General features: G+C 40.7%; 2 protein-coding genes across 2 annotated transcripts; both read right to left on the reverse strand.

Moving 5' to 3' along the window:
* Positions 1-19,966: 19,966 nt before the first annotated feature.
* On the reverse strand, positions 19,967-21,678 carry hmx4 (H6 family homeobox 4). Its single transcript, XM_034587271.1, has 2 exons — positions 21,336-21,678; positions 19,967-21,158 (listed from the first exon to the last, which is right to left on the reverse strand). Exons 1-2 carry the CDS (start codon positions 21,556-21,558, stop codon positions 20,584-20,586), a joined length of 798 nt encoding a protein of 265 aa, XP_034443162.1. The 5' UTR covers positions 21,559-21,678; the 3' UTR covers positions 19,967-20,583.
* Positions 21,679-23,017: 1,339 nt separating this feature from the next.
* Positions 23,018-25,454, reverse strand: hmx1 (H6 family homeobox 1). The gene is made up of 2 exons (XM_034587703.1): positions 25,166-25,454; positions 23,018-23,930 (listed from the first exon to the last, which is right to left on the reverse strand). The coding sequence occupies exons 1-2, from the start codon at positions 25,452-25,454 to the stop codon at positions 23,311-23,313; spliced, it is 909 nt and encodes a 302-aa protein (XP_034443594.1). The 3' UTR covers positions 23,018-23,310.
* Positions 25,455-72,089: the final 46,635 nt, after the last annotated feature.

The following is a 72,089-nucleotide window of genomic DNA, read 5'->3' on the forward strand; positions in this document are numbered from 1 at the left end:
ACGTGTGTACGTGTGTGTGTACGTGTGTACGTGTGTACGTGTGTGTGTACGTGCGTGCGTGCTATGGCCTCCAGCTTGACTCTCCATCTTGTCTTGGTTTGTATGGAAACCAGCTTTACAAACCTAGACAAGATCATTACAGCATCATTCATTAGAGTCATCGTTTAACTTCAGATCTGCCCTCTGTCCAGCTCCGCACCACTCGCAAGACCTCTGTCTCGCTCCTACACACACACACACACACACACACACACACACACACACACACACACACACACACACACACACACACACACTGACAAACACACACACACACACACACACACTGACAAACACACACACACTCAGGCCTCAGTCACTGCTCTGTATGTTTTTCTGTGCCTTAATGCTGTATTTCTTAATCATCTGCCTTTTCTCTCTAATGCAGTTCCCATTTCACTCCAAATCCTTCCATTTTGAAAGAAACCAACTTTCCTTCCAGCGGCGAGAAAACCTCAAAATAAACTTTGGCAGGCCTTTCCGTCCCAAGCGCCCACATAATCAATCATAACCAGGCCGTACAAATTCATCAGCTTGGATCCATTTTGCTGTAGTTAGAGATCAAAAGGTTGCAAGTTGACTATAGGAAGTCCAGGTACTAACCCAGACTAATTTATCTAACATGGGAGAGATTTAGCCCCCTGAGGAGATGGGGACATGGTTTTTCTCCATCACGTCGAATATCCTCGATGGGGCTCGAGGGCACTTAGTCCTACCGCAGCATATCCTGTACAGCGTTTAACATTCCATTGATCAGATTAATTGCAGTTGAATGTGTCCTGTTTGAGGAAGCGTGTGAAAGTACACATTTAACTGAAATCATTTCTCAAGCACAAGATAAAACTTTCTTTTTGGACCTTAGGTTATGGTCTACCGTTGATTAGATGAAATCCAAATGGCTCTATTTCTCTCAGATTGGAAACGTTTTAACTAGCACTATTTTAAAAGTTGCTGACAGTTTATTAGCCTTCACAATATGTTTTTTATTTTAAACACAACTGCCACCTATTCACTCTGCTCTGTTGGTAGCACAACTTGGCAAAAAGTAAACAGTTTCACCCTCTTTCATTCGCTATTTTTCCTGCTAGTTTGCCAGACTCTTTTAGCCTTTAATTGAATTTGTCATTTTGTGGGTCTCTCAACTTTCTCTCTTTCACTCTCTCTCTCTCTCACTCTCTCTCTCTCTCACTGACACACACACACACACAAATATGTTTCTCCGCAATTATGAATAATTGTGACTGTTGAAATTTGTGTGAGCCTAGAATTCCCTGGTTCTCCTCACTGCTCGAGGGGGCAGTCACCTCTGCTGCATTTGTGTGTGTGCCTGTGCAACACACACGTGCGCGTGCACACACACACACACACACACACACACACACACACACACACACACGCACACACACACACACACATTTGCACACTTCACACATTCAGTGAAAGGGCAACATTCAGGAAGTGGCAGCGCTTTGAAGACGGCAATTCATGTTTCCAAGCGTGGAGCACTTATTGGAGGTCAGACTGAGGGTCTGTTAGGCCTCTCATATTCATTACGGAGGGTGAGAGGCGAGAGATCGAGGGAACAACAATACCCCCTAGTTACTATGACCCCTGGACCCAGGATGTTTTTTTGTTGGTTTTTGGTTGTTAACTCCTAAGGCCTTGAGTTCAGTGATTATGTTCTGCAATTTTAGGTTATATTGGGTAAGTTCACGCTGCTCTGACGGAGAAGGCAAGCAGGGCTCGGGAGGAGTGATTACTGAAAATACTCATCACTGCTCTGTATTTTCAGATCACGATCCCTGTATGAGACTAATAATAGAAGGAGGTACGGTATTTTAGAAACAAACGAAGGCCAGAGGCTACAGCCAGGAACATTTGAAAGACAGTCGTGAAAATCATGGGGATGATTATTATCCAGACATTGAGGGGGAAAGCAATTTCAATTCACTGCCCTGAGGATTAATGCCAGTGAGTATTTCCTCAGTGTGCTTTGTATGACTGTGAATATCTTTTAGGCTGCTCAAATATACCATTACTATGGAGTCAAATATATCTCTAAGAGCCTTTTTCGTTTCTGTTACAAGCTGGCGAACATGCCAAAACATGCAACGCTCAATCTCTCATAGTCACAGAAACTTAGAAATACATACATCAGATCAAACACACACACACACACCTCCTGAGCCTCTCGAGGGGCGATATTCTACACCACAGGCCAAAGCACATATCCTCACTGATGCAGTATCGCCCCCAAACCCTTGACACGCACACTACCTGGAGTGTGTGTGCGTGTGTATTTTAAACAGACACGTCAGTTTAGACTAAGGTGATTGGCTCGCTCCGACCCAGCTCCGGCCCCGCGGGGGTATCCCAGTGTCCCGCTGTCCCGATGTGGGAAAGCAGAGTGTTGGATGGGGTATCCCATAGCGCCGGCCTGGCTCCTGGGCAGCAGACAGCTAAATCAGTCACAGATTGGATTATGAGCGGCGAGTTATGAATACATCTTTCTTAGATTGCACACAGGAAAACACAAGTACTCGTGAATGTGGCAAGGCTATTTATTATGACTCCTAATACAACATAGACATAACATAGAAGCCAGAATTAGCTCTACTGGTCTTTTTTAAAATTTGGGTTATGTACCTATTTCTCACTTTCTTTTTTTTCCTTTGAACTGTTTTTCTTTCTTTCTCTCCTTGGCAATTTTCTTTCTCTCTTCTCTCTCTCTCTTTCTGCATCTTTCTCTCTTCCTCTCCTCCTGCTTTCCTCTCAGCCCTTAGGTCATAGACTCAGTTTCAAAGTGTTGATCCTCATCTGAAATCTATTGCAATCAGCGCAACACTGGCCTGTGAGATCCGATACGCGAGTGTGCATGCCTGTTTGTGTTCAGATGGCTTTTTGTTACAGTTTCAGCCCAAAATAATCAATGAGACACCCGGTAGAGCGATTGTTAAACATGGTTGTGAGCTCTCAGTGTTGTGTTTATTGAAGTCGCTGCACTGTCTTTCCTTTTACTTTGTCTTTTCTTTCTAGTATAGTATATTAGTTTAGTACTTGTTTCAAGAAGAGCCTCTGTATTATATGAGCTCAAATGCAAATAACGGCAGCAGCAGTTACAATTCTATGCCTTTATCTTGATAGATCATTATTTGCAATCAAACGTTTTTTTATTTATTTTTCTTTTGATTGTTTGAAATTTTTTAATTTTCCCCAAATTTTGCAATTACATTTAAACAGTAGAAACACACTTGTCCATAAAGAGAGCAGGTATACCTTCCTTTGCCAGTTTATTAGGTGCCACACTAGACCCAATGTATTCTTATGAAGCATTCTCTAGTTACACCTGTAAATATAAGACAATAAAATGAAAGAACAGCACCTTAAACTGCATCCTCAAAAATGATCAAACAATTAAATCAACATGTTTCTCAAACAGTTTGAACAAAAATGGAAAATGAAGTGAAAGTTATTGTAGGACTGTTGGAGTGTATAACTTTTAGCTAAATGTTCCAAATAATAAATCATCAAATTAATCTATATCTGCATTGGCTCATATATGCCATTATAATTATTTGTTGGATTTGGGGCTCTGCATGTCAATACATTTTTCTATTTTATAGTTGACTATACTGTCACCATATTAAACATTTACTCCTTTTGAAATATCCTTACATAATTTTGTATATAGTAGTTAACTATAATAAACTATAATAGTTTAACTTCACAATTGGTTTCTCTATCAAAAAAAAAGAAACATAAAACGTATTTGTCACAACAAACCATACCAAAAACTCCAAAGATTTTAAAGCTGAAATAATAGAGTCATTGTTGGGTGGATTATTTCTTGGCGGGGCTATTTCAACTGTCATCGACCTCTGTAAGTAGTTGTTCACTCATTATTTAAATTAGACTAGTTCATATATCTGTGTGTGTGTGTGTGTGTGTGTGTGTGTGTGTGTGTGTGTGTGTGTGTGTGTGTGTGTGTGTGTGTGTGTGTGTGTGTGTGTGTGTGTGTGTGTGTGTGTGTGTGTGTGTGTGTGTGTTTGAGCGTTTGCAAATGTGGCTGTCGCAGGTATGTATGGGTTTATTTTTCTGCAGGGCTCTGATCCCCCATGCAGGGTTTTGAGTAACCATCCTGATGACCAGGAGCTGATAAGATGAGTGTAGTTGTTGTCTTTCATCGCCCTGGATGAAACATTCCTCTCTGATAGTTTGGATCAGCCCCACAGGCTGTTAGCACAGGTTAGATGAAGACACTCTGAGCAACGTTTCCTCTGTGTCTTCCTATCTGAAATATGCGAAACAATCGGAACTTTTATGAACAAATAAGCTTTTGGAAAAATGTATTTTATTATTCCCAAATCCTCTAAAATCCAAATCCAAATATATAGAAATATGAGCTTTAGTTCTGATTTAATTCGGGAACAGCTTTTCTGAGAGTGTATCGGTCTCTTGTTCCTAAAAGCACATGTGGAACGTCTTTGTAGTATCAGCCCGTGGCCCCTCCGCCCGTGTTAGGAAAAGGCCAAACCAGTTCTCTGCATTGTTAACAACATTTAATCAAAGCTCAATCAAAATAGCTACCTTTCTTCCCGTGCCTGGCCGGAGGTAAAGTATGTCTGTTGGAGGGAGTCTTGTCTCTGTCTGCTGACAGATGACCAAAGAGAGGGCTCTGTATGTTCTTATCTTCATCTAACCCTCCTATCAAAGGAGGCAGCACATGAAAGAGAGACACGAATCACCCCCTGAACTAAACTGTGCAGTACTTCATAAACTCCAGGGACTGAATCATAACCAATGAAGATGACACCCATGTTTAAAATTTCAGGCCTCACGTGCTTTACTGCAGCAGCACAAGCTAAATATTAGCTTGTTCTTTAAATATCTGCTCACAAAGGCTTCAGTTAGTGACAAGTGGTTTTTAATTTTTCCTTTTTATTTCCAGCTAATTCACTTGAGCACAAACAATAAATGCACTGGTTTCAGCGCAGATAGTGTTACCCATGTGGGAATGGTCAGAGGAGCTCGAGTTCCCAGTCCATATGCTGACCACTCCAAGTATCAATCACTGCATCTAAATGACTTAAAAGAACCATATTGATTACCAATACAGCATCATAAATCAAGACATAGACACACTTTTTCTCTCACTGTAACACTCTCCCTCCCTCGTACACACACACACACACACACACACACACACACACAGAGAGCTGATGAAATCATAACGATAAATCTGGTGGACGTGTTTAACTGGACAGTGAGATGCAGATGAAGTCACACTCAGCCCGTCTGTAACATGAAGTCTGGAGACAGACAAACAAACTGACTGAACCAAAGATGCTCAAAAAGAGGTTTAATGAAATGTAAAAAAAAGATCCATTTACTACACCAGTCTAACATCTTTGTTTTCATTTTTATTCTGTGAACAAAACGCTGTGTTTGTCTCTTCCACACATTTCCACTCTGTAATGGGACACATGTTCCTGTGCTGCTTGGCCAGAGGGCATACATGAAAACTCTGCAGCAATAAGAGCATTTTAGTCTGGAAATGTGTTGTATTCACTTATTTATATATCCCCACAACACCTTTGCAATATTGATTAAATCAAGAAGACGCTGCAGCATTTTTAAAAGCTTTTTAGAGACAAAACACCTCTTTGATCGCTCCAGGTGAGATCCAGACTGTATTTAAGTTGGAGCAGCAATTCGTTTTCTTCCTTTTTTTTTTTTTTTTACCTCCCTTCTTGTGGCGTGTGTACTATTTCTGTAGGTTTACTTATGTGTGTGTGTTTTTAGCTTAAATTTCTTCCACTCTGCCTCTTCTTTGCTGTGTAAGTACAGGCAACGCAATTCTCAAACAACAAACACGACAAGCTCCGTGCAATAAAAGTATCCCATCTAATATTTATCAATATAACTCTACCTAGACTCTGTGAATCGAGTTGTGTTGAGCCACTCAATTTAGTGTGAAGATGGAGAGAGGGCAGAGTGCTGCGTGCAGATATTTTTAGGTCGTCAAACTTTTGCTGCAAGGATAACAGCCAGAGATTTTAGTTCTGTTTGATGCCAGGGTTTGACGCAATGCTGCTATTTAAAAAATCAAATTGGGAGGATGAGTCTGGCATCATCCATTCTTACTGTCAACAAATCCAACGTAAAAAAAGACCCAAAGCAACAATTTGTTAATCCATGTCTCAAAACTTTCCAACTTCCCTACCCTGTCTGTGGCACCAAGTCACAAGCATACTGGCGTCTACTGAAGGCGTGGAAAAAAAAACCCTCATTAATATGTTGGAAATCAATTTCTCTTTTTTCTTCTTCTGTATTAGCACTGTAGGAGAACATTGTGTATTTGTTGGAGGCTGTTTCATGCCTCGTACTCAAGTAAATGCAAAAAAGGACAGAAATGTGCATGTTTTTATCCGAATTATAAAGTTGTGCATATAGTTCATAAAGCTTTTAAATCATAATTATGTATATGAGATATATAAGACTTATAAACCACATAGATATGCCTTTAATCACTTGTTTGCACATCAGTAATTCTGCCTCCCCCAGCACTCGTACGAGCTGCTAAAAGAAGACCAGATCAAACCCATGTACCAGATGACCATCATCAACATATAACAGTATTACTATTAACTAAGATAATCAATGTGCATCATCACGAAACACGTTTACGAACCAGGAATTGCTTCATGAAACCATGTGTGAAGTGCAAAAACTCCCTCTCATGTGTGGGAAATGGTGCATGTTTAGTTTTTTGGATTTGTTTCTTTTAGCCTGTTGTCTCTATAATACAGGAACCTTTTGGCCCCAGTGGAGCTCTGTGGCACAGAGGATTAGGACTAAGATGTCAATTTTGGCTACACAACACTTGTAAAAAGAATCCAATCGTTGATGGTTCTTGTCCTTTTGCTCTTCTGATGGGATTTATTATCCTTTAATTTATCCTTTAACTTAATCCATGTCCTCATTTCTGTCCATCTCTCTCATATATGTGCCATCTTTTCTCTGTGACCGTACGATCTTATTCCCTCAGTCTAAATTGAACCTTTGTCAGACAGGTCTGTCATGTTGGCAATTACTCTGTTTAATAGTTGCGCAGTCACTCTGCGCCCTGTCAGAGAGGAAGAGAGGATTTGGCGGCACTTTTCTTCAGGCAAGCAGGACGAGTCTCATTAAATTTGCATTAAGTTAAAAGAAACCCACGTGTGTACACGCTCTCACACACACACCAACGCATAGCTGCACATGCACAGGGCTTACAATACAGTGTGTTTGTGTCTCCGCTGAAATAGTCATTAAACTTCTATTGGCATTTCTATAAAACGCAATAAGCCATAATACAACTGTCTTCATCCTAATGTGCCTTGTAAGAGGAGAAAGAATTTCCCAGTTGCACACTGAGTGTATTAAACTTTATTGTCTCTCTTGTTAACTCATCTATTTTTCCCGTCCCTCCATCCGCTCTCTTTTACATCTGTGGTCAAGCCTCCCTCACTATCGTCTTTTCTCTCTCTCTCTCTCTCAGTCCAGTTCACTGCCCTCTCGTATGGAAACGTGAGCTGGCTCTCTGTGCTCAGTCAACCTGCAGGCTACAGTGGTTGGGCCACTTTCGGCGTTGAAGCAGCGTTAAGTACATTGTTCATGTTAGCTTTGAAACTAGATTAGGTCATGATTAATAAGGATAAAGCGTCTGACGTCAGTTATTATCGGTTATTATCAAGCAGGTATGGTTTTGTAATTTATTTGCAGCTAATCATCCCATTTGCTCTTGCTGACATGACCCAGACCTGCAGCATGTTAGGTTTCTTATCTGGGAAGAAGAAAGGAAATGTTGCTATAATTTTATGTGATCCCACCTTTGTTGTACCATTTTTGTTTTCTTGCTCTTTTTATGTCTATGCCAAGAATAGGTGAAAATTACACCCGGAAGACATGATTGAAAATAGATTAGTATTCTTTGTTATAAGTATGTACTTAAAGGACACACAATGAATAGTTAAGACTGTGGACTTTAAGCTGTATATGATACAGAAGTCATTGGGGGCGTGGGAGAGGGGGAGTGTGAGAAAAGGCCTCAGAGACCTGTTCCTGTGTTGTGAAAACAAAGAAATGCATCAGAGTGGATGGTTGGAGATGTCACTGCCCGAGAGAGAATGAAAAAAAACAGAAACCAGGGCTTGGTTACTGTTATTTCATCTGCTGCCAAAAGTTGGTCCCACTAATCTGTTATTACTGTAGCTTTTCTGGAGAAATATTGACTGTAGGTGGTGTTTTTAGATTTACTCAAAGCAAAGTCAGCAGTATTATTAGAGAAACAATATAAAATGTGTGGTTGCTTCTGTTCTGCTTCTGATATTTGAAAAAAACTGAAACATTTCCTTTCTTTTTGTTTTCAGTTTTTTAAGTGAAAGATTTAGCTAATTAAAACAATACAATTCTTATTAATTGAAACAATTGAATTAAAACTATTTATGTGATGAGAATGTCATTAGCTTTGTGGATATTTAGTCATAAACCAAAGTATTTTGACGTTATGATGGAGATAGGTGAAAAAAGTCAGAGGTTCACCAACGTTGTTACAATTCATCCTGAGAGGAACATACAGTATGTGTGTGTAAAATTCCTGGAAACCCATTCATTAATTGTCAAATGTGTTTGGGATCACCAAAGAAATCATTATTCATCCTCTAGGGACCAGAAATGTAGTTAAACAGTAGTTGTTAAGATTTTATCAGTATTAACCAAAGTGGTCAGCTAACCAACTGGGAGAGATAGCAACTGCAAACCATATTAACCAACCCAGTGACAGTTGTATCAGCTCAAACTATTATGTGAGCAAACATAATGCTAAAAATGTTTGACTGTATTGAAAATTTTTTGGGGACAGTAATATAAGGTATGCACACATGCCAGTAAATATACTCATACTGTAAAGGCACACACAGATTACAGAGAGAGATGGTATGAAGACCTGCAGTCCATTCTGTGCTCCAGTTTGAGCGTCTGATCTGAGCAGAGCAGACAGGCGAGAGCAGCGTGCCCTAGAGTCATGTAAAATGCAAAGGAATATACTACTCTATTAAAACCTTCTGATGGGAGAGAGAGAGAGGGAGAGATAGAGAGGGGGAGGGAGAGAGAGAGAGAGAGAGAGAGAGAGTGGGGGGGGGGGGGGGGGGGGAGAGATTACACACTATACACATATTCTTGTGTTTATGCACGGGTGGAATGCACTTACATTTATTGTTCACTCTCCTCCATTATAACATCCAGAAACCGGCACTCAGTAATTCTTGCTTATGAATGGAATACATTCACATTTACTTGAATGCAGAAATATTATTGCAGTGTGCTGTATGAAACTCTCGGATAATCAGGTGTGGGGAGGTGTGGTTGCTTGATTGCAATTACAGTAAAGAAGAAGTTTCCTTGAGAGACTGAGAATCGACCCAGATTCAGATCTGCGATTTGTTAACCATCTTTCTGGCACCTCCGTGTCCCAACTTCTCATCTGGTATCTCTTCCACAACACTTCTGAGTGCCCCTCTAAGTGTACTTAACTCCAGCAAGTCCACATGTTCTCTTTTCATTATTAAACCCTCCCAATAGACTATCAAGTTTTTTATCCCGCCTGCCTCCAGAAGTTTCCTCTTTCAAATATTCTCCAGCACTCATTCAAGCCCCTTAACCCCAAACGACACTTTAAAACACTTAAGTTTGAAACCGCCCCTCAAATGCAGGACAAAATATTTACTTTGAGACAGGAATACTTTTCTCTCTGACAACAAGCAAGCTTTATGCGCTTAAGTAGTGAAAGTGCCGGGAGAAGTGCGGCTTTGAAAAGAGGGATCTCGGATTCCTTTATCAACGCCAGAAGAGCCGGGAGACACTTTTATGAGACATGCACATTATTATTGATAGACAATCTCAGTGCTGCAGGGCAGAAGTAGTTAATGTCGACTTAGCTGTCATGTTCATCTCTATTCCGCACGCTTAATTGCTGTGCAACATAGTGGTGAACATCGCATTTCTGTTGCTTTGGTGAGCCAGAGGTTAAACAGGGTTACTTAAATGCCTTCTAGTGATCACAGTTTAGTCCAGGCTGAAGTAAAGCAGCAATCACACACATTTATGGGGTAACACGCTCCAAATACATTCAATATATACAAAATGTCACAAATATTCTCTCAGATACGCAATGCACGCACAGCTGTGTATGTGTACAAACACACCAACACGAAACATCTTGAGGCTGATCCCAGGTAACGATGTGAAAGGGAAAGGGTGAATCTCGGAGCTCTCCCGAGGCTTCAGTGGGACTATTTTTGGAGTCAGCGCTCATCTCAGCTCATCTCTTCTGACTCTCTCTTACCGCTTTCAGTTTGTTCTCTCTCTCTCTCTCTCTCTCTCTCTCTCTCTCTCTCTCTCTCTCATGCTTCCCTAAAACGCTTGCTCACCCCGAGCCACTTGTTTATCAGTCTAATGTTTGTTCCTGTCAGGGACAATATGTTCTCTCTTTGCAGCAGTCTACACGGTTATTCCTCATCGAGCCCCTGGGTTGTTCTTAGTCAGCCTGTGTCCCCAGACACCTCTCCACTGACCAATGGAGGGATTTAACTATTTATGGCTGTTAGGTGTATCGGCTTCATACAAGCAAATTAGGTAATGGGGGTGCAGAGGGCACTTAAGGGGAAAAAAGTGTGAAGGCATTTAGCAAATGCTCAGTGGGGTCTTTTGTGTTTTTCTGTTTTATGACATCACATAGGCATTATGAAGAAGGTATCATCAGTGCAGATGCTTTTTTTAACAAGCAGGATACTTCAATGTTTCTATAATGATACTTGAGCTAAGATTATCTTTGTGCCACCAGGGAAAAAGAATCATCCTAAAGGTATTTTGCTGAAAGCATCTTTACAGATTCCCAGTCAAGGCATCACAAATTGAAATTGCTTGGAAGCTTCCGGACCAAGAGGAATTTTCCTTTTTCATTTCCGTCCACTTGGGATGCGTTTTCACACCATTAGCGTCCCTCCATCCCCTCCACCACCAACCCTCCTCACACCACCCCTGGACCATAAATATTTCAACCTCTCAATCTATATTCATTATAAAACACATGCCCAATGCAATATGTGGTTGTGAGGACACAGGGCTTTTATTTATTCATCTTATTTATTTATATTTCTTTCCTGAGGGCGAGATGTTGGTTTCTATCCATCTGTGCTGATTGCTGGCTATTACTGAGCACTTAGAGCCTACCCTGAATTGGCCAGGGGGGTGAGCACAATCCTCCAGAGATCCTCTCGCTTCAGGGCTAAGAGGTGAGTTTTGTTCTGTGCGTTTTTGTGGCAAAGTAACAGTTATCACAAGTGGGATATCAAACACAAGATGTCTCAAATGAAAGATTAAAAAACTGTCACGGCACAGAAAACACAAGATCCAAACGCACAGACTCAGATGTCGACAAAAAGTTCAAACGGGTCACTTTAATTCAAATGTATTGTCAAGGAGCAGGTAACAGGCAGACAGGGACATCAGGCATACAAGCAAAGTCCGAAACAAGGCAGTACAGAAAGCCTGGAACTATGTTATATGTGTGTTGCATGTAGGAACATCTCTGACTGTGGATTTCTTTTAACCAAAAATATCAGTTATCTGGTTATTTCTGACTCAATGTTATGAAACTATTTGTCATTTGAAAGGATTCAGGGTCAAGGATTTGTTTTTGCTTTTGATCCTTCTTTTGTTTAGGGTTTTTTTTATTGGAGGAACGTTAATTGTAAAGTTTATATTTGGATATGAATCATTATTTTTGCAGAGGGCACGTTTTGATGAAAATAAATAACCACTTCAGGTCAGAATTGTTCAATGAATATAAGCTCTGTTTGGCCCCTCAAATTGGTTGTGACATTTTTAACACGGACCCTGTAGTGATCGCGTTTGACATCCCTGATCAAGAATGTATGCCTGCACATATTTGCAAAAGTTGAGCCAGGTTTGACTCTTTGAATGAAATGTTGCATTATCCAACTTTTTTTCTTGCCCGAGCACAGGACCCTGTGTTGGAACCCCCACTGTGCTGCTGATGCAGTATTTCACTCAAATTTCCAAGGATTCAACACAGCCCAATTCTACTTCTGGTGGTATTAAAAGCGACTCTTTTAGCCAAATGTAGTAGGATACGCTCTAAACCAGAATAAATGCTTCATACAACGTTCACATTGCATGGAATAGCATATTTTCAGACTCCTACCCATGTCTTTATTGACAGAGGTAAAGATCTGTACAAAGTCCCTTAGCACGCTCTCTGTCGTATCCATTCCAGAGCCTTGGTTTCAGCCAGAGTTGGGGTTTGATTTTAAAGCTTAAAAAATGTAGATCGTATGTTTCAGCATTGATTGACAGGCCCAAACACAATAGCTGTTTTCAGACATAAAGAACGCAACAGGAGATTCTCTGCTCACATAACAGGGTCAGTGAGCCACTAAGATACAGGTGGCAGACAGTCAGCAGAGCAGACATGGAAATCTTCACACTGTCATTGACATTGATTGTTTCTTGAATTTTTTTCGTCGAACTCTCTCAAGAAGCCAGAACGCCAGAGACTGATCCTCCAGGCTTCATGGTTGGAATCCCACTGTGCTACAACAATGCCGCCGGCTGAATGTCTTGGCTCATTCTGATGGAAGAGCTGTCCATTTAACTGGGAAACCCATGGAGCTAAGGCAGGAGCTGTACAGTCACTTAATATGCCCTGTCATCAAGAACAACTGCATCACTTAAACACTTTTACATTTCATTACATCTACTTTGTCTACAGTTGCTGCTCAACGGGCGAAACACTTAATTTCACTATAGGAGTCAGTCAGCACTGTAAATTAGATGTACACGCCAAATTAGTGTCAATTCAAGATTTCTTTTGCAGCAATGGTGGACACTGGCTGGGACACCTAACGCTATCTCCTCATGTGCCATCATGTATGTGCTGGAAATGGTCTTTTGAAGAAAGATTCACAAATAGATAGTCTCTTTTAATGTTGGTTTCTTTATGATAAATAGCAGCTCAATTTAGAGTTAGGTTTGGTAATCTTGGAAAAGCTAACAAGAGCATGCTTCCATATGCAACTCAAACATCCCACCCCTTCCCATCAGCCCTCTCATCAAAGCTACGCCCGCAAAACAAATGAATGGGCACTGACAGACAACTGTTAGAAGGCGACTTTTCCTTGGCTATCAACCACGCTTCAGTCTCTCCGGCTTGTGAAGACATGATTGGTTGTCTTCATTACAGTCCTGCGAGGGCCAGAGAGGCATTTTTTCATTTTCAATTTTTTTCAATTTATTAATGGCTATTGGGATATGAAGAGGATTTCAACAAATAAGATAAAAAGTGTTCAAGAAAAAACTTACCAACCCACCTTTAAAATTAAATTCAACTCTAAATTTAAAAAATATTGACTATAATCTCACCTGGCACCAACAAACACGGTGTGCTACTTGAAGCCCTGGATTTAAAAGTAACAAATGGTGGACCATTAGATACTGATTATATCTTGCTGTTTTCCAGTCCAGACCTCAAATCGCCCTTGTCCCTGAGATTTATTGTCCGAGCGCTATCCTAGTGACCCACTGAAATCTTCACGGTTGATCTTTCTGGATTGGACTTGCAATAAATTTTGTAGCTCCTAATCAGATCACATATGTGTAGCAGGACTACATGTGTGTTTGGGGACTGGTTTCCTCAGCAGTTATTTACTCAGCAGCATCCAGTGAAGCTGTAAATGGCAGCAGGCCAGTGTCTGTCTAGTCTCTTGGGTGTTACAGTGTGTCATGTCTCTATAGTGGCATGCAGGTCACCTCTGCTACACGCACGGTGCATGTTCCGCTCTGCTTAGATCTGCATGACCGCATCTTGTGCTCGAAGACCATCAAGGTGTGTGTGGCAAGGTTCCGTTGGCCTTTGTAGTTAAAGGTGTGTGTGGTCATCTCTGTGTGTCTGTGTGTGTGCACATGTGTGTTCAGTGTCACAGAAACAATCGGTTCAAATGTGGGTGAAAGGACAGGAAATGAAGGAAAGCTGTAGAGCTTTGCTGACATAGTCAGCTTTATTTATACTGAGAATATTAATGTCATTCAGATGTAATGCTATTAACAGGGGTGATATGAAATTATTTAAATATATAAAATATTTGGCTTTAACGTAAGTGTGCTTCAAACAAGCACACTTACGTTAAAGCCATATAACGTAATGATCAACTGAAATCTATAGATATACCACAATGCACTATATCTGGTAGCCTTATTGGCCAAATGAATTATATATACACAAAAAGCCAGCATTGGCATCATGGCAGAATCCTAATTATTTGACCAAATTGCCTGTGACGGCTGTGAATGGAGGCACTGTATGAGTTTGTGCGTGACTTGTACTGTAAAGTACTTTGTGTGGGTGATAAGCCTAAAGGCGATATACAAGTAGTCCATTTCGCATTAAAACACAAAGATGACGGAGCGTGCTAACACAGACATGTTAGCTAGGGTATGGGTTTTTGAGCTTTTATATGTAAACTGCTGTTAGGTTACTCATTTTTTTGGGTACTCTATTGTAAGTAAAGACAGCTGCTGCATCTATGACTTCTTTAACACTGTGTCAATTAGTCGACTCAGAGTAAAACATTGAGTAAATGTTAAATGAGGCCAATGTATACGTCTCCATTAGGTCGCATGAGTATAACGTTTTCAGTAAAAATCTTCATTTTCGCTGCCGAAAACAATGGATTTATCCATGGAGGCTTCTGATGTGACACTTTCCTCCTAATGAATGTAACAACAGTGATTGTCACCAATAACAGTTTGGTCGGACAAGACCAAATCAACCAACCATTTGACCAGGTGAATGGCAGACTACAGCTTCAGACATGTTGCATTCATTGCTGTTGCCCCAACAAATAACTGATATTTCTCTGTTAATTTAACTTCAGCTAAGTGTTTGACAACCAACAACCAGGACAAAGTACCAGAACCTTTATATCCCAGTAGTAGAACTTGAATGTCATGATTATATCACTAAAATTAGGGCTAAAGCTTTCAGATGAAATACAAACAGACTGTAAGTTGATTTTAAATTAGTCACAAAGGGGAAGCAGAACAAGTTAGAGACTCTGACAACTGTATCTGTTGTTAATGGACCTATATTGACGTTCAGCATGAAACCACATTGAGTGTTCCATGTCTGCACATAGTGGAGCTCATTCTCTGGTGTTATGGATAAGTGTTGACCCCCCCCCCATCCTTGCTCAAACGCCTCCCCCTAGACTTCCCCTGCCTCCTGTCCTTCTCCTCCTTCCTTCTCCTCTTTCCTCTGCCTCTATCCCTCCATCGTACCTATTGATTGGCCAATAATGTGTTTTCAGTGGTAGATTAATGGCACATTATGCTGAGAAGGGTTTCTGAGGGGACAGGACGTGAGGGAGGGCGTGGGAGACGATGCTCTTTAATTGATTCACAGATTGGGTGTGTATGTGTGATTTTGTGTTTGTTTTTTGAGAAAGAGATATAATGAAAAAGGTTTTTATTTATATTTTACATTAATTCAACAGGATTGTTTATTGTTGCAGAGTTACTTTATCACAGTGATGATTAATAACATTTTAGGGTTAAAGCCGCTGAAGATAAATAGCCAAACTGTGAGATTATTAAGTACGAGGTTGTTTCAGATGATCATTTGTTTTCTTCACTTCACTCAGTGAACTGAAAGAGGCCAACAATCAACTTTTCCATCATTGTCCTCTACAGTTTTGTCATGATTAAAACTTCTGCTTCCCATCAATACCAGATTCCCACACCAGAAGTGCATTGGGGTATTTTGTGTACTTGGGGTCAAAGTTCACAGTTGTTCAACACAGTTCTTGGCTTAGGGTGTCCCGTCATTTATTTGGGATAGAAGTGAAATGGCACAACTCAGTCAAAACCTACTTCCAAGTGCCTCCTATCTGCTCTGTTAACATGCTGAAGAGTTTAGTTTACAGTGTCATAATGTATCTGTTCATTGTCACACAAGGACAAACGTGCTCAACTGGTCTCTGTTGGTAGCTGAAAAGAGTTGTTCCAAAAACGCACAGAAACTTCATCACGCATTCACAGACTTGCTAGCTTTGGCTGAGTTTCTACTGTATCTCTTTACATTTATTCATTTATATTTATTTGTTTTCACTCTCACTTATTTTAAGTGATTAGTTTTACTCTCTCACTTGGCTCGATGTTTGGCCTCGGTCCAGTCCTCCCTCATCTATGCACTCTCTCACCTCTTGTCTCCGTAGCACTTACTTTTATCTGATTTCATCCCTTCTGCCATCTTTCAATTTCCTCAAGCAATTTGCATCAGTGAGAGAGAGGGGGGGAGGGGTTGACTAAATGAGCAAATCAATAGACCATCAAACAGTCTTTAAGTGTGACACATACACGGACCTCGTGTCTCAGGTTTCCACCTCTAACTAATAGCCTTGTTGTTTACTTTACGATGTGCTGTGTCATGTAGTTTTGGTCTCAGGTTGCCCTCCAGTGCATCGGGACACCCCCAGGGGGAAATCCATACACTGATGTGGGAGAGAACACCTGCTAATGCTGTTTACACATTGGGCTTTTGAATCTCTTGTTTTATAAGATTAACCCACAGTGGAGGTTGATATTTTTTATCTCATTAATTTGTGAATGTTTTGTCAACATATTGGCAAATGTATTATTTGGCCTATAGAGCTGGAATAGAGACATAATTAGAGCATATCTAGGAAATCCTCCATGTCCAAACTTCTGGTGACAGTCTTTTTTGTGCTTTCATGTTGAAGAAACTTGTTCGGGGACAGTCTCTCCCATCGTCTTTGGTGATGACCTTTGTCAGATGACTGGGAGAGGTCAACAGAGGTTAAAGTAACGGGCGAGCAGAGAGAGGGGCCCCCATCTAGTCATGCAGAAAGGAGCTGCCTCTGAGGTTTACACAGGAGCAATGTGCACACACACACACACACACACACACACACACACACACACACACACACACACACACACACACACACACACCGAGCCGCTCTCCAACCAACAGAAACAGCACTTCCTTGCTCCTGACCAGCCAGACCTCCGCTATAGAGAGGCACAGACCCATGCAGCAATACAAACCCGATCGCAGGTTTTCCAACACAAACACACACTCATCAACTGGTTCTATGCCTCCATTTTTTTCTCTCTCCTTGTTACACACTCTACTTCTCCTAGGTCCCTCTCATTCAGTTGTAATGACACACAGTCGGGCTTCAGTGCACAGACTACTGTGATGAGCTATGACAAGGAAAGAGGCGGGAGGCTAGCACAGTTAGAATGGGTGAGGATGATGGAGTGACAAAATGAAAAGAGCACAGTGGTTGAAACAATTAGCACTTTAACAACCGGCACTGAGGTGAATTACTGCGTTTAGGTCTGATGTGTAATTGTAGTTCATCATAATACAGCTTTACATTAGAATATCTTTTTACTGTCCAAGGCTGCAGAGGACATCTTCATCTTAATGTCTCCATTAAATACATCTTAGGAGTTAGGCTTATATCATTTGGCCACACCTTGCATCCTGACAGTCTGCCGTCATGTCTGAGCAGATAGCCGCCAGGGATTGTGGGTAGTGAGCAGTGGTGTGACTCTCTCTAGTAGCTCTGAAACACGAGACAGCCTGCCGGACATTAAAGGCCTCTTTTCCTTGGTGAATAGAGGCAGACACTCACACACACACACTCACACACGCTCGCACATGTCTCTGAATCACACATATAATGAAGCACACAAATGCCTCACATATTTCTTTATTTTTTGGTGCAGTTGGACGATCATGAACAAATAGTGTCCTGCTCTTTGTTTCTGTTTGATCCCGTTCACGGAAAAAAAAAAAAAGTTATGTAATGCGTTCCAGGATTTGATTTTATATTGAATATGATTGATATTTACATTATACAAATTTAAATGGTAAGTGTTGTTGCAAAGTGCACTGGGGTCAAAGGGCAGCACTGCTAAGGTCAAGTGATTTTCAACTCAGTCTGTGCAGATAGTGAATTTTAATATGTGGAAAAAAACAAGTCTCACATTCATTCATCTCTCGACAGTTCATGGTTTGTAATTTTACATGATATTTTGGTTTAAACCAGAAAGTTGAATTGAGTTTAGTTCTGTGCTGAATGCTCCCATAATAAGGATATTAAAATTGTAGCAGGAGGGCAAAACAATTCCCTGCAGGGATCAATAATTTATCTAATTATTGTTGTAGGTATTAGGAAAATCACAAGATTCCAAACAACAGTTGAGCTTCTCAGATTAATTTGTGAACTTCCAATATTATGAATTGGGATATGAAGTGTGAGGAGTTCAGCAGAAGAACATCCCGTTAGGAAAAATATGTGGTTCAGAGGCCCACACAGTATTTTACCACCTCAGTATTTTACCAAAATGTTTTTTTCTGTTCAAAGAAAACAAAAGTAGACCAACTCATAACATGTTGCCTGTTTGGTATATAGTTTAGATCCCGAATAAGCGGATTCACCAGTTGGAGAAAATATTTACTTTTGAAAATTGAAGCCAACTGCTTTATACACCTCCAGTGCAATAAGTTAAAATAAACTAGATCCTCCTGAGTATATTCAGGCATCAGTTCTTATTTATAATAAAAAGTTTCACATTCCACAAAGCAGATTATTGACTAAGACACGTAGCCATAGAAACACAAGATCCAGAAAGCAGATAGCCTGGTTTCCTTTTTAGGGATTAGTTTGGAGTGTTCATACACTCTGGAGACTGAGGTTTATTTCTTAAGCACAAACCCAAATCTTTAGTAATATGCCTGACTCAAAGCTAGTCCATAAGGAATGAGCCTTGGCTTGGCTTCAGAGGAGTGGGAGCACAACTTTCCACTGTGTACACTTAAAATAATGCTGAGGCTGCTGGTGTATGTGGCTGTGGTACAACAGCAGAGTGGCCACTGCTCAGGAAGAGAGTGAGAATCTAAACGCTGGCGCACACAGAAAGTTATAGGAAGTGTCGAGCCTCACCTTCTGTGTGCATCTGTTCCACTTACTGCAAGGACCATAATATTTGTTTCTTCATAAGAAACCAAATGTGGCTTTTATTGATCTTCTGATACAGAACATTGTTTAGTTTATAGATGAGTTTATCTACATGTTTTCATTGAGAAACTTAGAAGTTTGATTCATCTGAATGTGTAACTACTTTCTGTTGACTTATTATACATGTGTGTGAGGTAGCCCGTCAAATCTAAAAGTAATGGATCAAAATGTACACATGCAGTTTGTGTCCCAAATATTCCAGTAATTTTAGCTGCAGATACATATTTAGATTTTGACTTCTACCTTTAAAAAAAAAAAAAAAAATACAGACTCAAAATGACAGTTTGATGATCTTGTTCCATATAAAAATAGCCATTTTTTAAACAATACTGAATATATGCATATTTTATACAATTTATACAAACTGCTTGCTCCCCATTGAAGATTGAATATTGAGTTTTCAGAAGTTTCAGAGGTTTGTGGAAAATGGGGGTGTGGGCCTGCAAGCAGTTTGGGCCCATTAAGGCATGGTGTCATTTAAGACAGTTTGATATAATCGATCATTACTGAGACCAAATGTTTATGTTTTTCTGATTTTTAAAGTTAGATTTTTTTTATATTGTATTTATGAGCTTTCAATTAGTAAACCTCACATTCTTTAACCCATAAAATTCATGTCTGTATGATGGAAACACAACGCGGATTGCCTTCTAATTGTAATAATACAAAAATAACAAACCATTGATGTCTGAAACACAAAGTTCACCTGAAAATACTGAATCAACCCTCTGAAATATTTCTTGAATGAAGATGTTTTAATTAGTTTCAGTAAATGGTGTAATGAGCCTATAGGCAAACGTGGAATAAAGAGGGAATAGTAGGATACTGAGAAAAAAAAATAGACATGCGTGAAACATAGAATAAAATGTTAATTACATTCATTTAAATACATAGATAATTTCAGTAATTGAAAATCCATTATGATACAGAAAATGCATGCAAATAGCTAGGCTATAGTAATTTCTTTGGTGGCTTTAGGCTGCTGGAAATGCTGTTGTCAATAATGATAATAATAATAATAATAATAACAATAATAAAGATAATAATGAAATGTCATGGAATTAACAAAATGTAGAGACTGGTATAGTTTTAGGCCTCCCTCGGGCTATCATTAGCTTATCCAGCCTGTTATTGTCTAAAAACAACTTTGTGTAACTTTAGGTTTAGTGCCAGGCCAATAAAAAGCAACCCATAACTGACTGAAAAATAAATAATACCGAATCAGCTTATTTGTATGTGATATGTAACTACTCCTCTATACTTGCAGTCTTCATCAACATAAGGCCGCAGGTCCGGCCCCACCATCTATAACACCTTGTAAATGCTTTGAAACTTGGCAACAGACCACCGAACAGTGTCTCTCTCGTTAAAACCATCATACGTCCCCGTCGTACAGGCTGAAGTACTTGCTGGCGTTTGAGAAGCAGAGGTAAGGCGTGCTACTCCCCGGGTACACCACGGGCAGAGGCATGGGCAGCAGGCATCTCCCCAGCAAGTTGCTCTCTTTGTACAAGGCCGGGAGCTGTCCCACCACCACGGGCTTTCCAGTCTCGGGGAAATCGCTAACGGGTCCGTCGATTTCGGTCGAGATTTGCCGTTTCAACTTATTCCTGCGGTTCTGAAACCATATTTTCACCTGCGTCTCCGTCAGCTGGAGAGAGCTGGCGAGGCAGGCGCGCTCTGCGCTGCTCAGATAGCGTTTCATGTCGAAGGTAGACTCCAACTGGAAAATCTGTCTCTTGGAAAAAATAGTGCGTGTTTTCTTTTTCGTTATCACTTTGCTCTTCTTGCCCGGGCTGCCTCCCTTGTGCGCGTCCGTGGCCGTGGTGGTGGAGCTGCTGTCGTCGCAGCTGCTGTCCCCGCTCTCGAAGCGCACCTCCGCCGCCTTCCTCGGGTCTCCGCGGCTGATGATGACCGAGTCTGTCGCTCCGCTACAGTCTGTCCTCAACTCTGCAACAAAATCACACCTCGTTCAACCCTCAGCGGTGAAGTCTCAAACTGTGGTGCTACACTGACTTGAGAGTGCAATGCCATCTGATGTGCGCTGTGCGTAATGGTGAGCGCAGATGACAGAAGGTCTCTATTACACACAGCCTGCAGCTACACATTCATCAAAACCCCTCTTACCGCTTTCGTGGAGCCTGCTGCCCGGGTCCTGCCTCTGCTGGGCCCCGTGCTCCTCGTGGTGACTCTGGAACCCGTCTTTACGCAGCGCCGTGGCCGAGTCATCCTGCAGTCCGGCAGGGTGACAGCTGTCACAGTTCCTCCCGCTTGTCTTCAGGTTGAGGATGTTGTCAATAGTGAATTTCAGAGAGGCTGCGGGTCGACATGGTGCCTCCACTTTGTTCATATTCTCCACGGCGTAAGTCCTCCTATGTTTACTTCCGCGACTCTGCTCGCCGTTCACGCTAAACCGGGACGCTGATCTCACCACTAAGGTCTCGATGGTGCACGGAGCATAGCAGCAGCCGCTGAGCAGACACTACAGGGCTGACGATGCTCTGCCTGCACCGCTACTGCATGCACCGGATGGAGCGCGCCTGGTCCTCGCTGATTGGTCCAGAGGAGCGTGCAGTGCGGACCAATAACAGCGAGGGGATGGGAGGGTAGGGGGTGCTGCTCTGCCCTCCCGCTACACTCCAATCAAACCCCTTGGACTCCCCCATCATTCTCATTTATCTGCTGCAAGGAGACCCGGGTCCTGCAGTGTACTCCCAGGAAAATAAAACAATAATACAATAGTTTGATTTCACGCCACATACATCCGTGCGCGCGCCGTGAGAGCTTGCGCAGCTGCTGATGGTTTGATCGTGGCCTGTTCTGTCTCTGCATCCTCCTGGGAGTTCTTAAGACAAGTCAGAGTTTGGGATTTGTTTTTCTATTTAATCTGATTTGCAAATTTGCAAGTTGCGTGCTTTGTTATTACTACTGTTCCAGAGTCAGATTTACACAATGTTTCTCAGATTCATCATTTAGAGTTTGAGTTGTGTTTTTCAGTGAAGTTACTGCTTCATTCAGTCGAGAAACGGTTTCGTGAAGAGAAATAAAAATGTAGTCCAACATAAATAGTTGATTTTTAACATCATTATTACAAGAATTGTTTATTGCATTTAAAACCCAAACCTATTAATGTGTATGTACTATTAAACACGGTGCGAAAAGAGAAACACCATAGCTTCAGATCGCAGTATTGTCTTTTTGCTAATATAATATTGTTTTATTTTTTATTTTTTTAATTTTGCTTATAGCCACAGCCAGCATTTGTTTAGTTCCCTCTAACACCACAGTTGTTCTGATCCACATCGTCTGGCTGTATGGAAACAGAATTTTACGTGAATAAACTGCGCGCAAATCTTTAAACACATTTTCATAGGCCTTTTATGTGTTTTTTTTTTTTTTCTTCTTCTCCATTTTTCTACAGGAACTTCCCTTCAAATACTTGCAACAATAAAGTTTGCCAACCGCTGACAAGTTTTTAATGAACAGTATATTATTTGCATGTTGCTAGTCGAAATAAAATGATATATTATGGCCCACGTCAAAGCCCTTCTTACACAGTCCTTTTAGAAGCAGCATGTATGAAGGTTGACTCTGGTCATTTCCGAAAAGACGCACCGGTTCCTGCTCTGAGCTTTGTTCTCTGCTTGTGTCAGCGAACATATGGATTCACTTCTCTCTGTATAAACACTCCTCTGTGTGAGCCTGACACTTTATGATTGACATACATAATGTGAGGCTTTATACACAACGACAGAAGAACAGACAAAACATGTTTTTTTAGAATAATTTTATTAAACTATTATGTGAAAAAGTGACAACGTTGGAAAAACCCCGTGGCTTTAAATATATAAATTTGTAAAAAGAAGAAAGAAATCCGTGTGTTTTTCAAACGTACAGCACATGACCAGCCTCCACTGGCTGTTGTCATAGTTTATATACAGTGACAGGAGCAGAGGCTTCGCAGAGGTGTAGGGATGATGCATTACTTTGTGTTACAAGTCACACTCTCTGTGGCTCTTTGGGTGCAGTCAGCAGTTTTCTGTTTTCATTGTGGACTATTGCACGATTCGGTGGTGTTCAACAGTTTGATATGAATCAGTCTTTACACCAAGCCGGTCATCTGCGACCTCAGCATGCTCATGGAGTGAGCAAACGAGGACAGAGGGTAGTTGAAGGAGCTGGGGAAGCCCGCGACGGCTGGAGAGCCTGGATGCCCGGTCAGGTGGAAGCCCAGAGCAGCGGTGGGTGTGGGCCCCTCGTGATAGAGAATGGGGACCCTGACAATCCTCTGCGTGGAGTTTGGGATGTGAACAGCCTCCAGGTCCGCCGCCAGCTGCCTCTTCCATTTGTTCCTCCGGTTCTGAAACCAGATCTTCACCTGAGTCTCTGTCAGGTGGAGAGACGCCGCCAGCCCCGCTCTCTCCGAGCTGCTCAGGTACCGTTTCATGTCGAAGGTGGACTCCAGCTGGAAGACCTGACTGCGGCTGAACACGGTCCGGGTCTTCTTCTTCCGAGTGGAGCTCGCGTCGGACTCCTGCTCCGGCCGTGCGCTAAAGGCGTGGGGCGCGTCGTCGTTGTCGTCCGTCAGGTTGCTGTCCCCTGTTTTCTGCTCGGTCTCGTCGCTGCCTTCGGTTATGGACTCGGACACGGCAGGTGAACCTCTGTCACTGGTCGTCATGGAGCAGCAGTTATCCTCTGCACTTGTCTTGTCCCTTAATGGACCTGAAAATCGAATTGTAAAACATTAAAACAGGACACAATTGCTAATATTTCTCTGATAGTCTAATTTCTGTCAGCCCAGCTTTCTGATTTTTTTATTTATACAAATAAATACCTTGCATTGCCTTCGTGTGTTGAGGCATGGCGAAATAAAGTAATATACCTGAATGAAATATTTATGGAAATGCGCAACAAATGAAAATTACTGAAATAAGTTGGAAGAGATAAAACTTTGCCATCTGATATTTACTCGACTTAACTGCATATTATAATGTATGAATTATAATTAATTCATGAACCTTAAAAACGTTTTGATTGGATTACAACACATGATGAGGAAGTAGTGACACTTCTGATAAGACAAGAGCAACAGTCTGCCATATAGACCCAGCAAAACTTTTGACGCTTGTAACTCAATAATAACTTCCAACAAGTTTGCTGTGTGGGCATGACGCCTCCATCACTTAGGAACACGACCACTCAAATTTTAGAATTTTAAAATCCAAAATAAATGCACACCATTAAGAGAAGCACTTTGTCGTCATGAGTAAAGACACGTGAGTGCCCCAAATGGCACTGGGTGTGCGTAAAAGCGTCACGTTGACGTGGCGACAGTGTTACTGCGCCTCTGTTTTGAGTTGTAATCTGGGCATTTGTACGTAATCCCTTTGCGTAAATTAAAAATTGTGTTACGAAGTATTGACGGACCACAATGAAATATCCCCTGCTGTATGCAGCTATTGATTACAAAATACACGCAAGAAGCCAAGTCGCCTCAGCCAGAGAATGGGGTTATAGAGTTCTGTGAGCTCAGGCTCCACATACGACTCACACTGTGATCGAAGCTTTTACTTGATGAAGCGGGAAGCAGCAAGCGTCCTGCCCGCTTTCTATCAACTGCTCTTGCTTCTCATGAAGCCCAAAAATACATTTACATCAATAAATAAACGACACTGCGGTGAGTCTAATAACACCAACCGCTTAAATGCGTGGTGTTAAGTATAAGCTGCACAATAAAGACCAAAGAGGATGCGGATCATGGAAAAATTCCGGTATGAAATTACAGAGACTTCTATTTAAGACAATGGCCCATTATAACACGGTGATAATCTGCAGCACCATGTTACACCCTTTCAACAGTGGCTGCAACAAACTGCCCATGCCCTGGCGCGCTATGTTGCACATGGCTTCAATAATCATCCATTTCCAGAAATCATAACAGATATATTCATACTCACTGTGTGGTGTGTCCAACGCTCTGAAGTTCAAGGATGCAGCCCCCCCGCGGTACCACTGCAGCGGGGACTCCCTGTACGGGGACCGGGCCGTGGAGCTGGAGCCGTTGGGCGCAGGATGCGAGTTCAGGACTCGGTCAATAGAGACGATTTCCACCGCTCCCGCTTCCCATCGACTGCCGTCCGACGCCAGCTCCTGCCCGTCCCGCTCCTTGCCAAGTAGGTTCTCGATGAAAAACGACGACGCCCGCGATGAAGTGGGGGTCGGCGTTCCGGCCAGCTTCTCCTGCATGTTTACCCGTGTTTCACGGCGCGTTTCTCCACAAGAAGCCCGAGCCTGTCCCGTCTCGGTCGTGCGTTAAGTCGACCAGCGAGGCTTGAACGCAGTCACTTCAAGCCTCGCTGCTGCTGGACTGGGATGAGACGAGGACTCATGGCAGGAGACGGGACGGGGGGATCTCCTCGTTGCCAGCGGGAGGAGAGGGAGACAGGGAGACGGATCGGCAGTAGTACAGTGACAACGTCAAGTGTAACGCTTTACGAGCCGAGGGCACCCGGCGATTGGACGAGCACGATAGCAAATGGGGTTTTCCAGCGAAGGGAGACGTGCGTCAGCCGCCGCCGCCGCTGCTGCTGCTGAGTGTGTCTGTGTGTTCAAGTGCAGGGCCGTCCCCTCGAGGCCACGCAGCCAGGAGAAAACCTCTGTTCGCGGTATGCTCTCTTTATTTGGGTCAATTAGAGTGCAAATCAAAATAAAGATCCGCCGGGGCAGCAGCCAACCCCCTTCCACTGTGGCATAGGACGCGCTTACTGTCAGCTGGCAGGGCACCTAGACAGTATGGAGTGATTGTGTTGGCTTGTGTTGCTATTTTGATACCAATATATAGATACAATAAAAAAATTAAAAAAAACGTCTTCATCATTGAATAGGCTCGTGAAGCCATTATATGAAGTGTGGCTACACGTGGAAGACACGTTTTGGTAAATGTAGGCTATACTGTGTGTTTTCACCATTATTATACAGTAGACCTTGTGTGTAACAGTATGTCACTGGGGCTTCAGAGTGCAATGATGTTGTTGACCTCAGATTACGAGGTTTGAACGCGTGCGCACTGGAGCATGCACAATGGCATGTGAAACGCTGCGTCTTGAAAATGCGGCTCCTGTCAAAGGTTATCCAAACTTTGCGTAATGGTTGATAATAGGCCTGTTTGTATGTAAAGTTTAATTAGGTCTAAAAAAAACTGATACTTGTTTTGTTGATTCTTTCTCTTCAGGACCATATATCCTTAGGGTTGAGCTGTTTCAACCCAGGGTTCTACACAAAAAAATAATAATTTTAGTGCGTAAAACAGCCCTGCATGGAAAAGACTTTGGTTAATTGCGTCTACATCTTTTTCCCCCCTTTACCTTAAATTGATAATTATAGCATATGGACACTGACATTGGACTTTCGGCTAAAGTCCTTTAGCTGCTCAATTTTTTTTTCCATAAAACAGCAAGTGCCATCTTTTAAAAAATATCCTCCATGTAGACTTGTAAAGTGCCAAACCAAACTTCTGCTGCTCCAGCTTCACTGCAGGTGAACTTGGGGTTGACCCATGTTTTGGTCGAGCTACCTCTGGTTTTAGTTCTCAGTGTGCAATAGTTAACTGATTGGAAGTCCGAGCCCATGTTTCCACTGAATGCAGCTCTCAACAAGCAGATTAAGATAAGATTATCTCTGTTCCATCATCAGGAACATTCAAATGAGTGCTGAGGGGCGTCTTTACCCTTTCTGTTGAAATGGCAAGACATTTGAGCTTTTTATTTCACTCAATGGAGTCAGCGACGCTGACCTTTTAACTCCACCCTCCACCCTCCACCCTCCAACCACCACCCTCCATCCACCATCCACCCCCGCTCCCTCAGGCCAAACTTTCCCTTTGACACAGGATCAGCAGTAATGATGCTCTTCAACCTAACACTGAGAGCAGACAGCAGTAACCTGAGCTGTGTGTTGAGGTGCTCAGTCTCGCACCTACATCCCGTTTAATGAAGAGACTGAATCTCACGTCGTTTGATGCTTATTAGGGCCAGAGCACCGACAGTTTGTACTTAAAGCCACCCTATTGGAAAACTATTTAGGTATTTTTCAGCCCTAGCCTCAGCTTTATCAGATGTGAGAATAATCCAAAGACATTCTTAGTTATTATAAATTTAGAGCTGAATTGCCGTTTAATAGATCTGTCATGAGTTGTGGAAAAAAGGCCACTGGATTGGGTGTGTCTTGAGTTCTTCCCACAGCCTGTTGATACTCAGTGGATGTGGAAAAAGGGGACAATGGGAATAATAGGAGCAGGCCTCTCGTGAGCAGTCTCTGTGAGGGTGTAATCCACAAAATCATCATGCATGACCATATACATACTTCATATATTGTAAATATCATACAGAGATACTTTTGGACAGAAGTTATTGCACCCCAACCCCCTTAAAATCGCACACTTGTATTCCTCATATTGTGCACTGCCAGAGTCACTGTGTGTTTTCTCCCAGCTCACCATTGTTTAAACTCAACATCACAGATTTTCTGACCAATATGTCGATTTTTTTTCTTCAATATATGCAGGTTTGAAATCCTGCGGTTGCGGTTGTTATTTTAATTATGGAAATCTGCTGCAACTTGACAATATCAATGGGATCATACAGTTTCTCTACTAAGATGACAATCTCAAAACAAAGTAAGAGATATGTTTAATTTTTGCAGCATTAATTCTCAGTTTTTACTCCTGCAGCATAAATAGGTTAAAATGAGTAAGAATGGATCAGGTTAATTTGTCATATTCCATGTAAACAAACAATCTGACAGCTTCTCGATGCTCTTCAGGAAGTGTTGCTGCAGATAGCTTTTCCAGTTTATCATGGGTTTTTGTCTCCTACTTTTTGCCATGAGTAATCTAGCTGGTATTAACAATATATGACAATAATCATGTGAAAATATGCATTCAAGAAGAGTGGGTGCTGCTGCAAACAGCACAACTTGCTGCTGCTTGCTCATCATCTCCCTGTTTGTAATTTCATATCCCTTACTGTAGCCACATTTGTTGCTCCTCAAACGTGTTTCTTTCTCAATATGATGTGTTTGCGTGTGTCAAAGCCCCACATTAGATCAGGTTTCTGTGTGTACACCAGGCCGTCTGAACGATGTAGCATCCCAGCCCGCGCCCCCTGCTCCGGGGACCAAAACCCAGAGGCCCCTCTCTCACTTTTCTCTTCCCCTCTTCTCTCCTCTCTCTCATCCTCCTCTGACGCTTATCCAGCCTGGCGTGCCCTTTGCTTTATATGGCCTGCTGGCCTGCTCCACAGCCACAGCCCCCTCCATGCCACCACAACTATGAAACACACACTTTCACCACACAGAATCATATCATCAGCATGTGCTCCAGGAGACAGCTGCATCAAATTGAGCATGTTTCTCCAGCTGGCGGTGGCGAGTGCTTTCCGACCCTCGATGCTGCCAGGCCTGTAAGCAGCGAAACGCAGCGTTCCAGTTTGTGTTTTCATCAACCAGAATCAAAACACAAGTCCTCTGTGAGAGTCTGAATTGCACGGTTTTTGGAAAGCAAATTGACTGTGCATAACATACATTATATGCTCTGGAAGACTTACACAAGACCAATTTAAAACATGTTCCAGTATTCTCGTTGGCAGTCATAATCAACCCCATTTCTATTCAGAGGTTTAGATGATTTCTTAATGAAAAAGTAAAAAGAATGAGGCACAAGAAAATTAAATACTGTACTTCATATATAGTATTTTAGTTGAGATACATGCTTACTTTAAAAAACTTAGGCATTGGACATTGCGGCCATTATTAACCAGCCATACTTCCCGTCAGGTCTCCTATCATTTTGAAATTGCCCAGGTCTAACTACCATTTTATAACAGCCATTATTCCTTCAAGTGTGATTGTAATGGCTGTGGAGTCTACTGCTCCCAGCAGGGGTTTACAGTCAATGAAAGTGGAGACAGTTTGACCTAGTTCATTACACTGGAGGCAGTGAGACAGGAAGGCATGTGTGTCCTCTGGGGCATTTCACGTCTCTCTTTACATTAAGAGGTCTTCATAGTGACTCAGTGAAGTATAGTGACCTGAGCTGACTTTCATCTGAGGCGATGCAAGCTCATGCACAAATGCATATATTCACACAGTAAACACATTGACTTCTATATATATTTATTTCATTTTATTTATTCCTTTTCAGAGTGGCAGAATTGAGGCATAATCAAATAAAATGTAAGTAAATACAAATATAGCAGAAAAAGGTGAACCACTGAGACTTGTAATATATGGAAGAGATATGTGAGACCTGCTATATCAACAGATTGTCTTTGGTTTATGGGAGGGCCCTCTAATGGTTAAAGGAGTGCAATGCACCCTAATTTCTTTTTTCATGCATCACATACGTTCCCAGTAGTTAATCACGGTCAGAGCAGTTTATGCAGAAACCACGTTGCAACATGCTGGTTAGAAAACAGCCGGAACGAACCTCTTGCTGCAATTTCATAATCTGTTCAATCCCTCAGCTACATTTCTCCGCATGGGAATAACTGCCTCTAGTTCAGAACTGTAAGAAAAGCAAAATAAGTTCTCTATCTGTGTAAACCCACAACAATATGGTTGTGAGTTCACTTTGAATAGTACCATTATTAAAATAGTGAATATAGCCTCTCACTATTTAAGATATTGCCCAATCTGCATTTAACTATTCAGCATTCTAACAAAATCTCATTGCACCTTCTTTCTTCAACTGGCCAGCCCACTGAGCCTGACTGTGCTAGCCCTGGCATTAATAATTCACTGTACATAATAAGATGATGCTGCAGAGTTTGTTCTCATTGATAGTATTAGCCGAGGTGAGCATTCTTGGCCAGACTGTGTGACGCCAGCACACCAACATAAAGTGGGCTTTAATTGCCCATAATCTCTGTCGTTCTCTTTGCTCTCAGTGCAAGTCAACAGCCTATAGCCTACGAATACCAGACCATAGCAAGGCATTTTTAGCTCCATATCAGTGAGTGCCTCACAACGAGGAATGCCTGAAGGAGATTTTCAACTCTGGACTGAAGGGATTAGAGTTTGGGGTTTTTTACACTGACTCTTACAGTAGTTGGATTTTTAGCAAAGTCAAAGAGAAACTTTGTGTTGTTTGCTCATGCTGCTGCACCTTTAACATGTATTTCTACTGAGGAAACAACATGGTTTCTCCTTCATTTAAGAAATTGTCACAGTGCCACTTTCCTTCCACATCTGTTTCCTCTGTCTGTGATGTGAATGTTTCTCTTTCATTATTAAGAATCCATCCAGAGCCTGCCGTAACCTAGTTTCATGATCATTCTGCCTCATGTATTTGTGTCAGTGGGCCATTCATTTGAAGAATAGTTTGTTTTGCTTATGGTAGAATACACATCTAACCATCCTCAGCCTTCATGCAGGATAATGTCACTGAAAAAGGTCCCTATGCTAAAGAGTCAGACCTTTTTATCTGCAGTCAAATGTCCAGGTTCAAGGGTTTTAACCACATCAGGCTCTTTTATTCCACACACTGGATTTAATTGATAGGATATGGCATAAGTACATCACGTCAAATTACGTCTAAATGGATTTAATGGGAAGTACATACTTAATTACATCTAAACTGGGCTGCTGCACCTGACTGTGGATTTGTGCAGTTTGTGCAAGAGTCCAACATTAGCATTTGTTTTCTTTGTCTTTGCACTGACTAAACCAATAAAACAATTAGTTTAAACTGTGCTACACACAGTTGCATATTAACAGTTGTTGTTTTTTAACGAATTTGTCAAATTCAACCCTAGGTGGTAAATGAATGTAAGATGGAGTGATATAAGCATTAATAATTAAATTACACATTTGTTTCCTATACTGCTTGTGTTCGTCCTGATTCAAATTTAGAGACACTTAAAAATAAATTGCATTTTAAGCTAAATTGGGGAAAAATATACACTACAGGTCAAACGTTTGAAAAAAGTCTAAGCAGTAAAATTCCAGTGAATTGTCTTAATAGTACAAAGGCGAGTGTTAAACTGCATAAGGTGAAAGAAATTATAACTAACTTAACCTGCAGCAATGGCAGAAAATGAGTTTTTAACAGTTCAGGCAAACAATTCCTACAGGTCCCCCAATTCTTTATACACAGTGTTGAAACTAATTATGTTATGGATCAGGAAAAAAGGAAGAAGTACTGTGTAGTACTATCAGAACAAAGGGAAGACAGACTGGTGGTCAGAGGTTCAACATGATGATCAAAAACTGAAGAAAAGAAGCTGACAGAGGCTTCACATGGTGACGAGTAGCATCGTCTCCAAACTCAAACCACATGGAGCTGATTTATGATGACCTGGACACAAGGTGAAAATAAAGAAAACTACATTTGTGCGCTGTCCTGCATCAGTTTTGGGACAAACTCTCTGAGTATATTCGATTTCCATTAAAGAAGAGCAGAAGAGTGTTCAGCTGCTGGATGAAGAAAATACCTTTAATCCCTGTTTTAAAACCTTCACATGTTTATTTGTTCCAACACTTTGATTTTTGAAACACAGAGACCCGATGATGTAAATTAAAATAACAGCTGGAAAATTGACATGTTGTAAAACTTGGCTTAGACTGGAACAGGATCCTACATAAGTAAAATATATTTACATTATTTGTTTTGTCGATAATAACTTTCTAATTTACCAAAAGTTTTCTGAATTTTAGTCTGTCACGTTGAATGGATATAAATGAACATTATCATCCTCCAGTTAATGCATTAAAAGCAGTTAAATACATGCAGTATCAATTTCTTCTCGTTACAACTCACTGCATCTTATTGTGAAAGGACTGTACTGAATTTATTAAAACTAAAAAAGTTCATGAAAAGTGGTCAAGCTTTAAAATGAAATCGGACCATTCCTGAAAGACCCGAGACCACCACTGCCAGTTCCTCCACTTATAAGGCCTTATGTGTCTGGAGGATTTCTAACGGGAATGTCCGTTTGTTTAACCTCTTCACGGTACGTTAACCCCTGTCAGGACGCACTCGTCAGCCCGGTACAAAGGGGCTGAAAAGCGGGGACCTTTTCCCCCTCGGCCGACCCTGCGGTGCTCAGATCCAAGTCTGCTCCCAAGTGCTTAGAAAGTTCCCAGTCCCTCGAAAGAAAAGCTGCCTCAAAATAAGGGAAACGAGGTGCGACAACAGGATGAAAAAAATAATCCGGTGGGCCACCATCTCTATTTATGGTTCCAAAGACATATTTTCGTTAGGGAACATAACGATAATGAGTTTGGTACAGCTTCATTATTATGTAATAATTACACGGCTTTATTAATGTCCCTTCTCAGCCCTGCAAGGTCTCCTGAACATGCTGGAATATCTCTTTTATCATTTCTTACCGTAGCTGGAAACATGTGGCTTGGGGACTTGCTGACCTTCCGTAATACGCTTATGGAAAATAGATCCGTGTGCGTAAAAAGGCCAGGACGTGGCCGCCGTTCAATACAGAGTCAGCATCAGGCTTTGAAATAAGGAATCTGGTCATGTGGCAAATAAAACAGAAAGAAAGAGCTGTGGCGGGACAAGGCTTTTAAGTGTTGGGTTACACAGAAGCTCCGTGGCACAGGTCCAAGCGCAAACAAACCAACAGCCGGCCCATGAGCGCAGACACAAAATAATGAAGAGACCCCATCACAGAGAAGTTACGCAGCGTACAAGTGCTTTGTGAATATGATCTGACCTTGTTAATGATCCCGTAATGGATTCAGAGATCACTCACACCAACTCATGACAACTGCAACGCGAATAAGAGGCTGCAAACACCCATGAGCTATTTATCGTATGGGTTTCAGTAACACGTGGATTGGACGATCATCATTGAACAGGCGATTACAGAACCAACGATCGGTGTATTTGCCTCGTGTTAGTCAATAGGCACTTATTAGAAACCAGATTAGCTGCTTATTACATTGACCACAGTTCTGAAGCCATAATGAAAAATCTAATCCATCAAGTCAAATCATGTGAGGTTTTTTTCTCTCTCTCCGCTTGGTCAGAGTGAGTTTAGTTTCAGCTGCTGGTTTGTTCAACAACTGAACTAAATGGATTTGTTTAACCTCCATCATCCATCGCGCCCTCCATCATGCTCAGATTCAGATGATCGCGTGAGAAGGGAGAGGAGGGCACGAGAAGAAGCGCTCAGAGGGACAGGGTCGAGCGAGCTAAAGGCCTCTCTCTCTCTCTCTCTTTCTCTCTCTCTCTCTCTCTCTCTCTCATCTCATCTCTCCATTATTCACACAATCTGACAGTTTCATGGCCAACTAAGGTGTGACACAAACGTTTTTACTGTAAATCTCTGAGGCTATATGGGTGCTTGAATCCTTTTCAAAACGAATAATAGGTAATATTTTATGTTTTAGATGGGGGATATCTGCATTTCCCCCCCTTTTTGTGATTTAGATCAAATTAGATGTCATTGTAGCTGTTCTTGCTGCTGACAACTTATTGGTTCCTTTCTATTCATGTTTAAATGATATTAATTATTTCCATGCAAAAGAATACACCTTTCATATCACCTGACAACTCTTGCAAAAGACCTAAAAACTAAAACTTCCAATATGATTTATTTATTTGTTAAAAAATGGGACAAAAATATGTTAAATTAATACATACTATTAATACATATAATACAGGCTATGGCTTTAAATTCAAATATACAAAATTTAAATTATATTAAGTTAAGTTTCAAGTTTTTATTTGTCATGTGCAAGTTAACACAGGGTCAACAGTTCAATGAAAGGTGTTGGACGAGAAGAAACAGGTCAGCTCAGCAGTGCAATAATTTAATTAAAGTAAAAGTGGTTAAGAGCTTACTTTAAAAAAACAGTCAAATACAATACTATACATTCAAAGGTGCAGTGTGACATTTGTTGCAAATGTATGTATAGTTATTGCACCGTGTGTGTGTCAGTTATTTCATATTTAAAATGTATTTAATTAAAAGATTACAAGTTAGAGAAAAATGTAATAAAAACTCTGCAATATAGGCTACTATTATTACTATTACTTCTACTACTACTACTACTACTACTACTACTAGTATAAATTATATATAATAATAATAATAATAATAATAATAATAATAATAATAATAATAATAATAATAGCCTCTAGGTACTTGCATCAGTTGCTCCTCTCTGGATGGCACAAGTACCATACTTTCAGTGCTTCATGTGTTTATTTCAATCTGACTTGGCTTGGTTTTATATGCGTTTCATTTTTGCTGCTGTCGCTGTGAAAGAGAGACAACAAATAATCAGAAAATGTTCATTAAACAACGAGAGAGATACTTCTATTAAACAACAACAATAAGAATGTGGTGAACTATACTTTCATATGTAAAAAATGTTTTGTTACTTGCATGAAAAGGAGGTTGTCTCTACATGGCCTGTGTCTTAATGTAACAATGTCTAACTCTTTTTTTAAGAAAAATAATCTGTAGTAAATATAGTGAAGCAAAGGAAAAGCTAATCCTTTAACAAATTATTATCTTTATTTTATTTTTTTATTTATGTATTTATTTATTTTGAGAACCTTGTGCAGGCCAGAAAGGTAACGTTGATTCTCAAAAAGCCACTTTAAAATCAAAAAGCAAAGTACAAAGGAAGAAAACAACTAGTCAACAAAATATCAAATGATATGGCCCAAGCAAAAACAGCATCTTACATGCATATGCAATTGCATACTAAACCTATAATGCCCTGGTGAAGTTAAATAATGAAAATAGAAAAAAGTGACTCTGCAAGTAAAAAGTTACTTTAACAACTTTTCCAGCAGCAAAATGGAGAATAAAAGTATTACATCATTATCATCAAAGATTGATGGAAGTTTATATGAACAACAAAAGAGTTAATATCAACACAATTTAAAAACAAGACTGTTTTACCCTTCTTTGTTCTTTTGAAACATTGTATGTGATGTTCATAGCTGATACAAGAACATCATTGTTGCAAAATTATTATCAACCTGCATTTCTATTTTTCATTATTTTGATCCCATATTTTAAGTAAATATGAGATAGTCCAGACACCACTAACATGCATGGAGAGTGAAAGAAGAGACAGATGTTAGTGTCTCAGATGTTGAGAAGACTGGAGGAGGAGAGAAGTGGAGTAGAGAAGAGTGAAGGGGGGAGGAGAGTCCAGCTAAAAGTGAAGAACGGGCAGGGCAGCTAACCTAACCTGAAGCGACATAAAAGAGTAAAGAGGCTGCTTTTGCCCATGTATATCAGTGTGTGTGTGTGTGTGTGTGTGTGTGTGTGTGTGTGTGTGTGTGTGTGTGTGTGTGTGTGTGTGTGTGTGTGTGTGTGTGTGTGTGTGGATGGGGTCTTTAGTGCACGTGTGTGCGTGTTAGTGAGACGCCAGGCTGCACTCTGTTTTCTTCAGTCTTGTCACGCAACACTCAAAACCCCGCCCTTCTTCTAGTACACTTCCTGAGTGTGTGTGTGTTGAATCCCTCTGACCTACCATCACACACACACACACACACACACACACACACACACACACACACACACACACACACACACACACACACACATCTGAAAAATGGCCTATTTTTTAATGACTCTCAGGCTAAAGTGATTATGGTATAGTATCCATACTCCATAGTTTGAAGGGGTTGAGGCACGGTTTGGCCCTTTAATGTGCTTTCAATGAATTAGCGAATAGAAGGATCACCTTAATCTGACCCTCCCCCTCCTGGGATAAATCGTCCATGTGGACACACAATACCGTTGATGCAAGATACCATGCCCCTAATCTGTATCACAGTGTAATGGGGGGTATTTACATTATGGCTCAGCAGGGCGATATTAAATGACAGGACAGTGAAATCGAGGGGCTGTACTAGTCTGAGTGAAGAGCATCCCTACATCTGATACGTGGTTGGGATCAGTTTTCAAGCATCAGATTTCTTAATTCTGTGCATAAAATTTGAGACTAACATGCTGAAGATATTCTGAGATTTATATATTTTGTCTCAGAAATCAGAAGAAACAAAAATTCAGTGCAGTTGTCTTTGATTCTTCTTCGTGCACCATGATTATAGAGTCCTGCTTCACAACCCTGAAAATATTTTATAACATCACACTTGCGGTTGGGGAAACAAACTCAGTCAAACCAATTTAAAACCCCAAAAATTTGAACAATATACTTGTTAGTTTGACTGTTCTGAAATATCTTTAAAACTTGTTTTCCACAGAAAATAACTTAACTGCATTCTCCTGTACAGGTATCCAATAATGCTCAGAATCTCAAAATTTTGCATTAAGATTGAAACCATGTCATAAAATATTTCTCTGTTGACGAGCATTTTCTTTGTTTCATTATCTAAATGAATATGTTTTCCCCCCACTATGCTCTCTTCAGTTGTTTTTTTAGTTGTTGTCTTTTCCCTCTGAAATAGTAGTCTGCATTTGTTTCCACGTTCAAAGTGACTAATAGCACACACTTCTAAATACAAAGAGAACACAGAGAAAAAACTTTACATTTTCAAAGCATAACATTTAAGTTTGCTAATATTTTTGCTGAAGTGTCTTTTTCATTGATATTTACCGTGTAATGTTTTGGTACTGGAATTTGAGGATTATTTTGTAGGATGTGGTTGAAAAAAATATAAAATCACGTTATCATCTCACACACACACACACACACACACACACACACACACACACACACACACACACACACACACGCACACACACACACAAGTTTAACTTTTGAAACATTTGATAAAAAGGATGTTGTTTTGACTAAACATGTATTTTACCAGAATTTATTTCATAATTTTAAATACATCTCTTTTTTTCCAAACAAATACCATAACTTCTTCATGTTCTGTGTTGCGTGTGTTTGGCCAATACTACAGAGGCTTTAGTTTTCTCAGCAGTTACCCTGTCACAAGTTAAGAATCTCACACTTCCACAAGATCATATGTTTCTGAGGGCAACAAGGGGATCATTCTGCATGTTCCATGTGTGTGCATGTGTGACAGGCAGGATTAGATACATGGAGACTTACTGCAGAGTTCTGCCCCAGAGTATTCTGGCCGATGATTGGATGAAGCTCCACAGTTTCCTCTCTCTCCACAGGTCCCTGGCCTTTGTCAAGACCAACACTGTCAGAAAACATTTGTACACTACCCAGTCACTTACACACACACAGACACACACACACACACACACACACACACACACACACACACACACACACACACACACACACACACACGTACGTCCCTCTATAGTTGTGAGGACACTTATTGACATAATGCATTTCCTAGCCCTATGTTTCTTCCCCAGTGTTTATTCAATTTTCCATTTTTTCCCTTTTATGTCAATGCCACAATCTACACGCACAATCAGACATACAGACCAACACACATGGATATAAGCATAATAATATAATAATAATAACTTTATTTGTATACCACTTATCTAACCAAGGTTAAAAAGTGCTTTTACACAATATACGGCAAAAACTGAACAGATAAGAATAAATGGTATTCTTTTCAATTCAATTTTAATACCAAATCATAACATATTAATGTCGAATCACCAGGTGGCACCAAAGTACACGTTTTTCTTATGTGTCTCTGCAGCTGACACACACCACCGCTTACAGGATCCTCACAGTGTCCTGCAAACTCTGCAGTCGCTCAGCCTCTTCATGAGTGACAATGTCTTGCAATGCCATTTCCCTCCCATGAACAGAAATCTATTGAAGTCATTGTGTGTCTCAAAATCTTTAACGTCACACAGCTACACAGCTTTTACCTCTGCTCTCATTTCTGTGTTGCATGATGATTGTGTTAATTGATACAGGCTACCTTCTGGTTTGTTGTAATTGAAAAACACATTTCTAAACTCTCACTATTATCAGCAGCATATGAGTGTAATGTGATATAAACCATAAGATGGCACTAGAGTCAAACTAATGCAGTCTTGATCTAAGGCTGCTGCCCCCCCCCCCCAATCCATTCTATTTCATGGTTGGCATGGCAACAGGTATGCTTTTCTCCTCCTCCTGAAGGGTGTTTTACTTTTCACTCTCCTTCGAGCTACCTTGATACCTGCTTGGAAAAGCTAATGTTTTGAACACCACTCAGAGAAATATCATGACTTGCTCCATTTAACTGACAGAGAATTGGTTTTGCTGAGTGAAATGTAATAGCATTTTTTTTTTATCATGGAAACACAGAGATTGCTCATAATTTGACACTTGTATAGTTGGACTTTTTGGACGTTTTAACAATTTATAGGAACTTGACTCATCCCCATTCACCTCATGCCCTTTTCATTTTGCTCACCACCTCTCCAGCTTCTACACTTCATGAATAATGTGTAAGGTCAAAATTATGCTACTACCAATGGCACCAGCCCCATTGGTTTTGTAACTACTTAAATTAAGTTGCTTGTTTCCATTCCCACAGTACCAATACTGAAACTTATCGGGGCTGCTGTAAAACCAACTGTTCCTGGTTTCTGGGAGCCGATGAAACGTTTTCTGGTTTCACAGTATATTGAGGTCAAATTCCAGATGGTAAGTTATACCGTTTTGGAGGCTGTTGCCGCAGGAAAGCTGTTAGTCCTCTGGCCATTGCCCACAAATGCGAGCATCCACTGTCACGAAATTGAGTGCGTTTATCAGAGGTTGATATTTTGTCTTCACTCTCAGATGTTTGAGGTGGAAGTCTGCATTTAACGCAACAAATTGCAAGCCTGTTTCGACTCCGCTCCTGTGTGTGTCACCCCTCCTCACACACACACACACACACACACTCACGCACACACACACAGAGAGTGCAGAGAAACACTTTGACTTAGAGTCAGACTTTGGTTTCTTTCCAGACAATGGTAGAGAAAACACTGCTGTTTATTTTCTCACTTTTTCCAGCGAAACTGTTACATCATTGTCTGCATTCCTTGTCCTCTGTTATTTAGCTAATGCCTTCTTTCTCCAGTGTTAATGTTGCACATCGGACATGGTGTTATATGATGCTATATTATTTGTATTCCTAATAAATACATTATTTAATGTGTTTGTCACCACATTATATTAATTAATAAAACTGCTAATCTCACTACAATCATGATACAAACGTTTTACACAGTTTTAAAAATGTGATATGCATGAAAAGTAATATGACTTAAATATGTAGTCAGCATGTAAAGCAAGCATTTGCAAGAGAGAAGAGCAGACAGGAAAAAGGCAACAAACATAATCTGACCAGTAATGGGTGGAAAATGCAGAAAATGTATAGAGAATGACTAATGAGCCAGTGACAGGTATGAGCAGGGAGACGCAGCGAGAGTGTTGGTGAACAGATGAGGCATGACTGGCTGCTAAAAGCAAACACACACAGACAATCAGGGAGAGGAGAGAGGAGCTGTTGATGTTGGGATGACAGAAAGCCCTGAATCCAGTTAGTGTTGGCCACAATAGCTCTGCTCTGTGTCACTGGACCAATTGAGCCAATGAGAGCTTAAAACGGAAACACCCAAACACCACCCTTGTTTTGTAACTACAGCTCTGGTGCTCTTTAGCAAGGCACTTAACCTCCCAATATGTACTGGCTGCACAGTGGACTTGTGCTGATGTCTTATAAAGAACTGTTATGAATATAAACAGAAATACAGCAGCACAGGGACTCATTTTTAGTCTCAGTCTTTCAAGGACTCAACAAATGGGCCTTTTGATTTGTTTGATAAAGATTTTTAACAGTGTAATCAAATTAACAAGTAAAAATGGGAGCTATTTTTGATTTGTTGATATCGACATCGCCTCACAAACAGCAGGTTAATTCACTCAGATCCAAGACTGGCGTTTTGATCTCTAAACTAGTGATTGAAACATAGTTTACAGACCATTCAAGGCTGTCATTGTAGATTCAGATTCAAACCAAGACCTCAGACATCAGGTTTAAAACTCACCATTCACAGTTTCATCTCAGCCTGACATATACGTTGTAGATGGCTAGATAGCCTTAGCCACTCGGCAGGTATAGGAACAGACTGAACAGTAGAATCTGAAGAAGCTTTACCTCTTGTTCGAAGAGAGAAGACCCCCTCTACAAACACAATTGCCATCAGGCAGAATCGAGCTACATTTGTGTCATTGGAATGGACTTTTTACGTCCAGAAGTTAACAGTCCAACATTGACCTCAAACAGTGACTGATATGTGGAGTTGAGGTTTTACACACGATTTCATTTTCGGTCTCAAACTTTCTACTTTTCGTGGATACAATATCATCTATGCTATTATCTCCATTTTGATCTTACATTGACTTACCTAATGACAGCAGACTGCTCTACTCTCCTCTCCTCTTTGCAACTCCCACAAGACGTTCCTCTTGTAAAAAAATGACTGCTAAGGTATTCTGTGCAGCTGTTTGCACCCTAGTTATGTTTGACTGCTGGGCGACCTCTAGCAGCTGTAGTAATTATGACAGGAGCAAAATAAGAAGTCATTTCACGTAGTATGAAGTGCTAAGAGCTGACATTAGGAGGAAGATGGAGCCACAAAACACAGGACCTTCAAAGACCGCTGGGTCAGCATATCCTTTGTTGACCCTTTATGTATAACCTTAGCATATTTTTTATTGTAACCATGACAACATACATCCTGTAGTTTTAGGAAGACAATCTTTTCCTTAACCAAACCAAGCGAAAACCGTGATTGTTCCATAAGCTTATACCCAGTGTGTAACTACGTCGACAAAATTCTGTTACGCAGCTGCTGGTACACTGTTTTCATGCTGAGTCCTTATTATATTATTGTTACCATGACGACCAAGATCTGTCTACTGCCGTTGGGGAATTCTCGGGTCGTATAAGAGGGTAGGGAGACACGACCTATGAGGTCATTCAAGGTTAAATGGTCTGTATTTATGTAGCACCTTTCTACTCTTGATGAGCAGTCTAAGCGCTTGACACTAAAGTTGACACAGTATTTTCCTTTCCTCCACATTTACATTTTAGCAAAAAATGCAACACAAAGAGGAATGAGCTCAAATTATTCCTCTGTCCTCATAAGTATGAATAATGATTTGTATTCAGTGTTGTCATACTGCATTGTCAATTATGTTCGTTCTGCTATGGTGAGACAAGGCAGTAACGATCACAATATATCGCTTCAGAGAAGTGTACATGTGTTTGTGAAGAAAGAAAGGCCCAGTCTTCCTGAAAATGTTTTTAACATGGTTTACTTCTGTTCCCTCAGGGCAGTGAATGATTAAGAGCCTGAGATATTTCAGTCATATTGCCATGATTTAGAAACGTACCAAATGTCAAATGGCACAGCATTATAACGACTGCCCCAGACTGAGTCGGCTGGCAGGCTGTTTGTCAAAGTCTCTCTGCTGGACTGCGAAATTGAACAACGGAGCTAATCAAAGTGGTCACACACATATATAGATTCATGGGCAGACAGATATCCACACTCTGGATGTGTGGTGTGTTCACAGACACCCACAGGGACTCTGCTGTCTCTCTCTTTCCTCTTTTTCTCCTCTCTTTCTCCATGTTTGAACCAAAAGTGAGTGGTACAAGTGTGGAGATGAACAATGCAGGTCCCGGGAGAGACATTTATAACGAGCGATCTGAGTCAATATTCAATTAAAAGGTTCAGGTGCGGAGGAACTTTGTTGAACTTTGTTCCCTCAGATGCTTGAGAGATTGATCCAGCGCCTGTGATTTTATCTTCCTTGTTACAGTTGTGATGGTTATTTGAACCTAGATCTAGTTCGATACGGATATAGAGAGTGGGAACTGTGGAGTGTGAGAGTATAGATGATTTATACAATCTGCAGAGAGAGGTTTAACGAGAGGGAAAGATATATTTAATTTAAAATTGGCAGCTTGTGTTTAGTGTTACTCTTTATTATAGGAATGCTAAAATGTAAAGGTACTGCATTTATTAGTATCCTGCAGTCACCTGTAGATCAGTGGAATGGTGTAAAATCCATGTGTAAAAGCCATAGCAGCTCTCGGAGGCCTCACGGAGCACTATCTACATGTGTACGCATTAGCAGCTTCAATAGAAACCCATGCTCATTCCCTTTGAATCGGGTGATGTCAAGCCTGACTGAACTGCATTGTGTTTCAGTTGCTGCCTTTACTTGAGCTGTGTGCAGCAGAAGTTGAGAAAAGCTCAACTTTTTCAAGCAGCAGTACAGGCACCAGTCAGTCAAATCATGTTTGCCCAAGCACGGACGCTTGTCAGTCGATTCATGTTGAAGCAAATGCAGTTCCTGCTTGAACATCGAAACTAGTTGAGAGAGGAGGCAGATGCAGCTGGTGAACCTGGCATGTGCTCATTGTGGAGTTTATGTTCTCTTAAGCATCGCATGGACAGGCCAAGTTGGCAGCAAAGCCAGCTAGTTTTGTGTCCTGAGCCGGAAACTGTGGTTGGTTGTTGTCGTTATGACAATTGTGCCAGCACCAATCACCAGGCCAGTCTTTAAGCATTAAAGCAACGCTATGAGTGCTCAGTTACAGAGGCACAGCATTGCTTTGGGCTAAATGCTGACAAAAGCATGCTGGCAATGTTAAATGTTAATCGTGTTAGCATGCTAGAATTCTAAATGTTGCAGTTAATTGGCCATGAACTTAAATGTCAAACAAATTGACTTGAAGACAATAATTAAAGAGTCAGGGGATCACAGCAGTTCCAATAATTCCTTTCCTCTAGGGAACATTTGTACCAAACTGCACATGAGATCAATAGGTAGATGGAGTCATGGTGATGAAGGATGACCTTGAGGGTCAAGGTCTCAATCATCCCATTTACATTTCAAGTCTTGTTATGAACTCTGAGTACTGGCCAAGAAAATGACATTGTGAATTTGGATACCCAGATGAAATTCAAATTGTTTGCATTAATTAAGTTTCTTCCTTAGGTTTAGAGGACTATTTCTACAGTTGATGGCAATCTCAGGCTTACGGTAGCCTACTTTTGAGATATGGGGTCCTAATATCATGTTTTATCATCAAGTTTGTACATAACATGTATAACTAGCTGTAACCTGTCTTCTATATGTTATCAGATAAAAGTAATTCCAACAGAGAATAATATACTGCCCTGAAATACAGATGCAATTCCAAATGAATGCATAGGCCTATCTGCATACTCATCTGATTGGACCAAGTTCTGGTTGCTGTTTCTCTCCACCTCTCAACATCAAAAACTGACGGAAATAAACTGAGGTTATTGGAGAAAATTGTCACCATAACTTGGACAGAAAAACGATCTGAAAACTATTCAGAACAATTCTTGTGAGTTGAAAAAGTGTTGAACTCGTAGTGAACCAAAAGATATTGAACGGAAATGTTTCATTCACATTCAGTTGTTATGAAGGTTGTTTTTTCCCTGCTGCTTCTTTTTGTTTTGAGACAAAAGCTGCATTTAGAGAGAAATGGATATATGGGCAAAAAACCTTTCTTTTCTTTTATCAACCTCTGCTTGATACCAGACTGAATTAGTGTTCATTTTGTAAAATGTGAGGGGAAAGGTGGATGTCAGGGTGGTTAATTGAATAAAAGCTCTCAAATGTCATCGAGTACCTTACCATTAGCTTTTGTTCTTGCAGAGGCTAATTGGATCGGTCATAAAACTGTCTTGACTTGGCTAATGACACCTGAGATGAGATTTAAGCCCTGACCTCTGATGTAGTCGTGAGAAGCTTTTCTGCACTCCAGACATTTATGTTTTCCTGTAAAGGTTTTTTTCTTACATTATAAGTAATAAGTGAGTGTATCTTTTAACATTTATGGTCATTTAATCAATACTTATAATATGAGATTTAGCACTTGGGCGATGTCAACTTAATTGTCATATGACGATGCTTGCAGTGAAACATCACAATGAATAATGCCATCGGGAGGGGGGGGGGGCTGACCTGCTATAATTTCTGCTCGATTCATTTGAAATGGCAACCACAGTATTAACACTGATCCCACGATATGCTCAACATCATGATGGCTGACATTAGCCGTTTTACCCAGCTATCCTTTTCGTACATTTTGTAATTTCCAATAAATACCTTTTTTAGAGGTTACTTCAGTGCTAACAAAAACATCTTTAGTGGAACAGAAGTGCACAAAGTGTACTTTGCTCTGCCGCCTTGCCTTGTGCACAAAGATTATCTGACCAACAAAAGACATGCAAGACAATGCAAAAGCTAGTCTGTGTGGAGTGTGATCGACTGATTAAGAGGATAACTCTGTTTGAAAAGAAAATTGAAACGTTGCATCAAATGAATGAGAGTCAGCAATTTATTAAGTGTATGCTAATGAGATATCATGGGATTGCATTAATCACCATTAAGAGTTAGGAACAGGGAAGGGGGGAATGTTAAATCATGGCTTGTAAAGTGACACACAAATGGCAATAAAATGTGTTGTGATAACACACCAAATGATGTCAGAAAACAGGTGTGGGATTTATGTGCCTTATGGTGACACCAGGCTGCTGTAGCCACTACTGTACAAGGTGCTGAGCCTCCACCAATGAGAAGTTATCGATTTAGTAATATTTGTAATATGTTACCATCCAACCGGAGATACAAGGTTCCCCAACTTAATAAGGTGAGACTGAAAAACTCCTTTGTGCACCAGTCAATCCTAAAATGTTATATGGAACTTAATCCCAGATCGAATATACGTTAAAGGGCCTTGAGCGTCATCTTCATTGATTTATAATGTTAAATGTCTTTAGTTGTCTTTTGTGTTAACTTTTTGTGATTGTTAAATAAATGTATTTTTGCTTCATGTCAGATTTCAGATAAGTTCTGACAATAAAGTATCAGCATCATCATCCTCATTTGCAAACTATAATATTAATTCATTAATAATTCCCAACTGCCCCTTGACAAATGATGTTCATTTTATAATGGTGTCCCACTTTGGCCTAAACGGTCTGTTGCAAATCACCTGATCCATGTGAGAGTTTACAAAAGAAACTACTGGCCCGCAGATGACTGAGTTGACTCAAAATGAATCATCATGTAGCTGCATGTCTGTGGGCCAGTATTGATACCCAATTCCCCAAGCACCACTACACCACTGCTAATACATTATGAAGCATCCAGTCACCTCAGGTCATCTGGGACCGGTTTACTCAGCGTTCTAAGAATCCAAGCCAAGTGAGGTGAAACAGCTTTTAGTTTCAATGCTGCCCACCTGTGGATAACGGCTCCTGAATCCCTGAGATTTGCAAAAACTATTCAGCTCATTCAAATCAGACGGTCCAGAATGTGACAGCGCGTCTCGTCTCCAGGCAGCCTAAAAGGGCATGTGTCATTCTGAAGCTCATCGACCTCCACTGACGAGCCATGGCGGGCCGAATTAAATTCAGGTCACTCACGCTTGCCCACAGAGGGACTTTTGGGTCTGCACCCTTCGACTTGAACTCAATCATTTGAGGTTACGCTCCTTCTATGCTACCAAATGCTACCAGAGCAGGGGCATCCCTATCTTCAAGAACCTTTTGAAAACTTCTCTGAGAGCACCTCCTCTCTTAACAACCTAATATGTCTAACTAGCACCAGTGTTACCCACAGAATTCATTAAATCTGTGGCGTTGGTGGGGTGCATGTGTGTGCGCACAAACATCGCTTCCACACACAACAGATTTCGACAGGAATTTTGACAGGTGACAGTGTAAAGAGTGAAAGACAACTTCTCGTGCGAGAGCGAGAGAACTGCATTGATGCCAATTGCGGGTACGTGCACAACTGTGTGGACGGCAAAAACTTTATGGATGTTAGCGTGAACGCACAAGCGAACACGGTGCAATTAACGCTGCACAGAGCTATACATTGCAGCATCGGAACAAAACACCACCTCAGAAATCTCCTATGTCATTATGAGAACTGTAAAAAAAACTTTGATTCATAATGAAACTGTGGTGACGCAAATTGGAATATGGCAGTTTGACAGTCTAGATTATAAATAGGAAAAACTGTCGCACATTCTTTTCATTTTCAGTGCACAACGTAGCCTTAACTCCTACACATTGTCTTATTCAACAGACCCAGCAACTAGTGCTGAAACATCTGCAAAACTAGTATGCATAATTTTAAATCAGGGCTTAAAGCATTAACAATTCAAAAGCTCTTTTTTTTTCATTCTTTATGCATTTGCATGCTTTTGTTTCTGTTGTCCTTGTCTTTTAAATGCAGATTTAATGTCTTATTTTTAATTCATACATCCCTCTGTAAAACACTTTAAATTGCCTCGTGTGTATAAATGAACTCACCTTGCCTTACACCATCAGCTTCCTGACTAGAACCAGCAGACTTCCTCAGGTGTAACAGAATCCCTCAGGCTATTACCTGATCACTAGAGATCTCTTCTCCAGAAACAGCAGTGGTTCAGTCGGCACTCTGCCACCACAGTGTTGCTCAAAATATTCATGTATATTTTTGAGTAGTCTCTTATAGGTGGACTATGTTAAGGTTGTCTTTGTATTTGATGTTACTTGGGCGTTAATTGTCAGAAAGTACATATTCTTTTGTAATTTATACACTTGAATGGCTTTTAGTGTGTATTTGTAAAGTTTATAAACAAGATGGTATTAGTTAGAAGATGTATAGAAGTCTGCAAAAAAACTGGCTTTTGACTGTGTGATAACATGTGAATAAGGTGTGATGTGTACATTATATATTAAGTCCAGTAAATCACCTCACAAAGCTGAAGTGCAAGTGTGGGATCTTTATCCTCAAATAAACCTTCATTTACCATTTCCTCTGCCTCCTGGACCTGGAAATAGATTGTTAAAAAGAGAGTTGGATTTGATTAATTCAGTAATTCGGTGGAACCAAAGTCAAATGAAGACACTTTGCTGACAATGGCCCATGATTCTGGAACATTTTAAAATGGCCACTTCAATGAGATTTAACTCAAGTAACTGGTTATGAGCAACATTAAAGTGTGCTCGCTGCAGTCTTCTCTCTTGGCTTGTAGACAGCCTGTATCAGTGTCTGGCCACTGATGTTCCTCACCTTAATGGTTTTATTTTTAATAACATTGGAGCTTCCAGCAAATACTTTACCAAAGCTAATATGTCCTGACATTGACATGATAGATTGATCTGTGCATAGACAGGATATTGATTTTATCCTCTGTCTTCTCTGAAAGAAAGCACATGTTGAACTATTTAATGGACTGTAATAATTGAATTAGAGACACGCACACATAAGACAAAAGATTAACTGACAGAGATAATGACAGAATAGTGTTAAAGGTTTTTTTTTTCCTAATCATTCTCGACTCTCTTGAGTTAATGGAGAAAGTGAGTCATAGCAGAATGAATCCTCATTCTTTAATCCTTAATTACTCAATTACATTACTAATCCTCAATCCTCAATTACTGAAACACATCACACTCTGTCCTGCCGGTTTGACACTGGAGTTCACCCTGTTCTTCTGAAGCCGTGCAGCGTCGCCTCGTGGTCTCCTGGGAGCTGAGACACAACTGCAGGTGCGATGAGACAAATCTCTAAATTTAGTTGCTCATTCGTCTGAGCCTCTCAGTGTGGTCTGTGAGAAGTAGCAAAACACAAATCCTCTCAGATGCATAGAAGAGAAAGCACACAAACTCATGCAGTAATTAAAATGGCTAATGTTACAACCTTGTATCCTCCAGGATGAGCACACACACACACACAGTGTTTCCACAGCTCTGTGTCTGCCCTGCAATGTTTTCACCGTTGTGTGTCGGCTCTTACCTATAGCTTCCTGTAAATCTCTGTCGGAACACAACCGTCCTCTTGTGAAGCCACAGAGGCTAAACAACCGGCAGCGATTGCAGTTAATTAGGTTGCCAGGGCTTTACTGTCACCAGAGCCGGGCTGATAAATGAAGTGAGCGAGGACGCTGCCGTCCCTCCAGCGCCACTCTGAAGGGGATTCTCACTGACATTCTCATTTCAATTCAGCAGCACATTAGACAATGGACTGACTGAGACATGAGACACACAAACGCACACACACACACACACACACACACACACACACACACACACACACACACACACACACACACACACACACACACACACACACACACACACACATAACTAAACACATATATTTGGAGCATGTTTGGCTTCTTCAGCTTGAGCTGTGAGATATCTTCATCAAGTCAGCGCCCCTTTGCAGGATTCAAATCCTGTAAAGGAGAATGTGAAATGCCTTCTTCTCTCTTCTGATAGGTGTAAATGAATTCAGTCTCTATGTCACAACATCTTGTTCCTCATTGCTTTGTAACAGCTTTCTACTTTATTGTATCCTGCATTGCATATTGTTCTTTTTTCTTTCCCTTCTACTTGTCAGCTATAACACGCTCAGTCAAACAGTCAAATCATGTCTAGACTGACTGTCAGCCAAAGTGACAGCTAACGATATGGCATTTTATTGTTCACCACAGAGCCAAGATTCTTTTATTGTTTTCTTGTCTGCAATAAACCGCAAGACGAATGCAAAAGACACAACACGACTACAAAAGCCACCTAATGGAAACACAACCACAACGGAAGTGGGTGACAACAGATGTTGACCATGAAATGAACAGAGTTCATTACTGTGGTCATGTATGAGTCAAGTGAGCCATCGTTCGTGAAAACCTGGACAAATCAGTCGCAGCTTTAAACGAGATGCTTCTCAGTTCCAGGTGTTACCGTACAGGTGTGTTTTTCCTTTTTCGGTTCTTCAAGCACCTCGACAGTAACACCTCATATAGACAATCATCTCATGATAAGTGATTTCACAAACTACGGCTCACTTGACCCATACATACATGACTAACTCACTATGCTCGTTTCATTGTCAACGTCCATCGCCACTCACTTCCTCTTCCTTTTGTTTTGCAGCTGGGTTGTGGTTTTAGCAGTTGTGTTTTTCTCTAATATGCTTGTGTGAGACATCTTGGTCCCCTTAGTTTTGGCACTAAGGGAATCGTTTTTGATTTGGTGTGTGTGTCTGTGTGTTTTTTTGTAAAACACCAAGTGGTCACAGCAGCTCTTAATTAAAATGCATTACAAGTCTGAGGGAAAAACCACTATGAAGTATTTAATTAACCCTCAGTATTTGCCTTATACCGAAGGTGCAATACACAGACTGACTGACAGTTTGACTGTTTCCTCCCCTGGTGCGGGAGCAGTGTTGTCCTGTGTGTGTGTTCAGTAGCAGGTAACAATAAATAGAAGAGACACAGGTCAATAGTTATAACTCTGTCCCTGTCAGCAGGCTCAACTCCACCTGCCACCAACTTGGAGCTTCACTCTTTGGTTTGCACATAAGTGCACCTCCATCCTCTTTCTGCTTTCTCTGTGTGACACAATCACACACAATCGCAGACTATGGACGGACCACTGACTTTGAATGATTGATTATATTCTGCTGTCCCACTGACAAGGAGTGTCTGGAAATACTTTACCACAAAGCCTCTGCTTATGAAACAAACACAGACCCTTTATCCTTTTCCCCCCTTTTCCCATTTTTATGTCTCACTGCTTGGTAGATAACATATTGGTAGGTGCCTGTTGCCATAGTTACTTTACACATGGACATAGCCATATCCTTGTTATTATGGCCTTGCTGTAGCCATTTGCTGCACGATGTGGATGTTTTGGATGAACAAGCAGCGAGGGAATGTGGCAGGTGGTGATTGGAAAAAATGGGGCGTCAATAGAATAATTATTGCACATTATCATCTAAGCCTGCAGAGAAGCCGGTGTGTCTGCATTTTAAAAGCATATATCGTAAGCATTTTTCAATCCTAAATAATAGTGTAGGTGTTTTTACTACATTTGTTCTGTTGTAGAAATTTGATGTGGGGAGTTGGAAAAGTGACTGTCAGACGCAGATGTGTGGGCAGTTGGCTTGATCTTTGAAATACACCCCTTTTGTTTGAAAGTATAAAAAGCATCTGAGTGATTGATGCGTGTGCTTATCCACGCATCTTCCTTTATTTGCACCTTATTTATCTTCATAGCATGACGCATGAGTGATTAGTATATTCCTGCAAACAATTAGTTATGATTATGCTCTTTGGGGCTTGCCAAAGAGCATGACTGTGACTTTGACATTCAGAAACTCCAATTATGGGCTTTGACTCATATATCATCTCGTGTATGAGTTCCAAAGGCTCCTTCTCTGCCTTTGATTCCTTCTGTGAAACATTTAAACCACCAGATGGGGAAATAATAAACTTTTATGGGCAGAAAGAAGCTGAAGCCTATGAAACCAAGCACTTTTGACGGATATCTCAAATAAGTGGAGCATGACAGATTAGAAAATAGACAAATTAACAGAGAATCACAGGTAGTTTTAAGTAACAGAGATCTTTTACATGTTAAGATCACCCTTGATGTGTCAGTCTATTGAAAAATGTAAATTTCCAGCCATCACCCTGGGAGCACAGTTATGATAACGGTACTAAATACCTACTTTTAAATGTTTCTGGTCCCTAAACCAAACTAATGATAAATTGTCTGATGTGCTTAACATGGGATCACACGGAGCATCACTCTACTTTCAAACGTGTCAATGCATCATCGTATGCTTCATCAAGTTCCTCCCTTTACATGGAATTGTTTTTAATTCAATTCAATTCTAGGGTAATATGGCCAATTTTAGATATATTGTTTGAAGAGAAAGTTTTGCCCTTGAGTGAAGCTCGTGGCTTTAAACTCATCTTTACGGGCTTAGAAAAACAAACACTTGATAAACAGCAAAACATTTTACAAATCTGTGATAGATCATTTATGTGTTATACCTTAGTATACCTCCTCTCTGTGCTGACACAATGCATAAGCTTTATATTGATATGTATTGGACTTGTCTATTTGGTATTGATTAAATTTATATTGTGATTATTGACAATGTTTTATTGCCTTGCTCTAGTTCCAAGTTAAACCATCATCCCAGATAACCGAGGTTGCTGCAATATTTCATTTTGTCATCATCTCTGACAGGCAGAAAGGAGGATATGTGGGGGGGAAACACAGGTAGGTGGGAATGAAAGTAAAAAGGGGACAGAGAGAGACAGAAATAGCAGCCGTGAAAATAAAGAAGTAATGGAAGAGACAGTGGCACACACGGATTAAGGGAATTGTAAAAAGAGGTGGAGGGAATAAACAGAGGAGAGGAAGATGAAGAAGGCAAAGGAGATGACGAGAGAGGGTGAAAGATGACGAGAATACACATAATAGTATCGGTGTGGGGGGGTAAGAAGGCAAAAAATATCAGAAGGATTCAGGGGTGTTAAAGATACTAGAGCTACTGAGCTCTCCGACCGTGCAACTGTTTGACCACGACTGCTTTTATGTGTCCAAGATGAAAGCTCTGAAGAGGACGTTCTAGTGCTTCCTGAGTGGATGAAGGACCTTTTATCTCAGTCTAGTGTTGTAGCTATATTGTCATTAACACGTACGTTCCTCTGTTATTTTAGCAGAAGAAGCTCTTTTATACTGCATATTTTACACATTCAGTCCATTACAGAGGCAGCTCCTGCCAAATTTCTCAGGGGGGTCAATTGTTGCGATGATGGCTAAGGTTACCTGTTTAATGGGTAAAGAAACTGAAGTCAGCTAGACATTGTCTCATTGAAATACATACATTTGCATAAAATGTGTTTTTTATATGGTCACCTCACATAGCAATACCAAATCACTATCATCTTTTTTCCTTTTTTTCTTTGGGAGGGCGGCACCCTATCGCCCCCTATTGACCAGCCGCCCCTGGTCCATTATCTAAACACTGTCGAGAACGTTTTTAGCCATTATTCGTTTTAAAAGTTGTTTGAGAGGTTTGAAAGTAAAATTATCCATTGAGAGGTTTACTTGAGAGTAAGCTACTAATGCAGCAATTCAAGTAAAGCAAATGCAGGGTGCACCAGGTAAGGTGGAAATGTGGTGCTTTTCACTTAGCACAAAATGGTCTTTATATTCATGTGTACTTATGTAGAACATTTCAAACACAGGGGTTAATTTAAGGTGTTTTGCATGAATTACAAATGCATTACATTAACATTCAGACAGACACAGTGATTTGAAAATTAAAATCTTTAACCACAACAAGTGGGTCCTGTAAAGTTTCAAACCCAAAAGGCTGGATGGGATCTTTGTGTGTGTGTGTGTGTGTGTGTGTGTGTGTGTGTGTGTGTGTGTGTGTGTGTGTGTGTGTGTGAGTGTGTGCGTGTGCGTGTGCGTGTCCTGTTGTGTTGTGGGTTTCCACCAGTGTCATCATGAGTTTAAAGGCTCACTATGCTTGAATCAAACTGGTTCTTACAAGACGTTGACATACCTGCAGGCATCTCTTGCTGTCAGCCTCCTCCTGCCTGCCTCACACTGCCTCTCTGCAGGAGGAACCTGTTTTGAGGCTAAATTCAGATGCTGTTTGACAATCCATCGACAACTTTTTTGAGGCGTACCAAGGTACAATCACACGACACTTCTGTCCTGTGATTATTCGTTCAAGTTCAAGTCTTTGTTATAAAGTGTGTTGGAAGTCATCTTACTGAAATGAGAAATCACACCGGCAATTCTTCACTTATGACGACAACTGATTTCTTACCGGAAATTATACTTCTAACGTCCATCTGTACTTTAATGATTCAAGTTTAACAATGTTTTGTCTCTTTAGGGGAGGACGGGGAGTCGGATGTCTTTTCTCTATACTTTTTAATCAAAGAATTGTTTGTGGGTTCACAGCAGGACAACTGCAACCTACTTCCATATTTTTTGAATTCAGTCTCCTGACGCGCTCAGGTGGACCTGCAGGTCTGAGTTCACCTTTTTGAAGATGTGAATGTGTGATGTAAACAGTGATGCATTATGTTTCGAAATGGAAGAGAGCACTCTCACTTTCTGCTTCATTACTGATCCTCTCATCTTCTTTCATGCCTGAGTACGGAGCAGTTACACTCAGCCCAGGCCTAATGTGACATGTCATCTGGGTTATGTGGTAGTAGCAGCATGCCGGCCATTACCACTGACCAAGGCGTTGGCTTCGGGAGTAGAGATAATTTCCAGTTCCTGCTGCACTGTTGCTGCCCACTGCTCCTAAATTGAGCCAACTACAGATAATTAAAATGGTGCTATGTTGAAAGCATACCTCCTCCAAGGCCGTACAGTCATTTTCTTATCAAGATCATTGTATTCATTCTTCAGAAATTCCCAAAACATGAACCAAAAAATTACTTATCTCGCAATCTCAATCTTAAAACGAAAATTCCTGCATCCGTCCCCTGATCCAGATCTGCACCTAAACCTTGTCTTCCCTGAACTATAGTGCATCCTTCCACCAGATTTTGTGGTAATCCATTTAGTAGTTTTTGTGTAATCCTGCTAACAATCAGACAAACAAACAGACAAAACATAGCCTCCTTAGCGGAGGTAATTAATATAGTATATTTAAAATAATAATAATAATAAAAAGTGACCTATCAATTTTAATAATGACCACAGTAGACCTATAGAGACATCAGTTACAGTTTTTGTTAGAATATTGTAATTATGCTTTACTTTGCAGTACAACTTAATTAACGTGAGAGAGTGAGAGTGTGCTTGTGTGACAGAGACAAAGAGAGCGAGGGAGAGAGAAGATGAAGGACAGAGAGTAGAGAAAAAGTGACAAACCATTACCGCCAAACCACCGCTAAACCACTACCGTAAAGACTACAAAAGCTGCGCCGGTTACAAATAGAAGCGCCCCGTCAGATTTTAAATCATAACCTTCTGATTTGGCTGTAGGTCCGGGTCCGTACGGGACGGCTTCTGGGTCCGGATTCGGACCGCGGTCCGCCTGTTAGTGACCCCTGCTTTAGATGATGACCTTGCTGATGATTCAAATACTTAAAATCACAAAGGCACTGACGCAAATGTGAGGAATAAGAAGTCCTTTATTAGTCCCACAATGGGGACATTTTCAAATATTTGGTGCAGGATTTCATCCTGATTGTGATATTTCCTATCCAAATAGGTCCAACGCAAGCTGACACTGATTCTGTGGATCAGTGTGAGCCTTTATGTTATATATTGTCAGTGTTAAAGACCAGGTAGCTCCACACTGGATGCCACTGCTCTCATAACTTATGTGGACTAAAGCTTTTATTTTCACATTGCTAAACTGCTGCCGACTAATTGCAGCGTAATGCTACTGAGTGAAGCGAGCAAGTGCACTGTTATGAACTACCTTGTCACTTTGACCTTGTCGATCGCACAATATATCTCGGATTGCTCAACCTCTCTGCCATTTTCATGTCTTTTACTCATCTACTGTGATATGCTGACATTCAGTTCAGGGAGTGGCTGGTTAGTATGATATTTAATCCTAACTTACTTATATGTGCCTCTGCAAGCGTCCCTTCTACATTTTGTATTATTTTGATGTACTTCTACTCTTGTGCCAAAACTGTTGTTTCTTGTTTTCTTTACCCATGCATCCGCTCCAAATCTAATTTCACTGCTCTCACTATAACAATGAAGGAATCTTGAATGTCAGAACACACTGACAGAATATCAGCTCCTCTGAGAGCATGAACATGTCTAGGATCTCGTTCTGTCTGAACTAAATCAGCCTTGACTTCCGTGGCTCATTACAATTGATTCTGATTTTGTAAGGTTTCACAGGACGTGATGTTTTCAAGGACTTATTTTTCCAAGGTGCAGCTGAGTCATTTTGATTTGGTATACATATCTTGGAGAACAACTTATAAGAAAACAAAGAGCTTTGTGACTCATTTTTGATGGAAACTCTTTGTGTTTTGCATCGTTCAAATCTTACAAATACATTTACAAAATACCTTAGTTATCAGCAGGGCGATGCACAGCTAAGAATTCAGGAAGTAAGAGTTGGCTATGCTTTTAATTTACCACTGGTAGTAGAGTCATGACTGATAAGACCCAATCAGGGAGCAAACCATCACCTGCTCTATAGAAAGATGGATGTGTCTCCACTTACTCCCACTATAGAGAAATGAAGCCAAAATATCCCAGATAAGAACACTGCCATCTTGCGACGAAGACATTATTTGGTGCCAAACTTTGCACGATAGAGAATTTGGGATAGAACCGTGGTGTCAGAATCCTTCTTTCAAATATGATGTTTTTAATGTCAAATAACTAATTAAGACAAAACTTACCGGAGAAATTAGCACTTGGACAAACATCAAGTGATCTTTGAGAAAAAGTTATTTGTCGTGAGCTTTTGGACTTTTTAATTTGGTCCATGTTTCATTTACCAACATGGAGGAGGAAGTGTTCTTTACCTATACTGCAGCAAGCCACCAGGGGGCAATCAAGGCAATTTGGCTTCACTTTTGTGAGAAGTCATGTCGTCCATCTTTATTAACTGTGTATGATCTGCTTCCTTCTTGGGACTTTTTTGTGTCTCCTGATTAATTAAAACATGTGTTTGTGTCTGTTTTGATTTTACCTCCTGTCCATTTGCATTTTTCTGTTGCCCATGAGTCTCATTAGTCGAGTAGTCCTCAGTGTATTTTAAACCTTTTGCTTCCCCTCTGTTGCTGTCAGAACATAATGTTTGTGCTGCAGCTTCTGGTCTTGATTCCCTGTGTTCTGCAGACTGTGTTTAGACTCTTGGACTGCTCTCTATTGGTTTTGGATTTATTGATCCTCTGAGCTCTCCTCTGGATTTATTTGCTGCTCTTCCAGCTGGTTTTTGACTCTTGTCTGCCTCACCACTTTGTGAGCCTTGTCTGTTTTGTATTAAACACTTTCCTCTGCCTGGGTCTTTCTAACTAGTTTGCACTAGGACACAGACCTCACCTCTTTTGCTGAATTGGGAAAACAGTTGATCAGAATCCAACAAGCAAAAAACTTTTCCTCTCAGGGTGTCCAGGGAGAAGAATTCCCTGGGGGTTGGTGATTCTAATATTAGTTCTGGGAGAGTAACAACAAGTTTGTTTCGTTACATGATTGTATTTGTGTAACCTGTTTATTGGACAGCCACTGCCTTGAGGGAATTTATTAAAATTTGGTACGAAGATATACTTGGACTCAAGGGTGTCCTGAATTGAATTTGGTGGTCAAAGGTCAAGGTGGCCTCACTAAGTATGTTTCTTGAACATGATATCTTAAGAGCAGCTTGAGGGAATGTCTTCAAATTTGGAACAAACTTTCACTTGGACTCAAAGATGAACTGATTAGATTTTGGTGCCTTTAGGTCAAAGGTCAAGGTCACAGTGACCTCATGTTACTGTGAATGTGACATATTAGGACTACCCATAGGGAATTTCTTTACATTTAGTACAATTCACTTGGACTCACTGATTAACTGATCAGATTTCAGTGGTCAAAGGTCAAGGTCACAGTGGCTCTTGAATGTGATCTCAAGATTGCTTGAGGGAATTTCTTCAACTTTTGATGAGTTGTCAATTGGACTCAAAGATAAAGTTATTAAGTGTCAGTGTCGAAGGTCAAAGGTCACAGTAACCTTATGAATCTGGTAAAAAAAAGTTTGTAGAAATATGTACAAGGAAACTGCACTGGTTGGCGGATGCATAAAACCGCAGTGCTGTAATTCAAGTTAAACCTGGAACAAATGTTTATTCCTCATTTCGCCTCTTTTGCCACTCAAGCAAGGTCACAGAAGGCATCAGCTTAAAAAGGAAATCTATCCTGTTAGGCTGACGATGCTTTATATTGTACGAGCCTTTAATTGCCAAGCAGGGATGTCAAAGGCAGTTGAGATCAGATGAAGAGGAGTGAAAGGTAAAACTCATACAGTAACTCACATCTCTCAGTGTTTCCATAGTGGCTGGCTGGGTGAGTGGGGGAGTGTAGTAGGTTTAAAGTTAATCAGGGGGAAATTCAATCTGTCGTTCATCCAGCAGCAGCAGGTGGTGATAGTGTCGGTCACGCAGAGATACGGTGTCATCTTGTCTGACCTACTCGTCTCTGTGTCTGTGTTTGTGTGTGTGTGGGTTTGAGTGGGCATATGCACTTCCTTTGTCTCTGCAACCCAATAAGTGTCGGGGTGTCCTGAGTTCACTGGTGAATAATTACATTAAAGACGTAGAGAGAGACAGAGAGAGGGAGGAGAAAAAATATGATGCCAATCAGAAGTAGACAGAGAAGGAGGGAGAGAGGAAGTGAGGCAGAGAGGAGGATGTGGGTTTGCTAGACGTCCATCAGCCCTGTTTCCTATACTACCTCTGGGAGTTTGTGACAGTATTTGTGATGCTAAAAGCACCAGCACACACTTACAGGCACACACGTACAGGCACACACACACACACACACACACACACACACACACACACACACACACACACACACACACACACACACACACACGCACACACAAGGCCCAGGTCCAAGGCTGCGTTCATCCCGAAAGCCCATAAAGTGTAATCACAACTGTGAGACTCTTGAGGGAAAGAAGCTTGTTTGGTCTTTTTTTGTTTGTTTTGTTCTCACACAAAAGGCGAAATAAGGTTAACTCTATAGTTAAAATCCCCAGAGGTGCCAATATTGAACATTACATTACATTTCATGTAGCTAACAGTTTTATCCAAAGCGACTTACAATAAGTGCATTAAACCATGAGGGTACAAGCCCAGAAGAAGTGCTACATGTAAGTGCCATATAAGTGCAACTAAAATGCTTTTTTTTTTTTTTTTAAACCAAGGTGTAGTTGGAAGAGATGTGTCTTAACAATCCTACAAAACTGATTTACCGGCAATTTTTCTCTACAACATTTTTGCGTGGTAAATTCAGGAATACATTGTAATGGCAAATAATTTGGGGATGGACAACTAACGGTGCAATGAGACAAAGCCAATGTAAAGATGCAAATTTTGCATTACCTAAGCCACCTCAGGTAGCCCAGGAAACCACAGTCAGAAACAGAAATTATCCTGTGGCCAAACATGTATTTCCTTTACCTGTACATACACACACCACTGATACATTTTTTATTTAGTTTTCTGAAATAAATGTATTTTACTTGTGGTCTCCACATTTTGTCCGTCCTTTGAGCCAAGTTGTGGTCTGTCACGACCTGGCTCAAAGGACGGACAAAATGGAGATCAATAAATACGACCAAAATATAGAACTTTAATTATGAAAAACAAATGTTTACATAAAATGTAAGCGCAAATGCACATCTTTTCTGCATTGTTTATCCTGTAAAATAAGTTTCTATATCTGCAAACATAAACACTGATACTGATATGTGTGTGAGAGGTGAAACATTTTATCAGTCAACAGATAAATCAAAAGTTGACCCAACATTCAGTGTGCATGCATTGTCTTGTATGACCTATGTGGACTGATCATATCTGACTCAAGAGGTCCTGATATTGCATGGTGTTTTGAGCCTGTTTTGAGCCAGTGACAGTGCTGGACACTCTGATGACAATTACCTCAAAGGGCAACACTTCACACACATGCACACACACTCCAGCTTTGACAAGGTGGTGACAGTTGTGTTGTTTTGAAGGTCAGCAGCCTGTTGTGCGATGCTGTATATTGCCTCTGGGCTTGGTTTCTTTTCCTTTTGCACCCATGTCCGCCGTGATTCTTAATACTGATGTATGCCGTCTTCAGCTCCCTTTGCTTTTCTTAATGACTTTATACATTATGCATCAGTACAATTATCCCATTGTGGAAATAAGATCCTTCAGAATGAGCCATTTATATGGATAGGTGGCAGTGCGGTAACTATAGCTGTGTTACATTTTGCTTTCAAGGATCCCATAGTAACCATATGCAGATTCAGATAAAAGGTGGGCAACAGAAGGATTCTTTCTGACTGTGGCAACTAATACAGATTTTGTGATGCCCCTACAGCAGTTATTTCTGTGGTCGTGTTGTAGAAAATTCAGGGGGAATTACTCTCCAAATTAACAGCCCAAGGGATTTTTTCAAAGCATTGCAACCACCAGCAGTGTAAATTCTGAGGTGTTCATTGAGAGTATTTTCCTTCTCGGCTGCCCCTCTGTCTCTTGAACTCATTCCTTGACTAATTGGGAGAGCCCTTGGCATGTTTCACCACAGCCTGACACGACTAGCATGTTAATAAACTTTCATCTTCTTTTGAGTGTTTGGGTTTCAACCAGGAGCCTTTTCAGCATAACTCCATCTAAACTGCCTTGGGAATTGAACTTTATAGATTTGGACATGAACGCCCTTGCCAAAGTAAATGTCTATTCTGTAAAGCTGCACTAATGGATATTTTTATGTTAACAATCAGTCAAATAAATATGTGCAATGTAAAAGCAACAACTCATAATAAAGAGAAAACACAAAGTATTCACCCAACCCAGCAGTTTTTATCAGCTCTACCTATCAAATTAGTTTCTTTCTGCTCATTGTTTCAGTTTGATGACCCACAACTGGACTGGCCTGGTTCAGTTTACTGCTATCATTTATCACATCGTTATGCAATACAAGAATCAGAGCTTTTATTCATCAGGTGGTCAGAAATACAATAAATGCTAATGTTGCTCTTCATAGGTGTGTACATAGACCATAGACTGTATATAAAGATGGATATATATATATATATATATATATATATATATATATATATATATATATAGTATATCAAAGAAATATTCCGCAGTCATGATCGTGGTATCAAAATCACACCAATACACACATTTGACGAATTGCGAGTGTCTCAGCTGTCAATTATACCGTTTCACCCCGTTTTTATAACATAAAATAATAAATAATTAAAACAAAATTTACCTGAACATTTTGCACTTGAACAAACTTCAGTGTGACACAATATTTGAGAAAAAATCTGAAGGAGGTGTGATTTATACTGCAACAATCCACCAGGTGGCGATCTAGGTGATTTGGCATCACTTTTAGGAAGATGTGACATCGTTCATATTTATATACAATCTATGATGTAGACCAGTGTACTGTGCTTTTTTCCTAAATAAATGAATAAAGTAATGATGTTAAAACTGAGTTTACAACTTGCCCCCAAGTACCCAAAGAAAAACCACTTCATTATTAAGAAAGGATTTGATGTTATGAGGACAAAGGATAAATCCTTCATGAATACCTATCTGAAACCTTCAAGAATTCAAGGACGAGGATAAGGGATGAGGATATTTTATTATCCTTCAAGAACATGTTGCACATAAAAGGGAACAAAATTAGGTCCTGTAGGTTCAGGTGATAGCAATGTTAAAATCAAGGAGAAATCACACATAAAAACACCATTAAAAATAACTAAATAAATATATATAAGTATAAAATGAGTAGAGCTTAAGGGATATAAATAAGGCTGTAAAAATCTAACATATAAACAAGACTAGATGGGCCCAAATTCAGCAAATGCCCTGATATCAACCCTGGAAACTGTCTTAAATTGCAGAATTTATCAAACTGTAATTACAGCTATGCCCTTTAAAAGTAATATTCGCAGCTACTGTTCATTGGGATGCAACAATTTATCAGTCTCACAGCATCCGGGAAGAAGCTGTTTTTCACTCGGGTGGTTCTGACCTTGATGCTTCGTATAGCCTCCTGCCTGATTGGAGGGGGAGGGGCTCAGATTGTTGGCAGGATGGGCACAGTTCCTCCCGCAAGACGCCATTTTTCCTGCACCTTCTGTAAATGTCTCTGATGGTGTGTAGGCTGCTGCCAATGATCCTCTGTGCTGTCTGTACCACCCACTACAGTGCCAGCATGTCTGCAGCAGAGCAGTGACTGTACCACACGGTGATGCAAGAAGTGAGGATGGTCTTCATCACAAACCTGTAGAGGCAAATAAGGATGGAGGTGCCAAGGCATCCTCAAGAAGTTGGGACCTTTGTTTTCCTAGATCACTGTTCTTGTTTGGCTGTCCCAGGTGAGGTTATGAGATATTGGTGCCAGACTTTCTTCAAGTCCACATCCATCTGCTGTGGTTTCTTAACAATGATGCAGAGATTGTTTACTGTTTTTTCCACTTCTTGTGGCATGTGCTTGGATGAGCAGTCGTAGGTCAGCAGTTTGTACAGTAGAGGGCTCTGGACCCATCCCTGGAGAATGATGGGATGAGATACAGATTCTAACAGACTGTGACCTTTTTCTATTCCTCTTTATTAAATCTGTGATCAAAGTGGAACTAAGGTCCAAGAGGAGCAGTCTATGGGGATCCTTGTTCGACAGGTGAGCGAGGGCCAAGTGAACCTCAGATGAGATGACACATTTTGTAGAGCAGTTCTGTCTGTACGCATACTGCTGGGGACTGATGGTGACTGATGGTCTTCTTCATGTGTGCCCCATGTGGGCATTTTGTGTTTTTTCAACCAATGTATTCCGTGATCCACTTGCTGCTCCTCCTCGTGCTCAGGGTTACACATAAAAAATGTCAACACATGTATTTGAACCAGTTTTATAAATCAACCACACTCTGCATTATTCTTATTTACATTTTATTTGTATATTACATTACACACTACAATATGTACATCTATATACTATCATAAGGGTAAAATCATGTTAGATCATCTACAGCTGCCTATATGTTATAAAGGTTTATAGAGGCTCTTCTGGGATCTGACATAGTGCAAAAACATTATGGCTCAGAGGATTTAGAGGAATCTATTGGCAGAAATGGAAAACAATATTCTTTATTATGTGTTCATCACTGTATAATGACTTGACACTAAATCCCCTTTTCCACCGGTCAAAAAACACACACTAACATCCGCTAACATGGATTCAATCAGCATTCACTCCCAGAAAAGCATACATGTTATTTTTGTGTAAAGGAGCAGCAGCCCAGAGCAGACATACTGAATCTGGAGAGGTCCAGAGAGTGGTGTGTGTGTGTGTGTGTGTGTGTGTGTGTGTGTGTGTGTGTGTGTGTGTGTGTGTGTGTGTGTGTGTGTGTGTGTGTGTGTGTGTGTGTCTGTTTGTGAGAGTGTGCGCGCGCATGCATGTCAGCATCTCTTACAGCCTTTTATCCAAAACGGTTTGATTATGTTATTGTAAGTTGGGATAACAGGGTTTTGCTTCACAGCTTCTGCATCAATATTTTCCTATTTCCTGTACCTCTTTCATGCTGACATGAACACACACACTAGTTCTTGCAAAAATATGCTAACATGCTTACACTCTGTTTATCTTTCAGCTTGTGTGCTATTCATTCTTGCAAAAGCCCATTTGTACAGCCTTTTGCTTACATATGAAAAGAAAATCGTAAACGCGCGCGTGTATGTTTGTCTGTGTGTTTGCATTGGTGCTTCTGGGCTTGGGTCCTCGAATGCATCCATTGCTGTGAATTCATGTGAAATTATATGGCAAATTTATTAACTTATCTTATGGTACAAGTTAAGACGTGAGAATAGAGATAGAGCTAGATGACTGTGGTTTTAGTAAGGTTCTGTGTCAGCTACGCATGGGTGCAGTGAAGTGGAGGAATCCAGACCAGAGGCCTGTACCTCGTAGCAGGATTTGCGGTTATCGGGGTAACTTCAGGTTTACTTCAGGTTTACTTCAGGGTTTTCAGTCATAAGAATCTCGTTCACTTCGCATTGGGGTAAATCCCCAAGGTAACATGGTAACTCGTATGCTCCGGAGCAGGTTAAGTTGGAGAAAAGAGATCAAGCAATATAACAGCACCGCCCACTGACCAATCAATTCCTTTGAAACATGACATCATCGTTCTTATGAGATCCTGTGGAGCAAAAGAATAATAAAGAGGATCCTTTGGAGCTCAGTGTTGATTGTTAGAGGGTCTCTGAGGAGGACAAGGGTCTTCAGAGACCGACAAAATCCTTTTGCCTTCTTTGATGATTATCTTAATGAAAGATAGAGATCCTCATCAAAGGGAATGATAAACCTTTGTCAGCTGCTGGAGCCGTTCATAACCAACCTGACACATAGGAGCACTGTGCTCACAGTAACACAGACTGTCTGCATTGATCTACGTTTCTTTACTTGTGGGAGTTACTGATAATGATGGACTGGGTTTGTTGGCGGGGGGATTACCAGACATAGTTTTATACTTTTACCCTTTAAGTAGGTTTATTCTATGAAATGTTTATTTGGAATGGGAGATAGATAGTTCACAGATTTACCATGTGACTGGCTCATTTGCCAGTTGACTTGTCCATGTCGGTGATTGGTCATACGCAGTAAATATTAATATGCACACGCTCAGATCTTGATGAGGCCAACCTGGGTTGACTTATCGAGTTGATAACCAGCTTCGTGTGACCACTTAGCCTGATTGCAATTGTTAAGTTAAGTAACTTAAAAGATGTTGAACCTACTTCGTAGTGCAGGCCCCTGATGAAAGTAATTACTTTCTTTTTGTTTTACTTCAAGCTGAAACATCGATACAATTGGAATTTTTATTTTTAAGCTTCACTTGCTGTCCACTGTGACAGTGAAGCCCAAGTTGGAAAGAGCTCGTTGTTGGAAAGTCGGACGTAGTCAGTTCTGAGGCTCAGTGCTAATAAGCCAAGAGACATCGTAACGTTGAGCCAGGAGTGGTATTGATCCCATCACTTATGGAGCTGGAGAGGGCAGTGAGACACTGGAGCTCTCCGACGCGAGGGAAGTCAAGAGGAAGTGACCTTGCAGAGAGTCACTGAGACAGAGAGGTGAGAGAGGGAAAGTGATACTGAGAAGAGGAAAAACAATGATTGAAGTGTTAATGCACAAATTCTCACATACACTTTCATCCCTATTTTCTGTAACTCATCATGAGAACACATAGGCAGCGTCACTATTTACCTCCAGTGACACAAATGTGAAGAGGATATAAACACAAGCAACTGACTCATAAAGTGACAAACTACGCTCATCATATCTCATCTTTGTGTTCAGGTAAACCTGCAGGTTTGTGATGTGATCTCATAAACCTGAACATTCTTCATCTTTATCATGTTTGTCTGACAGTTAGCAGAGGTTTGATTGATGAACCAGTGAACTGACTGCAGCTGGTTTTAGTTTGGCACCATTTAAGACTGAATGATTAGGTAACTAATAAAGTGAGGGAAGTGTTTTAATCATATATGTGTGGGGTTAGGATTTTGAACACCAAAATATACATTTAATACTTATGTTGGACATTCTATGATGACAAATACTACACAAACAATTATAAAGTAAAAAACTACAAGGAAATTTGTTTTGACATACTGCTGGACACAGATCACCTTTTTTATTGTTATTAATATAGCACAATTTCATTTACAAAACAGGAAATGGACAGACTACAGGCCTATTGTTAAGGATGCATTTAGGTAACTCCTGCATATTGAATATCATTTGCCACCACAGACTGATTCAAGTGGTGCATTCACTGCACCACTGTGTTTAGCACTGTTGTCACGCTGCAAGAAGGTTGTGTGTTCAAACTTGTGGGCTGGCCGAGGCATCTCTGTGTTCAGTGTTCATACTCTCTATTCACGTGCCTTTTTTTCCAGCTTCCTTCCACAGTCCAAAGATATGCAGGTTAATTAACTCTCAATCTCCCATCAATGGAAATTGTGAGCTCAAAGACTACTTTAGCTACTTTATCTGCCAGGGAAGGGCTCTCCCACCCATCACCTTAATATCACCATCGACAACTCTATGCCAGCCCCCACCCAGACCGCAAGGAACTAGGGTGTCAGACTCGACAGTCAACTCTCTGCCAACATAGCTGCAACAACCCCCTTGTGTAGATACATGCTGCACAACATCAGGAGGATACGTCCCCTTCTCACTCAGAAGGCGGCGCAGGTTCTGGTCCAGGCTCTGGTCATCTCATGCCTAGACTACTGCAACTCCCTCCTGGCTGGTCTGCCTGCTGGTGCTATCTGACCTCTGCAGCTTCACTCACATTACTCCGCTCCTCCGCTCACTTACCAGTGAAGGCCCGCATCCGCTTTAAGACATTTGTACTTGCATACCGTGCTGCAAACGGATCGTGCCCAACATCCAGGACATGGTTAAACATTTACACCCCAGCCCGTCCAACCCTGCTCTGCATCTGCCAATCAGCTTGCTGCTCCCTCACTGCGAGCGACACCTAGCCACTCTACAAAATCACGACTGTTTGTCGACACATCTTCCGCCGCAGGCTAAAGACACATCTCTTCCGACTACACCTTGGTTAAGAAGATGATGGTCTAATAACCATTGTCAAAAAAATAAAATAAAAAATTAAGTTAAATTGCACTTACATGTAGCACTTTGTAGTTTGGCTTTTTTTTTAGCTAATGTACTTACTTGATTCTTGCTGTTCTGGGTTTGTACCCTCATGGTTGAATGCACTTATTGTAAGTCGCTTTGGATAAAAGCTTTAGCTAAATGATAGGTAATGTATTGTAATGAGCATAAGTAGCAACAGTATCAACTGGCTCCAGATAGTGGATATTTTCTATAAATATGCAGGGTGTTAATGAAAAAAAAAAATTTTAACACAAATATATACAATAATTCATTTTACAGATAAATCCCATATTTGTCCTGTTAATAGTGGAAGACTTAGTGTTGTGATTTTCACACATTTTCTTCTTGGGTTTATGGGCGACAGATTATTTCCTTCTTCTGAGCCTGATCTGTTGTTTGTTTCCAGGGCAGCCATCATTCACCATCTGCAGCACAGTCCTCTCTGGACCTGTAGCCTACAGTGAGTACACCCGTAAAGTTGCTCTAAACAAGCAGAGACAAGAACACAAGGCGCTGTCAACTCTCGTAGATACACAGAGAATAGAAGCCCCGCTTATTTATGATCGTCTCTACACACAGTGAAAACCTGAGAGACTTCCTATACAGACAAATAAAAACACAAGGTGTGTGGTCTCAGCTCAATCATACATTTTACAGTATCTGTATGAGACCATTTTCTTTTTTTTGACTGGCTGGTCTGAGGTCACGTTCTGAATGTTTTTAAGCAGAATCTTTTCCTTCCAGGTCTCCATCGTGAATTTGTAAGGTGGGAAAAAAGCATAATTAAAATCATACAATACATGAAACGATTTATAAAACTTGGTACCCTGCATTTACAACACGGGAAAAAGGCCATTGTGCCACATAGTTTGAATGAGTTAGAACATCACATACTGGTCATCCTCAGGCTTGAAATGCTGAAGCAGGTGTATCATGCTGGGCTTCGAGTTTAGGGATTAAACAAGCCGAACAAATAGACTCAAGGAAACGGTAAAATCACTTTATCTTTTCTCTGTTACTTTGAAACCCCATTTTTGGTCTTTTATCTCACGTCAACTTCAACACTTCCAGTTGTAATGTCCTTTTCCTCTTAATATTTCTTCATTATTTCAGTTTCCTTCCCTCTATAAATCATGAGTCTTCTACTGTCATGGCTCCCCTGTCTGCTGCGGAGGATGTTCAACTGGATGGTTTCATTTGGCAGGCTGTGCACCTCTGCAAATGGAGAAAACATTACTTTAACGGTGGAAGCACCAGGAGAGAAATGACGCCCCTTGGCATGGTTCGAGACTCTGCGGCTCACCGGGAAATATTGATCGACAGAATCAGATCTCCAGTTGGACACACCATACCATCATACCTTCTTGCTGCGTCTGTCCATTTATTCAGCCTCATTGCTTATCTTTATGTCCTTGTAGACTTACACTTCCATAATGTGATGTTGTCAGGCAGCAGAAATTCAGAAAGGAAATGCAGTCTTTTGTCTTTGTAGCTGAAGTAAAACTGCAGATACACCCAGTGATCACTCACACTGTAATATACTCCCTTGTGTGTGAGCTGTCTCTGTGCATCCATCACTCTGTGTGGTGTCTACATCATGAAATGGATGGACCTCCAACGTGCTCAGACCAACAGCCAGGTTCCATTACTATTCCATTATCCCTCGTCTCTTTTCCTTGGGGGCAGCGAAGGCATCTCATGCTGCAGGATTATACACTCCATTGTACCGGAAAGCATTTAGATATGGCCCTGTGTGAGGAACACCTGTAACTCAGCAGGCACTGGTTTATTTTATCGCTTCCATCAAGAGGCTGCACAAGGAGTGCACAGAAACATTGTTTTGTTGCAGGCACCTTCAGCTGCAGGATTATCGCGTGTATTCCTCAGAGAGCAGTAAATAAAGACTTTATGACTCTTGTTGCATTGCTCGCCCCAGCTCAATTTCAGTAACCTGTACATGCTAGTTCCATGCTGACACATGTGTGCATCTCTCTTCTTTTGGTCTCTGTGTTTCATTTTGCACACATACACAGGTATTTCAGTCTCATTCCTTCCTCTCTCCAGGTGCATTGTAGGACATATGGGCTGCACGAGTACTCCTGAGCAGAGATGCATTTAAGTGTTCCATCGGGATGCATGTCACTGCATAGAACCCAATGTACTGACATGCCTTTACTGACACCTGATCTTAAAGTGTGGATTCATGATTTCGAATTTATTTCTCGTGGAAATCCTCACTTACATCAATGAATGATGAACATATTTAAAGGCCTTGTTTACCACAAACCTAATGGCTTCATCAACAGTTTCAAAACAGCAATTCATCTTGTTTATTAGAACTGCCACTTCCACATCTTCCTCTCTTTATCTCTTGATAAATGAATCCTCTTTGCCGGTCTTCTGAACCTGATCTTATGCAATGAAGTAACAACATGGGCCTCATTCACAAACTCACAAAATCGGTGCTCAAACCGTGCGTACGAACATTGGACGCCAAAATCTGGGATTCATCAATATGTTCTTACTTTAGTTTGTTCGCAGAGACCATGCATATGTACAAAGGATGAAGGCAAGGTTGTCCTAGAAAATGTCCTCACCCTTTTAACTAAATGCACGGTATATTAAAACTCCATTCATTTCAATAAAAAAAGGCTATACAACAATAATTTAATTTACTAATAGAGTATATGAGAATTTTCATATTGAAATGTAGAAGTTTTTCTTTCGTTAAATTGTTTATTGTCACTCCCAACAATTTCTAGTGCCAATCTGTCGTTGATTTTAACAGATTTATTGGTCACAAAAATTGATATATAGTTATAGTTATAGATCAGATATGAGAACGTATAAAATTATATATATATATATATATATATATATATATATATAGAGAGAGAGAGAGAGAGTATAAAGCTCTGCTCCAACTTTCAAACCCCTCAAGAGGTCAAATACAATGACATCCACGCCCCCACACGTGCCGTGATAGAGCGCACATCTGGGCAGCTCAAGGGCCGTTGGATGGGCTTGGACACAGCTGGCAGCAAGCTCCTATATACGCCTGAGAAGGTGATCAGAATTATCCTGGCATGCTGTGTCCTGCACAACCTATGGATCATGGTAAATCCTTACCACCTGGAGCAGAACCACTACCACAGACACACAGCCAACTGTGGGGCTTTCTGGCAGGCCTGCAGTGCTGGCTTGCTACGCCTTAATTCAGCGTCTTGTCAGTTTATCCTAATTTTCTGAACCAAATGACACACACACATTCAGTCATGCACTTATTTATTTGCGAGGACATCCAATAACTGTTTCAGTGTTTCATTAATTATTTCTATTCATTTTGTAATTCCCTCCCCTGCATCCAGGAGAGCCAGCTGATTTTTTTACAACCTCCAGACTCCAGGAAAGCGGACTGGGAAGTGGACTGTGTGGCCTGCGCTGGCAACTGGGATTTAGAGGTCATCTGCGTGTCCTCCTCCACTCCTGCATCCTCTGGGCCTACAAATTATATTAATTAGCCCAATTAATTAACTGTTGCAAAGAGCAATGCCATTTCATTTAAACACCAATTTGTTCTGATTGAATTGCACTCTTTAATTACAAGACACAGAAGACACAAAAGACAAATTGCAAATATCATCTTAGCAATTATGTAATGAATTACCTCTGGGTGACGGTTGTTAGTGGACGTCATCACTTTCTCCCTCTTTCCTTGGCCAAATTCCACTTAATGATGAATGTCAAATAATTACTGCCTCTCATCCATCCATCTGTCAGATCTGGTGTTTGTTGCCCTACTCCTGTTTCCTTATTATTTTTCTGGTCTGTGATTCGTTTTTTGGCATCAACTTTGCTGTCAAACCATTTTTATTTAATTTTTTTACTTGTCCCACGGTCCAAACCTCAGGGGACATAGCATTCACCTCCTCAGGTATTGCAACCTAGGCTTCATTTTTTTTATAAATATCACTCTGTCTAGTAACTCTGGAGGACACGCTAAGGAAACATGTGGCTTTTGTGGCTTCCACCTCCAACACAATTACTTCAATTTCTGCTGTTGTGAAATTCTTCTGTTTTTTACCTTTTGGTGACATCTCTTATAACTTCAACTTCTCTGTGTAGCACACTACTCTCTTCATGATACACCGTGGCAGTGTACTAATTGCAGACTGCGTGTGTGTGTGTACACACAGACACTCTGTAGTCAATAAAACAAATAATCTATGAAGCAACCTATAGTAAGAAAATCAATAGTGATCCAATCGTGACCCTCATAAAGATGGTTATTACATGTCTTCCCTGTTTATGAGACCTGACCTTTGACCTCTCACATTAGAGTAATGGATGGCTTTAGGCTTTCTCAGAAAATTTAAGAAAAGCATCAGACAAGATGAAAGTATGAACAAATCTAGATTGGATCTATCTAGTGCTTTATGTCACCAGGCTCTTCTATTGCTTATTTGCTTTTAAGGATTGCAGAGGCAATCAACTGAAGGTAAAATATTTAGCATATAATAGATATTACAAAATCTAATTATCAATACTTCAGAATTGTCCAGAGCCATGCTAGTGTCTCTGTGAGGCTGCACTTGTGAGCTGAATACTAACGTCAGTAAGTTAGCATATACTAACATACTGTGAACTATCTTGTTAGGACACTTTCATTAGAACACTGGTATGTAGTACACTGTGTACACAATGTACCTTCTGGCATAGTGAATGGATTTCCACAAAATAGTATTGTCTCAAATCAAACACATTAGTTTGCATTTACCAGAAATTAAGATCGTAATATTTGAACACAATTGCAATTGCAAAGACTCAGCTCCACTGAAGGCTGTGTGACCGAAACCTGGGAAGCCTGCTGAGACTAGTGTTGTGCCATAATGCATCAAACGCGATACCATGAAATGGTGTGCCTTTCGGCATTCAATAAATTTGGTTATCAAAATAAAATATTAAATATTAATATTTTATTATTAATATTAAATAATAACTTTAATTGATTAAAGTTACCTCGGGGCACCACCCTTCAAAGAAAGGGAAAAGATAGCCAATTTATTGATTAAGTCTCATAAAAGTACTAACTACAAATTTGGAACTCTGATTAACAATTAAATTAATAACTATAACCAAAATTACCATATAGATAATTAGCTAAGTTGAAGGATATGGAGTTCTTGACAGTGTAGAGGTTGGCAAAATTCACTTATGCAACATTAATGAAAAAACATTTATGAAAGAAAAACATTTATTATGAATATAATAAAGTATAAAAACACAAATTACTAACGGTGTAATTACTAATTACTAAACAAAGATAGGCATGTGAGTCTACATGTGTGTGTGTCTGTGTGAGTCAGCGTGCTTTCAAAATGGCGGCTGGCCACTTTGAAGATAACACCCTTCCCCCCCCTATTGGAATCCTTACGACATGTAGCGGGGGTCCGAGCTAAGTAGGTGAAGAGTTATGCGTGTGTCTGTGTGTGTGCCAAATTAGAGAAAGTTGCTAGATGTATGCAAGGAAGGACTGAAGAGCATAACTAACATTAACTTTCTCAACAACTTGTAACCACACTATCACAACACCACAAATCAAACTTATAAACATCACACAGAATCGAATAAACAGTCTTGCTTAGCCTAGTATAATTATTAAGCCCAGTTGTGTTACCCGTCCGTGGAAAGGGGAAAAAGAGTTGCTGTGCAGTTCGCAGTCCTGTGAAGTCGTCTTGCTGGTTTGTGTGGCTCCTGCCTTAGTGATTCTGTTGAGCTGTGCAGCTCAGTTGCTGGCTGAAGTTTTCCAGCAGGACATCGAGTCGCTGCTTGAAGGGTTGGTAGAGCTTGAAGTACGAGGAGGTTTCCTTGGTGAGATGAGCTGGAAGCTGCACCTTTGTGCTCCTCTCGAAGAGTTGGATGGGAAGAGAAGATGTGAGCTGGAGAAGAGGCTCGACAGCCTTCCCTCCTGTGGAAGGATTGTAGGAAGAGATAGAAAATAGGGGGAACAGGCCTTATATTGACAGGTCATGGGGCCCAGAGTGAGGAGTTGAAACCTCCTATTGGTTTTCACACCTCTGTGTGACGTTGATGCCCCCTGGGAGACTGAGTTCCTTGCTCTGGTTTTCTCCGGAACAAAGGAACATGCGGCTTCAGGCTTTGACTGAACATGGAGGCCGAACTTTGGTTTCCCAAAAAACCATGTCCCAACACTAGTGTTGAGGAATTATTGACCATCCTATTACATTAGTGTAAATGCCACTATATATTATGTATATAATGTATATTACACATTATATCTGTGCACCATTGGGAGAGTAGGGCCTGCCTTGTTCCACACTCCCTTCTCTCGATCCTTGGGGAGCATGAATTTCCATACTAGATTCAATGGCAATCCATTCGATAGTTGCTGAGATATTTCAGTGGGAACTAAATGGTTTGACCATTGACCATTCAACCAACACTGCTTTTCCCAGAGCTACACTGTTAGTATCACTACAATTATGAAAAACATTACAACTTTAGAGTTGCCTTTCTGCTTCTTGTATACACATGTGCACAAGGATGGATGATACGGTTCCACTTCTTCTAACTCTACTGAAATGAAGCCAAAATATCCCAGATTGATGTGCTGCCATTTTGCTCTTGTGACATCATTTGGAGCCAGAGTGGGCACAGTAGTAATCATGAG

Source organism: Hippoglossus hippoglossus, chromosome 1 (assembly GCF_009819705.1).
Source record: "Hippoglossus hippoglossus isolate fHipHip1 chromosome 1, fHipHip1.pri, whole genome shotgun sequence".
NCBI classification, from domain to species: domain Eukaryota; kingdom Metazoa; phylum Chordata; class Actinopteri; order Pleuronectiformes; family Pleuronectidae; genus Hippoglossus; species Hippoglossus hippoglossus.

Coding starts and splice junctions, on each gene's coding strand:
- hmx4 (XM_034587271.1), bottom strand. CDS start 21,558: ATGAACAAAGTGGAGGCACCATGTCGACCCGCAGCCTCTCTGAAATTC. Junction 21,159..21,335: donor CAGCAGGCTCCACGAAAGCG/GTAAGAGGGGTT, acceptor ATTTTGTTGCAG/AGTTGAGGACAGACTGTAGC.
- hmx1 (XM_034587703.1), bottom strand. CDS start 25,454: ATGCAGGAGAAGCTGGCCGGAACGCCGACCCCCACTTCATCGCGGGCG. Junction 23,931..25,165: donor AGCGTTGGACACACCACACA/GTGAGTATGAAT, acceptor TTCGATTTTCAG/GTCCATTAAGGGACAAGACA.